Here is a 72,089-nt window from a genome sequence, read left to right as displayed (position 1 = left end):
CCAATCTTTTAAACATATTCTAAATTTATCTCTCCAACCCCCACCCAATAAATCCACAATTAAAAGGCATTCTCTTTTAGGACACAGGCTCCCTGGGATTTGACCCTCCTCTCTCCTTCCAGTAGTCCTTCCTTCCTCCTCCCCGCACCCCCCTTTCTTTCTTCTGATCATCCCCACAGTTCCTGGGACATTGCTTAGGACATTTTGTTTTGTTTTGTTCTCCTAGCAAATGTTGAATGAGTAGCTGAATAAAAGTTTACAAAAACTACAGTCACTTTTCATTTTATAAACATCCCCATGCTTGACACCAGTGTCATTGTCACAGACATGACCTGTCTAGCTGATCTAGCTGACCTAGGACCAAAGAGCAATTACAAGACAGGTTGAGGGACAGGCTAGGATGTTATCTTATGGGATTATTGGGACGTGAAGGAAACCTTCCTGAGAGTGATAGGTGGGGCAGCCCTGAACCAGGCAGGGGAAAAAGGTGACATTTTAGGAAATGAGATAGTGTGAGGTGGCATGGTTTGTGCAAGAACCTGACAGATCTGTGTTCCTGAGACCCAAGGGCAAGGTGGAGAGGCAGGAGTTAGACAGAGAAAGCTGGTAGGGGTCAGGCCACAGTCTCCTCAGACATACTGTGAGCGTGGACGTCATTGTGTGGAGGTGAGAGAGTAACAGGGAGGGATTTGGATCCTGCCTCACTTTCACCCTTAACTTCCTGGCCTTCCCAGTATGTGTTTACCTCCTGTTCTGTGCTAGGCACGGTCCCTTAGATCTGGCTGCAAGTGCCTATTCCTGGGAGGCTGGAGTCCACAGGGCACAGAGGAAGCTGCCCACATCCTCCTCGCCTCCTGGCTCCTGGTGTGTTTCCAGTGCAGACTGGACTGTCCTTGAGCAGGGGCTGGTTTATTCTGGGTTATCAGATCTTATTTTACTTTTTAAATGCTCTCTCTCTTTTTTTTTTTTTTGCCTCTACTCAAAGGTGAAGTTTTCAGATGCCATTGTCTTGTTTTGCTTCCCTTTTGGTTGTTTAAAAGTAAAATTTCTGAACTTTAGGTATGATGAGTCCATTAGTGAAGTGGTGAGAAGAATGAAGAAGAATCACCTGAAACACATTTATTTATTGTAATAATTATAATATTTATTATAAAATTGCAGTATTATGATATTTATCATTAAGGTGGCTTAATAGTCACTGTAAAAACAGTGATGACTTGGACTTTAGCTAAAGTTAGCCATACTCACTTAAGGAACTCATTGTTTCTTCTTGGAGATGGAATTCAAAACAAATTTAATCTTAGTTAATGCTTTTATTTATTTAGTTTTTTGTCATGGCAGTTGGCTTTCTTTCCTCTCAGAATTGTTTGTTCACCTATTTATATATTATAATATCTATAATTGCTCTTCACAGTGCCATTTATGTCTTAAAATAGAAGTTCTGGTTCCCTTGGGAGCATTTAATTAAACAAATGTGTTAGTATAGATCATTTAAAATTCAGTACCCTCTCCTCAACTCTCAATTTTATTAAAGTGAAATGAGAAAGAAAGAGCATCAGGTGTGATTTCTCTTTAATGTGTTTTCATGTTATATATCATGCACAGTTTTAGTTAGGAGAGTAAGCTCAGCTATATTTTCAGACTGTTAATATCAATTTTTTTAACCTAAGAAAGTCCTTCAGATGTTAATAAATTATTTTAAATAAAGGAATGTCGCTTCTTTATCTGCGCAAAGCCAATTGGCTTCAGTCTTTTGGTAGGAAGAGCAGAGGTTAGGGTTAGCCAAGGTCAGTGGCAAAGAAGGATGGTTTCCTGATGGTGCCCCCATTCTCAAAGTCTAGCTGACTGGGCTGGGCTTGACACCCTGACTTAGCAGGTAGGGCTAAAAAGACATTAAGTGTTTCCATTTGTTGTTCCCCCAGGACAATGATTACCAAACAAAGCTGTTCTCCACTTCATATACCAGCCTGCAAAAGTGGCAAACTGCCTTTTAACTTTTTGTGGTTTTTCTCTCTCTTCTTGACGTTCATCTTAACAGGATTTCGTCAGAATGAAGCGGCAGTAGGGTTGATCCAGGGCTGTACCTCCTGAGGGACACTTCCTTCTGGGTGTTTTGTATCTTCTGACCTGATTTGATTTCTTGACTGTTAAGGCCACACTTTGGTTTACACTGTAAAATAATCTGACAAGCAGGCTGGCAGCCCTCAGGGAGTCATGCTTCAACTGTTGGAGCCTTGCTTTTTCTTTCATTAGGTGTTATCACTCACTGTGGCAGATTTGTGGTTTGTCTCCACAAAGCTAAGTTGAAGCAGTGCCATGTGTAATGATATGAAAAACAAGTACTGCAAAGGATGATGCTTCAGATAGGCGGTGGATATATTTTCTGTGTCTTAAATAAGAATTTCTTGCTAGGTAGCTTTTTAAAATCACTCAGTTTCAGCTCTCATCCTTTTTGGGGGGTTATTTATTATATTTCTATTCCCCAAACTAGATTATCATTATTGAAAAGCAGAACATATTTCATTCATCTGTTCCCCATATCCATAAAATCTAATGCAAGCTGCAGAAAGCAGCTTAGCAAATATTTTTTTTGACCTGGAAGCAGAATCATGTTCTGAATTCACAACAATTTACTTTTTCTTTTCCTTTTTCCCCTCTTGAGAACCTAGGCCCTTTTAAAAAATGCTAATTTGCAGTTTGAAGCTATTTAGGTGAAAAATACAAGCAGCAGCAGCAAAAGAGACGAAGCAGGCACTTTTGGATATTGTAATTACATATAAGGTTTGTTTTTATTATAGTTCTTCAGGTTTAATCATGCTCTTGATTCCATGAAATGTCATAGAATCACAGGACTGAGAAGGTCTCCAAAGGTCTTTTAGTCTTTGTCTCTGAAGAGACATGAGTTTAAACTTTTGCAAACATTTACTTCCCCTGTAGTTTTCTTTTAAAATATCAAAGAAAGGAAGGATGCACAGAAGTCTAATCCTTTTTTAAATAAATGATATTTATTTTAGCCTTTTTTGGACTATGCTTTAGCCATCTAATAATCTATTCTCATCTTCTTGCTACTTTGGGGAGTTTTCTTTCTCTGATCTCTCTTCTCTTTCCAGAAGGAACTTCAAACTTCTTACCTTTCTATATACAGAGCATTTTAGCAACTCCTTCTTGTTCCTTGAACATGCATCTGCAGGATGTGGGTGAATCTCAACCTTGACCAGTAGTGGTTAATCATGACATTATTCCAGGACAAGTGCAAATGTTTTCCTGACAGATTTTGGTGAATGAGATTTCTCTTTGCCTCATTACATTTTCATGTAATGTAAATGACTCCAATCCTTCCTTCTTTCACCATAGTGCTTACTTCCCAAAAATATACTATAAACTTTGTTTTCTCTCTTTTTAGTCCTCTGGTCAGGTCAACACCTATCATCCAGGTTTAGAGCAGAGATGATTACAGGGTTCTAAAAAAGGTCAGACCGCTCCAGATTGTAGCATTCATGGTTGTTGGGAGCACAGGTGACTCAGTTCCTGGAGTTTGCCCAACACCACCATTTGCAATGCAAGCTATATTTTGTCATTGTTATTATAATTATCACTATTATTATTTTTAAATCTTCACTTTCCTTCAATCGGATTTCTAGGTTTTCAGTCTAACTTATTCTGTTCTGCTTGTAGCTATTTTCCCCCGCACCCCCCATAACAATAACAGATTCTACTGGTTAAAATAGTGTATATGGTGGTTGTATCACTGATTCTTTTTGGTTAATTCAAGGAAGAGCAATTTTGCAAGTCTGATCATTTAGTGTGGACTTCCTGGCCTGATGTTTTGAGTAAGATTTTTGATAACTGTGATGATAGACGAACCATGCACGATGCTGAGGTAACAACATGGGAGGAAAACTTTAGATGACAGAGACAAGGAAGCTTTCCCAGGGGAGGAGAATTATGGTGTCCTAAAGCCAGAGTAGGAGGCAGCCAGGTGAGAAGACCATAATGGTAGAAGAAGAAGGTTCCAGGAGGATAGAAGAGCATACGTAAAGACCTGAATGTAGAGAATACCATGGTCATGTTCAGGCAACCATGAAAGTTTGTCATGACGTAAGCATAGAAAGCTGGGTGAGCAAAAGAGAAAGAGGAAGCAGGTATTGATTTTCATCATGTTGAGCCTTGCAAGTCATATTAAGAAAGCTAATAATGATGGAGACCTACTCAAAGGTTTTATAAAAGGGAATTGCATTATTATTGATATTTTAGGAGACTTACTCTGTCTAGCTTGGTGTGAAAAACTAGCAGCAGTGGGACTCCAATAGCTGGATATAAAATAATCCAAGAGACATGATGGTGTCCTAAAGAAGAAGAAATGGGTGAATTTTAATATTATTAACAGGGCAAAATGGGCAAACAAGATGGAACACTCTGCTGCTCCCATCATATTTACAATTAAAAAATTATGCAACAAGACTTTATACCAACACTAGAACTGGGGTGGAGCAATCTCCCCCGGGAACACACCAAAGAGGGGGAGTTCCTTGTTTGTTTGTTTGTTTGTTTTTTTCCTGATTGACAGTTTTCTTGAATAAACACTGGTCAGAAGTGGAAAGACTGGACTTAGAGTCCTACTTTGTGTGTATTCTGGGATTGGAGAAACTTCCTGCAGATGATGAGATGCTGGTCCAAGTGGTTTCCCAATTACAGCACTGGCCAGTTTTTATTAGAAGTGCTTTCCTTTTCCAATCAGTGTATTCAAATCTCTTAATTACCCCTTGTCTTCTTTTCAAAGAAGGCTAAGAAATAAAGCAAGTAGGGTCAAAATATCTCCCTTGTTAAGTGGATATTGGGCTATCTGGCTTATATCTGCTAGCTTCCTTATACTCAACACAAGGATTTAGGCAGTTTGCCCAACCAACATGGCCTTCAGCAGAGGAAGAAGGGAAATATGTGTTTCCAGCAGGGAGATTGCTCCAAAGAGAAAAGGAGGAGCAGAGGGAACTGTTACTTTAGCTACTTCTCCTTCCAACTCCTGTGGGGGAAGTAGGTGAGCAGATAGCCACTGCATATGGCTGTGAATCTTTGTCCTATGAAAGAAGCATTCATTCGTTCCCCACTAACAGTCCTCGGCTTGGTGAGTCAACCTAAAACATCAAGCCCGGGATGAACCAATGCTGGGATCTCCCCAAATGGGGGAAACTCAGCACTCATTCACAAGTTTCTACCTCAGTAACCACCTCTAGTCTTCTGGTCTGATCCTGGGACTACTGAGAAGCATGTGGAATAATTTTGTCTCTAAAAGGTTCTGAAATAAACTAGAAATGTATAGTATTCAGTACCCTTTGCATCCAAAGCTTAAAAAAATCCATTTCTATTTTATTTCCCATCCCCAATTATCCAGCCATGTTCCAAACTGTGGCTTATCAGAAAAATGGTTTCCAAGAGGAAAAACCCTTCGGTAGATGGTCCATCCTTGGTTCAGGTAATGCCTGATTTCTTATCACCATGCACTGATATTTCTAAACAATGACAATAAGTTAAAACACTCTTCCCTATGGGGAGGTCAGCTCTTCTACTAATTAGTGACTGTTATTAGAAGTTCTACTCTGAGATCAACTAATATCATAAAATGCTCTAAAATGAAGGCATAAAGATCCTGCAATAATAAAATGCCTGTGACAAAGAGATGCCCCATATTTGAATAAACTTCCTCCTATCATCAAATGACCAGAGAGAAATTAAGGCCCAAAGATTTAATACTCTCACAATTAAAGCAAAAGACATTAAAATCCTTGGGAATTGATCCTCCCAGTAATTTAAATTTTCTATCTCTGTGAGTTAAAAGCTCAATTTCTTTTTCTGCTCAGTCTTAGCAAGAAGGTAGGGTTGGCTTCTTTAGCAGCTGCAGTCTGGGCTCCCTCTCACTGGTTAGAGTGTGGGTTCCCCAGGAATCAGCCGCTTTGGTGCTACATCTTAATATACTGCACACATTTATCAGAATGACCACAACCTCCAAATTAAAAAAAATTCATTTCCAAAGCCCTTGAGCAGCCATTAAAGGGACTGATATTTCCTTAAAACACCATATTTTATGTTGCCAAAGACTCCAAGGTTTCTGAATGGAAAGTAGGAAGAGAAATCCATCTTTGTTTTAGTTTCTCTAAGACACCAGAGGTCAATGTCCGAGCCTCCAGAATTCTCTTAACAAGGCATGCTGTGAGCCAAAGTGGGGCAGGGAGAGACTTTGTTGGTTAAAACAACTGCAGGTTTTTCTCTCCCAGTTTTGGAAGTCAGAAGTCTGCCATCAGCTTTACTGCATCAAAATTAAAGTGTCAGCAGGACTGCATGCCTCCGGAAGCTCTAGTGAGGAATCCACTCCTTGCCTCTTCCAACCACCTCTGGCTTGGTGTTTCTTGCCTTGTGGACACACCATCGTGATCTCTGCCTCTGTGGGCATATTTCTTTCCTTCTCATCTGTGTCAAATATTTCCCTACCTCTTTCCAATAGGGATGCTTAGAATTGGGTTTAGTGCTCACATGAACAATCCAGAAATATTTCTTCATCTCCAGATCCTTAATTTAATTGCATCTTCAAATACTCTTTTTTTTTTTTTTCAAATAAGATAACATAGCATAGGTTCCAGGGATTGGGATATAAATAGGTTTTTGAAGAGCCATTTTTCAATCCACCATAAGCTTTATGGCCATTTGAAGGTATAGAGACAGTAGCATCTACTAACTTTTTCTTGTGTTATATACCCTAGACAGTTGAACTAATTGTCTTCTTTTCTTTTCTTTCTTTCCCAAATCCTGCTACTTTATGCTTATTTATTGTGGCTAAATTTAACAAATTAATCCATAGATTACATGATATCGAATTAAACATGGATTCAGGACATAACCAGAGGAAAATGGACACCACTCAGAGATCTTGGTCTTGGAATGGAAACAGCAAATAAGAATGAGACTTTGTTTTTTTGTTTTTTTGTACTGGGGATTGAACTCAGGGGCACTTGACCACTGAACCACATCCCCAGCCCTAATTTGTAATTTTATTTAGAGACAGGGTCTCACTGAATTCCTTAGCACCCCACCATTGCTGAGGCTGTCTTTGACCTGCAATCCTCCTGTCTCAGCCTCCCGAGCCACTGGGATTACAGGTGTGCACCACCGTGCCCAGCAAGAATGAGACTATTTTTTAAAATATTAGGATAAAAGATAAACACATTTTCAGTTGTACAGGGGTTTTGCTTTGCCGGTTGCATTATGTTATGTGGGAACATTTTTTTTTTTTTAAAGAAGCATAAGTGTAGAAGAAAATTGGTGTAGGACACACCAAGAGATCAACTTCACTGAATGTTTTAATTCTTTATGATTGCCCCATTTCTGAACCCTTGTCATTAGTTTAGGGAATTCCAATCCATATAAGGCAGAGCCAGCCTCAATATTGAAACTGAAAATACCAAGCATTTGCTTGCTACTGAGGCATGGTCAACCTCGTCACACTTTGCAGTAGCGACAGCAAGACTGAGGTATCTCAGAGACCCGCTCCAGTGAGTCAGGAGGTGCAGTGTGGTTGCCTGCGGCCTACATTGGTAAATGGGTGGAAACTCTGATGACAGCATAGAATACCCAGTGTGTTGGTGGCACTGTCAGGAAAAGTTGTACAGACTGTGCTCGGTGATGATGACAGTAGTATTTTAAAATGAAGTTCTGTCAAGTATTTAGGGTATTTTAGTTTCTTAGCTATGATAGTCTCCAAGTATGTTCTCTTGTCTCATGAACATCCTATAAGCTACCCTAATTGTTTTATATATTCTTCTGCTTTTTTAGATGAAGCATCTCATATTGTAATTAAGTGTGCTAATGCAAATTGGCTAATTTTATTAAATATATAAATAATAAAGTGAAGAATATTGCCTAGAAAACAGAATTAAAAGATGAACATGTAACAAATTGGAGAAAAAGATAAGAAAATTGGAAACCAGACCTTCCAACCCAGGGTAGTTCCAGAAAGAAATAACCAAGAAAACAGGAAGAAATTACCAAAGAAGTAATGGAAAATGATTTCCCTCCTTTGAAGGCTGAGGTTTCCAGACTCAGGGTCTATTAATTTTCCAGATCAACATATGGGAAAAAAAAGGCCAACATCAAATAATATTTCTTTGAAATTTCAGAAAAGCAGAGATGAAGAGAAAAATACAGGTCATAAAGAATGGAAATTCAAATGGCTAGAATAAAGGATACTAGAGGACAGTAGAGAAATACCTTGAAAACTCTAAGGCAAATGACTTAACTTAGAAATGACTTTTAACTAGAAACTTTAACTTGGGTTTCGACTCTCAATCAATCTATCAATTAAGATTCATGAGAAGTCTATGTATTCATTCTCAGGAAGTTACTACAGAATATGATTCAGCAAATTGATCAGGCAAAACAAAAAAAAAAAAAAAGAGAGAGAGAGAGAGAGAAATACATGGTACCCAAGAATCTGGGGTTTCAGTACAAGAAAGAAGTGAAGTTTCAGAATTAACAGCTAAGCACCAGGGCTTACCAGTTGTTACAGCTGCATCCAGTTCTGATTAGATTAGAGCTGGATGTACAGCTTCATCCTCAAAGAGAAAAAAAAAAAAACAATTAAATGGCTCCCTAGCATTTGAATTGGATGATTATGGGCAGGCAAATCAGTTGAAGTGTTTGTAAAACCATAGAATGGGCACATAGAAATCTAAGCAATGATAAATAAAGCAATCATGACCTTTAAGGAAGACAACATTTTAGGAACCAGAAAGTCAGAAGTGGAAACTTAAGCAGAGTAAGCTATTTGACTTAAAAAAAAAACAACAATGTTTACATAATTTAAAAGGTAAACATTGATTTAGTAAAAGTAAAGTCATGATATAAAGGGAAGTGCAGGAAGGAAAAGTTGTAGAAGATTGGGGGTGTAAAAGATCTAAATCTTATTTTAAAGGAAGTTACTAGATAATGTATAAAATAGATAAGTCAAGAAATAAATGCGGGAGTAGGAGCAAAGCATAGCCGCCGCACGCACCCGCAATGTAGGCAGACCTGCGACTGACCGGCAGAACAGGCCCAGCGGCCCACTGGCATGGTAGACACACCACCCCAAATGGAGGAGGGGAAGAGCCGCCGCCGGCGCCTGCAAGGTAGGCAGACTTGCAACCGACAGGGAGAACAGACCCAGCGGCCCACCAGCGTGGTAGACACATCACCCCAATTGGAGGAACGGCCCAGCTGCCGCCAGCAAGGTAGGTAGACCGCGAGTCCCAGAGAAGGGGCCCAGCAGCCTTCCAGCCTAGTTGAAAGATCATCCCAATTGGAGGAGGGGCACAGCTGCCGCCTGCGCCTGCTAGGTAGGCAAAACTGCAACCTGGAGAACAGGCCCAGCGGCCCACCAGCGTGGTAGACAGATCACCCCTATTGGAGGAGGGGCCCAGCCGTTGCCCGCAAGGTAGGCAGATCGCACGACCTGGAGAAGGGACCCAGCGGCCCGCCGGCATGATAAACAGATCACCCCAATTGGAGGAGAAGCACAGCCGCCGCCCACCCCTGCAAGGGAGACTTTGCAACTATACAAGAGCAATATAAATATATAGGGGGAAAATTCAATAACACAACAGTTTCACCAAGCAGAAAGAAACGCGATCAGTATGAAAAGACAAGGAAAGAAAGGACCACAAGCAATGCAGGTCAACTCAACTTTAGAAGAGGTAATAGCTGCAGTAGATGGAATATCAGATAAAGAATTCAGGATTTACATGCTTCAGATGATCTGGAGTCTCAAGGAAGACATTAGAAAGCAAAATCAGACAATGAAAGATCACTTCGACAAGGAATTACATAAACAAATCCAAGAAGCAAAAGATCAACTATATAGGGAGATAGAGGTTATAAAAAACAAACAAACAGAAATCCTAGAAATGCAGGAAGCAATAAACCAACTTAAAAACTCAAATGAGAATACTACCAGCAGAGTAGAACACTTAGAAGATAGAACATCAGACAATGAAGACGAAGTATTTCAACTTGAAAAGAACATAGACATCTCAGCGAGACTCTTAAGAAACCATGAGCAGAACATCCAAGAAATATGGGATAACATAAAGAGACCAAACTTAAGAGTCATTGGGATACAGGAAGGTATAGCGGTCCAAACCAAAGGAATGAGCAATCTGTTCAATGAAATAATATGAGAAAACTTCCCAGACTTGAAGAATGAGACAGAATCCCAAATCCTAGAAGCCTACAGGATGCCGAATGTGCAAAATCATAAGAGACCCACACCTAGACACATTATAATGAAGATGCCCAACATACAGAATAAGGAGAGAATTTTAAAAGCTACAAGAGAAAGGAGGCAGATTACATTTAGGGGTAAACCAATCAGGATAACAGCTGATCTTTCAACACAGACTCTGAAAGCTAGAAGATCCTGGAACAACATATTTCAAACGCTGAAAGAAAATGGGTTCCAACCAAGAATTGTGTATCCAGTGAAATTAGGCTTCAGGATGGAAAATGAAATTAAAACCTTCCACGATAAACAAAAGCTAAAAGAATTTGCAGCTAGTAAACCATCTCTTCAAAACATCCTCGGGAAAACATTACAGGAAGAGGAAATGGAAAATAACAATGAAAACCAACAGTGGGAAGTAATACAGTAAAGGGGAAAAATAATCAAAGAGGAAAAACAAACCATGTTAAGTAACATAAATAAACAAATATGGCTGGAAGAACAATCCATATCTCAATAATAACCCTAAATGTTAATGGCTTAAACTCACCAATTAAGAGACACAGGCTAGTAGAATGGATCAAAAAAAAAAAAAAAACCAAAAAAGATCCAACAATATGCTGCCTACAGGAGATGCATTTGATAGGAAAAGACATACATAGACTGAAGGTGAAAGGTTAGGAAAAATGATATCACTCATATGGACTTTGGAAACAAGCAGGAGTGTCCATACTCATATCAAATAAAATAGATTTCAAGCCAAAGTTAATCAAAAGGGATAAAGAGGGACACTACATACTGCTCAAGGGAACCATACACCAACAAGACATAACAACCATAAATATATATGCTCCAAACAATGGTGCAGCTATGTTCATCAAACAAACTCTTCTCAAGTTCAAGAGTCTAATAGACCACCATACAATAATTATGGGAGACTTCAACACACCTCTCTCACCACTGGACAGATCTTCCAAACAAAAGTTGAATAAAGAAACTATAGAACTCAATAATACAATTAACAACCTAGACTTAATTGACATATATAGAATATACCACCCAACATCAAGTAGTTACACTTTTTTCTCAGCAGCACATGGATCCTTCTCAAAAATAGATCATATATTATGTCACAGGGCAACTCTTAGACATTATAAAGGAGTAGAGATAATACCATGCATCTTATCTGATCATAATGGAATGAAACTGGAAATCAACAATAAAAGAAGGAAGGAAAAATCATGCATCACTTGGAGAATGAGCAATAGGTTACTGAATGATCAATGGGTTATAGAAGACATCAAGGAGGAAATTAAAAAATTCTTAGAGATAAATGAAAACACAGACACAACATATCGGAATCTATGGGACACAATGAAAGCAGTGCTAAGAGGAAAATTCATTGCCTGGAGTTTATTCCTTAAAAAAAGGAAAAACCAACAAATAAATGACCTCACACTTCATCTCAAAATCCTAGAAAAATAAGAGCAAAACAACAGCAAAAGAAGTAGAAGGCAAGAAATAATTAAAATCAGAGCTGAAATTAATGAAATCGAAACAAAAGAAACAATTGAAAAAATTGACAAAACTAAAAGTTGGTTCTTTGAAAAAATAAATAAGATTGACAAACCCTTAGCCATGCTAACGAAGAGAAGAAGAGAGAGAATTCAAATTATTAGCATACAGGATGAAAAAGGCAATATCACAACAGACACTTCAGAAATACAGAAGATAATTAGAAATTATTTTGAATCCTTATACTCCAATAAAATAGAAGATAGTGAAGGCATCGATAAATTTATTAAGTCATATGATCTACCCAGATTGAATCAGAAGGATATAGACAACCTAAACAGACCAATATCAATTGAGGAAATAGAAGAAACCATCAAAAGACTACCAACTAAGAAAAGCCCAGGACCGGATAGGTATACAGCAGAGTTTCACAAAACCTTTAAAGAAGAACTAATACCAATACTTTTCAAGCTATTCCAGGAAATAGGAAAAGAGGGAGAACTTCCAAATTCATTCTACAAGGCCAAAATCACCCTGATTCCTAAACCAGACAAAGACAATTCAAAGAAAGAAAACTACAGACTAATATCTCTAATGAATCTAGATGCAAAAATCCTCAATAAAATTCTGGCAAATCAGATACAAAAACATATCAAAAAAGTTGTGCACCACGATCAAGCAGGATTCATCCCTGGGATGCAAGGCTGGTTCAATATACGGAAATCAATAAATGTTATTCACCACATCAATAGACTTAAAGATAAGAACCATATGATCATCTCCATAAATGCAGAAAAAGCATTCGACAAAGTACAGCATCCCTTTATGTTCAAAACTCTAGAAAAACTAGGGATAATAGGAACATACCTCAATAATGTAAAAGCTATCTATGCTAAGCCTCAGGCTAGCATCATTCTGAACAGAGAAAAATTGAAGGCATTCCTTCTAAAATCTGGAACAAGACAGGGATGCCCTCTCTCACCACTTCTGTTCAACATAGTTCTTGAAACAGTGGCCAGAGCAATTAGACAGACAAAAGAAATTAAAGGCATAAAAATAGGAAAAGAAAAACTTAAATTATCACTATTTGCAGATGACATGATTCTATACCTAGCAGACCCAAAAGGGTCTACAAAGAAACTATTAGAGCTAATAAACGAATTCAGCAAAGTGGCAGGATATAAAATCAACACGCATAAATCAAAGGCATTCCTGTATATCAGCAACAAATCCTCTGAAATGGAAATCAGGACAACCACTCCATTCACAATATCCCCCCCAAAAATAAAATACTTGGGAATCAACCTAACAAAAGAGGCGAAAGACTTATACATTGAAAACTACAGAACCCTAAAGAGAGAAATAGAAGAAGATCCTAGAAGATGGAAAAATATACCCTGTTCATGGATAGGCAGAACTAACATCATCAAAATGGCAATATTACCAAAAGTTCTCTATAGGTTTAATGCAATGCCAATCAAAATCCCAATGGCATTTCTTGTAGAAATAGATAAAGCAATCATGAAATTCATATGGAAAAATAAAAGACCCAGAATAGCAAAAACAATTCTAAGCAGGAAGTGTGAATCAGGCGGTATAGCGATACCAGACTTCAAACTATACTACAGAGCAATAGTAACAAAAACAGCATGGTACTGGTACCAAAACAGGCGGGTGGACCAATGGTACAGAATAGAGGACACAGAAACCAATCCACAATATTACAACTGTCTTATATTTGATAAAGGGGCTAAAAGCATGCAATGGAGGAAGGATAGCATCTTCAACAAATGGTGCTGGGAAAACTGGAAATCCATATGCAACAAAATGAAACTGAATCCCTTTCTCTCACCATGCACAAAAGTTAACTCAAAATGGATCAAGGAGCTTGATATCAAATCAGAGACACGGCATCTAATAGAAGAAAAATTTGGCTACGATCTACATACTGTGGGGTCGGGCTCCAAATTCCTCAATAGGACACCCATAACACAAGAGTTAATAACTAGAATCAACAAATGGGACTTACTCAAACTGAAAAGTTTTTTTCTCATCAAAAGAAACAATAAGAGAGGTAAATAGAGAGCCTACATCCTGGGAACAAATCTTTACTCCTCACACTTCAGACAGAGCCCTAATATCCAGAGTATACAAAGAACTCAAAAAATTAAACAATAAGAAAACAAATAACCCAATCAACAAATGGGCCAAGGACCTGAACAGACACTTCTCAGAGGAGGACATACAATCAATCAACAAGTACATGAAAAAATGCTCACCATCTCTAGAAGTCAGAGAAATGCAAATCAAAACCACCCTAAGATACCATCTCACTCCAGTAAGATTGGCAGCCATTAGGAAGTCAAACAACAACAAGTGCTGGCGAGGATGTGGGGGAAAGGGTTCACTTGTACATTGCTGGTGGGACTGCAAATTGGTGCGGCCAATTTGGAAAGCAGTATGGAGATTTCTTGGAAAGCTGGGAATGGAACCACCATTTGACCCAGCTATTCCCCTTCTCGGTCTATTCCCTAAAGACCTAAAAAGAGCACACTACAGGGACACTGCTACATCGATGTTCATAGCAGCACAATTCACAAAAGCAAGACTGTGGAACCAACCTAGATGCCCTTCAATAGACGAATGGATAAAAAAAAATGTGGCATTTATACACAATGGAGTATTACTCTGCATTAAAAAATGACAAAATCATAGAATTTGCAGGGAAATGGATGGCATTAGAGCAGATTATGCTAAGTGAAGCTAGCCAATCCCTAAAAAAACAAATGCCAAATGTCTTCTTTGATATAAGGAGAGTAACTAAGAACAGAGTAGGGACGAAGATCATGAGAAGAAGATTAACATTAAACAAGGATGAGAAGTGGGAGGGAAAGGGAGAGAGAAGGGAAATTGCATGGAAAGGGAAGGAGACCCTCAGGGTTTTGCAAAATTACATACAAGAGGAAGTGAGGGGAAAGGGAAAAACAAACAAAAAAAAAAAAAACAAGGGGGAGAAATGAATTACAGTAGATGGGGTAGAGAGAGAAGAGGGGAGGGGAGGGGAGGGGAGGGAAGGGGGATAGTAGAGGATAGGAAAGGCAGCAGAATACAACAGACACTAGTATGGCAATTGGTAAATCAATGGCTGTGTAACCGATGTGATTCTGCAATCTGTATACGGGGTAAAAATGGGAGTTCATAACCCACTTGAATCAAAGTGTGAAATATGATATATCAAGAACTATGTAATGTTTTGAACAACCAACAATAAAAATTTAAAAAAGAAATAAATGCATGGAAATAAATAAATTTATAAAAATGAAGTTGAATTTCAGAAGACATTAAATTAAACATGTTGCAATTATTGCCTCTGAGTTGTCAGAGTGGGCATAGCAGAAGACAGCTTTACGTCTTTTAATTTTATTTGATTTAGTGTCTATGGAAAATCATAAAACATCTTGCATCATATTCACTAACTGAAATGAAACAATTGTGTGTACTTGACCAGGGAAAGATAAAAAAACTGGTTTATCTGTCCCATTGTACAAGCCCACCCCAACTTTAGCTTCCTCCTTCCCCTCTTTCCCGTTCCCTCAATCAAACAGGATTTTCCCTCACCCTGGGTAAAGGGCGGTCTCAGCTGAAAGAGATAACAGTTACTTTTTCTTTGCTTTGGTGCTTCTCAGTCTTTAGGTCTTGACTAGTTAAGTATTATTAAAAAATAATTTCAATTTAACTTGAGTATTGCATTACTCATTAATTTTATAATCTAAACCCAAACCATAAATTGTTGAAATACAAGATAACAAATATTCATCTTTATAATAAGAGTAAATGTTATTGAACTCTTGCTATATGCTAGTTCTGCTCCAGGAGTTTTGTGTATTCCATCTCATTTATTCCTCATAAAAACCTTATGAAGTAGGATGATAATCACTCTTATGTTTAGTGGAAATGGATGCCTAATATTGTCCATGGATGGTGGGTGGCAAGATTCCATGTTCTTTTATTGTTCATATCCAGTAACTTGAGTGGGTAAGTTTTTGTGGGATTCCCAATCATCATATGTACCTTACAAATCTGATGTTCTTGGTCACTGTTTTCTGTTCTTGAGACATTATCTGCAACAGTAAGAGGAGAAATGGCAGATTTGCAAGCTAGGATGCCTTTCTAAAAAATGTGTGCTGGGCTCCAGCTTTAACATGGACTCATTTAGATTATGCTGCAGTCCCGGCATGAATGCTGCCATTCTTTCCCCTTTTGAAACCACGGAAGGCAGAACCGATTCTCACAATACTCAGTCTCTGAGTCTGGATGGAGCAACAGGCCTTATTTACAATGCAGCACTCTAAACAGCCATTCCTCACCAAACAAAGTTGGCTCTCCATGCGATCTCTGTCGTCTTCCTTAGTCTATGAGGTCCTTTATTAAAGGCAATCTTCAATTCTAAACATTAGCATTCCAGTGAGGTTTGGCTTCTTCCCGCTGTTAGAAAACAGTATAGTTACAAAGTGCTTTCACACATATTGTTTAATTAGCTATCGTTTATTAAATATTTATTACATAGGAGACACTCTATACAAACTTTAACTTTCAAGGTGAACATTGTTTTGCCCACTTTAGTGATAAGGAAATAAGCTCAGAGAAGTGAAATGACTTCCATGTGTCACTAGTTGGTAAATGGCAGAACTTGAACTAGAGTTTGGATTTCTTGCAGGTCAAGTTCTCAGTTTCTTTCAAACACTGTACCCCTGTTTTCAATCATTGGAGTAAATTTCAGTCCGTTAGCCGCGTGCCTGCTGGAATGTTGTTGCTCAGTAGGAATTTCACCTCTTTCCAAACTTGTAGCCCCCGCCCGTGTGTTTGTGTGTGTGTGTGTACACAATATCCACTTCTTTTAGGTTCTTGAAACCTGTCTATTTCTCCTTTTTGACCAACCATAGAGTTTAATAGTTGTGAAACCATAATAATTTTTCATGTGTAACCCAGTTCTTTACCTCTTGGAAAGACTTGCATACACCCCCCCCACACACATATATGGAAAAATAAATTCCCAGTAATGATTTTGCTGACAGCTGCTAAGTATAACTAAAGGGTATATAGATGCCTAACCTTATATTAACAAAGAATCAAGTAAATAAACATGCTGACTGTCTTTCTTTAATTTTCCGGGGTGCATCTTTGCCATATTATATCTGAAACATTTGAATCTTTACTTGAAAGGTATGTTTTAAAATGAAAACATGGTTATTACATCTAATTCTCTGTCTCTCTCACCTTTGGATCTTCTAGTCAAAGTTAGATTTTAGGCACTTACTCCTATTGAAATTGTAATTCTCATTTTCTTTCTTTCTTTACTAGTTTTTGCACTACATTTTAGTTGTTTTATTTTTCTTTAAAATAAAAATGTCTTTCTAATGCAGACACCTAAATATTAAAAGCGGTTATTGGAGGTGTGGGAATTAGGCATAACTATTATATTTTTCTTTGTGCTTTCCTTTATTTTATTATTAGGAAGACAGTTAAATAAAAATGTATTATTTCAGTGATCTCCTCAAGACCTTTTATAATGAAGATGGATATCTCCATGGAAATATTTATGTGCAGTTTATATGTGATTCCAGATTTTTATATTAAGCAAACAGACATACAATGAAATGAAGAGCAAAAAAATCAGATGAATTTTTAAGTTCAAGTAGGTATGTTTGGAGATTTGCAAATCTGATTTGAATTACAGCTGCAATTGTCAGTAAAAGTTATTTCCTTAGGGAAGTTTGGAAAATTTCAAGAAGCACGAGTGTAAGGGAAGTGCTCAAGTCATATCTTCTAGGAATGTTATAAAGAGCATCTCTGTACCAAGAGGACAGGGAATGCTGATCTTTGTAAGTTTTCTAAAGGCCTTATGGCAGGTAGAGACTTTAAGAAAAAGCAGCAAGGAAAATTAGATCTCTAGTCTTGGGTTGGTTGTACCTCAAGAAAGATCATTTATTTGTGTTCACTAGCATCTATTTATACAGCAACTTTCTTTTCTTCCATACGTGATGAGTTCATAAACAAAGTGACACTCTTCAAGGACAAAATACCCCTTTTCCAGTCACTGCAAGAAGTTCATCTCAGTTCCCCACGTGTCCAAGACATACATCAACTCTCCAGCTGATGACTATGGAGTTCATACTTTGTGTTTAAATTTATATTCTTATCCCAAAATGATTTTTGGTTTCCAGGCCATGCCCCTTTCTTTTGTATATCCCTAGAGCACAGAAAAGCATGAGTACTTGTGTTGATGGATTCCCTACATCCACCTGAGCTCTGCAACCCTGGGGAAGACTCAGAACTCAGCTTATGGTCACATCCGTAAGATGATTTATTGCAGTGAAAGAAAACAGAGAAAAATTAGCAAAGATGCCTGAACCAAGTCCAGGGAAAAGCAAGACACACATCTCCAGAAGTCCTTTTCTAGTGTAGTCACACAGAATGACTTTCAATCCTTAGTCCCATGTTGTGACAACACATGTAAACCATTGCCAGTCAGGGAGGCCCCTCAGAGACTCAGTGCACAGGTGTTTATTTTTTTATTTTTCATTTCATTTCATTTTATTTTATTTTACTGTAAGTGTAGGGTTATGCCCCCACCCCCTCTGCTTGCCTCTGCCTGGCATGTACCCAAATCCCAGGCTCCCAGAAGAAAAGCAAATGTTCAGTATAAACCCTGTTGTTTGCAGAAACTGTTTAGGCACAATGCGTCATTCTTATCGGTTGATGGTGGGAACCTTCCAAAGTCTGTTTCCAGATGTCAGTCCAAGGCCCGCATTGTAAGCAGGGCTTTTTTAGGACAGCAGTTCAGTCCTGCTGTGTTAACTCTCCTCTGCCTTTTCAGCACATGGTACTTCACACTTTTCCTTTTTATTTGAAAAAGGGATCTCAGGTTGCCAGCAGAGAAGGGGACTCCAATGTTTCTTTTATAGTTTTAGGGGAGATCCTCCCCATTGTACAAACTTCCCTTCCTTTCAACACCAGAAAAAAACAGGAAGAATTATAGGGGAAGAACCAGTAGGAGGATTTTTTTTTTTTTTTAATCCTTCAAATAGGGTCAAATAAGTAGAGGCTTGTCCACCTGGGCATTAAACTTGGCCCAAGTAAATAGGCATAAAAGAGATCCCTCACCACAGCCCAACATCTGCCTTAAGTATGTGTTGGAGCAGGAAAATATACACGTGCAAGAGCCCCAGTAAGCACTTAGAGACATCCTGCTGGCTAACCGACAGAAGCTAAATGCTGACTTCAGGTTTAATATACGGTCATCACATTAAACAGTGTTTACTTGCCAGCATCCTATTGTGTCTGACTGTTACAGCTCCCTGATGTTTTCCCCTCCTTACCTGAATGCCCTAACCCGCCATCATCTGTCAGCCCTTTCAGCTGCCTTCTAGATACTGAGGTTCCCTCTGTCTCTGAAGCTGCTATCATTCTGGCATCAAGAGTGGACACAGTTTTCTCCCTCTATTGCTTACTGGTGTTCCTTGGTAAATGATGGCGTTACTGGTAATGCAGTAAAGGGACTAGTGGTGAGAGGAAGAAAATCTGATGGGGTGACCCTTCTGATGAAAGAATGGCAAGTAGGTGGCCAGTCCCCTCAGCATCCTGAGAAGCCCATACAATTACTTAAAGTTGGTACATAAGGGAGGGTTTGAGGGTGTAGCTCTGTGGTAGAGCACTTGTCTAGCATGTGTGAGGTCTTGGGCTCAATTCCCAGAAACATCAGAGAAAACAAGCAAACAAACAAACATATAAATGGAAGCCTGCTTGTTCCTGGAATAAATCTCTTTTAATGTCATCTTTATTTATAAAATAAATTAAGTAATTGCTTTCTCATAAAATTTGTCAGTAAAAGTGGACTAAAGCAGGATGGCTTGTTACTGTGTTTACCAAGCAATGTTGTGAAAGAGATGATATTTCAGGTGAAATGTGGGTTCACAAATTATTTTAAGAGTTACAATTTGTTTTAATGTGAATTAGGATAATTAGCAAGCACATGAAATCCACTTGTGAAAGTAAAATTGAATTTATATTTGTGCTATATTTATTTAAAAAGAAAAGGAACAAAATTAAAGGGTATTTAGTAAACAATGGTTCACATATGCACAAGTCACCTGTGTGGTACACAGTTTGCTGAGTTGGAAATTGTTGGCACAGTGGAGTGAGTCAGGCAGTTCTGGTTCAAGACCTTGCTTGGGCACTTCCTGACCATGTGAATTTGGGAAAGACACTCTCTATGAGTTTTTGCCCTCTTAAAGGAGGACAAAAAATACCACCCACTTCCCATGTTGTTGTTGGGAGTAGAAGCAAAATATGTCAAGTTCCCAGCATTGTGGCTGACAGAGCAGACCCTTCGTAGTGAGAATCCGAGGGCTCCCTGTGTGTGAAGATTGTTCCAGGGCTTCACAGGTATCCACCCAGTCCTCCACACGGGCCTCCTGAGAGAGCTCCTGATAGCAGCTCCTTTCTGCCAGTGAAGAAAGTGAGACACTCAGAGGGTAAACCCCAGTCACACTGTCAGTACTGGCAGAATGGAGGTTTGAATCCGGGTGGTCTCACTCTGCAACTCTCAGCTAACTAATATTCTAACATTTTAGGTACAATCTGTCACCATGTATGTAACTTCCCTCCTCAGGGGCTCTCTCTAGGGGCACCAAGGCAGACACCTGCTAAAGAGGACCCAGCAGGACTCAGCCTGGCTGGGAGTGGATGGGACAGGTAGGGGAGGAAGGAGGGGCAGCCTAGTGACCGTTAATGATGTGGAAAGAGGCTTGGGTTTTATTTGATAGGCAATGGGGACCAATTATGCTCATCAATATGTTCAAATCTTTTTTTAGGTGATGGACATGGGAAAAAATGATGTGGCTCAATCCTCAGTGAGCTTCTAGACTAGTGGGGAAGCTGGTTAAGAATTCATTGAGGGCTGGGGATGTGGCTCAAGTGGTGGCGCGCTCGCCTGGCGTGCGTGCGGCCCGGGTTCGATTCTCAGCACCACGTACAAACAAAGATGTTGTGTCCGCCGATAACTTAAAAAATAAATATTAAAAAATTCTCTCTCTCTCTCTCCTCTCTCATTCTCTCTTTAAAAAAAAAAAAAAAAGAATTCATTGAAAAAGAGAAATAGCCGGTACGAGAGGAGTGCACATGAAGTGAAGTGGAGACAAGGGAGATGGGGTTGGTTCCACTCAGGGAGGCAAGGGCAGAGAGGCTTCATAAAGCCCAGCTTACTGGATGCACAGGAGGCTTTCTGCAGACTGTCATGCATGGCCAGAGCTGTGCATTTCATCTAATTGTCCATTGCAACAGCCCAAGAAAATAAGGGCCTGACCCTGAGTGGTGGCAGTGAAAATGGAACCCAGGCATGCAGGAGGAGAAAACATCAGGAGGTGATGAGTCCAGGTCAGGGCTAGGGAGAACAAGCACCTGAAGCTGCACACCTGGAGGCCACTGTCAGGGACAGTTCATGAAAGAAGAGAAGAAATTTTCTTGTTTGAAGTAACTCTGAGTCTTAGAGGTGCAGATAGGAGACTACAGGGAGGAGACATTAGATTTTAGGAGCAGATTTCTCTCTAGAAGGACTCTGTTAAAAGGTGTTTACTGAGAAGGAAAGAAAGGGGCCATTTCTGACTTTGCTCCATTACCTCAGGTTAGTTTATTAGCCTTACATTTGTCACTGGATGCTCAAGGGATATTGATGAAGTGTGTTTTTCAGAGTATCATTAAGCCCTGGGCCGGCAGGACGCAGTCTCTCTGGTTTGCTTGTCTCTTGATTTGCTTTCCTAAAAAGAAGAGAAAAGGTGTTGTTCCAGTTGTGAACAAGAAACTCAAGCTCAAATGTGCTGGGAGGCGACTGCCACCTAGTGGCAAGGTGAGAGAGTACATCCAGTAACTTGCAAAGGGAGACATTTCTTAAGGTAACTGAGCTCTCTGCTCCTTTCAATTCTTGCTATGAAATTACTTCTCTGAAAAATTCGCCAACTTCATACTCTTGAAGAAATCTAGAAAAGTTGGAAAATTAGATCAAAACAACTTCTGTTTCAGATTTTTTTTTTTTTCTGATAGAAGTCTCACATTTCCACATTTAATTTTCACAGAAACTGTGAGCTGGATATTTTTTAAAAATTATCTTTAAGTGACACATAAAACATAAAATTGTACATATTAGTGGGGTACCATGTGATGTTTTGGTACATGTATACATTGTACACTGTTGAAAGCAGGTACATATTTATCTCCTCAAATATGTTTTAATTTATTTATGGTAAAAAATTTCAAAATGCTTTCTCCTAGCTTTTTGAAATGTACAATACATATTGTCATCTGTAGTCACCCAATAGTGCAATAGCACACCAGAGCTTCTTGCCCCTATCTAACTGTAACCTAAAGCCCATTGGTCAGCCTCCCTCACCCCTCCTTGCCACCCAGTCTCCCCAGCCTCTGGTAACTACTATTGTACTCTCAACTTCTGTGAGATCAACTTTAAAAAGATGACCTAAAAAGATTCCACATATGAGAGAGATCATGTGGTACTCGTCTTTCTGCTCTTGGCTTAAATTTCCTGCTGCTGCAAATGACAGGATTTCATTCCTTTTAGGACTGAACAGTATTCCGTTGTGTATAGATGCCACGTTTTCTTCACACATTCATCCGTGGATGGGTACTGTTTTAGTAGCTTTTTGCTGCTGTGACTAAGATACATGACAAGAATAAGTAGAGGAGGATAAATTTATTCTGGGGCTCGTGGTTTCATAGGTCTCAGTCCACAGACGCCAACTCCATTATTTGGAATCTGAGGTGAGGCAGAACGTCATGGAGGAAGAGAGGGGTAGAGGAGAGCATTTCAAGACGTGGCTACCAGGAAGTAAAGAGACTTCTCCTCTCACCAGAGACCAAAAAAATACCCCAAAGGCACCCCCTCAAGGAACCCTCCTCCTCCAGCGTGAGGATGGCGTTAGGCCTGAGCCTAAGCAACTCCATTTTAAAAACTCCAGTTTGAAACATGCAGTCTCACCAGGCAGGCCTAATGGAGCCCTCCAGTGTGGCCCTCAGACACAAACAAGTCACTTCCCCCACCTGAGAACTCTGAGTGAAACCTCTGGCCGGCCGTCCTCGCCCCACAAGGGGGAAAGGCGAAAAGGTCAGGGTGGGGACCACCAGCCCAGATGTTTTAACTCCAGGGTCAATGATGCCACTGAGAGATCTGGTGGAAGCTCATAAGGATTGAAAGGGGGGGGGTCTAAGTCCCCAAAATTTGGCGTAAATAATAGAACAAATGGACAGACATTCAGCCAGCGGACACTGATGCCCTCATGCTGAGAGCCCGATGAGGACCTGGACTGACATCCCAACACTTCTCATCGTTTGCTGATCCTCTGCATCTTCCTCACGGCTCTCAAACTCTACAGCCACACCTTGACCCTGGTGAGAACCACAGCTTCTCCCCAGGACCACCTCCTCAGCCAGCCGTCGGCTCCACCCCAGGAGAAGCCCGCCTTGGCTCCTGAACTAATCACCGAGGTCTGAGTGAGTGTGCATCTGCTGGACTTAAAGCCTAAGGCTTGAGACTTTTGATCTGACTTGAACTTAGCATGCAGAGGGAACGTCTGTCATTAGCCTGTCATGATTAATTGTGTTTTCAATGCTTAGAATTAATTAATCTAGAATTGGTGGCTGTGAATTGATTATGTCTATTGCAGTGCCTAGCATTAAGGATTGTCATTTTCTTGATTAAGAACCTATAAAAAAAAAAAAAGAACCTATAGCCTGAAATGGTATTGAGTAATTTGAGTGAATAAAGCATTGAAAATGGAAGAAGCGCACATTCTTTATTTCTCTCCCTTGAGGCATAAGTTGCACCTTTTTCCGCATTGCCACAGCCAGCCACACCCTACCTGCCTACAGTTACCCCAGTTTATCCTTATCAGTGGATTAATGCACTGATTAGATTAAGGCTCTCTTAATCTAATCACTTCACGTCTACATTTTCTTGCATTGACTCACATATGAGTTTTGGAGGACACCTCGTATCCAAACAGGCACTTAGGCTATTTCCATTCCTTGGCTGTTGTAAACAGTGCTGCACTGAACACGGGAGTGCAGTTGTGTCTTTGACATACTTTGTTTCCTTAGGATACATACCTATAAGGGGGATTGCTGAATCATAAAGGTAGTTTTTAATTTTGTGAGTTACCTCCATACTGTTTTCCATAATGGTTGTACTAATTTACATTCCTACCAACAGGGTGCTGCTTGATGACTCCCCCACACCGTGGTCCTGTCCCCTCTCCCTCTCCCTCCTCCTCCCCCATTTGGATGTGCTTTGTTTCTTTCTCTTGCCCAATTACTCTGGTTAGGAATTCTGGAACTATGTTGAATAAAAGTAGTGAAAACTATGGGCATCCTTGTCTTGTTCCAGATCTTACAGAGAGAACTTTCAGTATTTTCCCATTCAGTTGTTGATTTATTATAAATGGCCTTTGTTATGTTGAGGTACATCCTTCTATGCCTAATTCATCCAGTGTTTCTATCACAAATGGACGTTGAATTTCACTGCATCTATTGACATGACCATATGGTTTTTCTTCTTCATTCTGATCTTGTGATGTGTCATGTTTATCAACTATATTTTGACTTATTCTTGCATCTCTGGGATGAATCCCACTTGATTCAATCTTTTTAGTGTGTCGTTGGATGTTGTTTGCTTATATTTTGTTAAGAATTTTTTGGGTCTGTGTTCATCAAGGATATTGGCCTGTTGTTTCCTTTTTGTTGTTGTTGTGTCCTTATCTAGCTCTACTGTCAGGGTAATGCTGGCTTCATAGAGTGTATTGGGAAGAATTTCTTTCTTGTTTATTTTTTGGCATAACTTAAGGAGAATTGGCATTAGTCTTTAAATATTTGACAAAATTCAGCAGTAAAACCATTTGGTCCTGGGCTTTCTGTGTTGGAAGGACTTTTATTACCGATTCAATCTCATTACCTGTGTGTTCAAGTTTTCTACTCCTGCAGGATTCTGGATAAAGCATATGTGCTTAGAAATTTGTCCATGTCCTCTAGTTTATCAAATTTGCTGGCATGTAATTGTTTATAACCTTAATGCTGTTTTCTATTTCCGTGGTGTCAGTAGTAATATCTCTTTTTTATCCCTGACTTTAAGTCTTCTTTCTCTTTTTCTTGCAAGTTTTATTCCATTTTATCCTTTTCTGCAGTGCTGGGGAGAGAACCCAGGGCCTTGTGCTTGCTAAGTGAGCCACTGTGCTACACTGATAGCCCTTCCCTCTCTTTTTCTTAATTAGTCTAGCTAAGGGTTTGTCTATTGTCTTGATCTTTTCAAATGACTAGCTCTTTATTTCATTGATCTTTTGTATCAGCTTTTTGGTCTCTGTTTCATTTATTTCTGCTCTGATCTTTATGATTTTTTTCCTGGTACTAATTTTGGGTCTAGTTTATTCTAATTTTCCTATTTCCTTGAGATGCAGTGCTAGGTTTTTAATTTGAGATCTTTTTTTTTTCCTTTTTCTTTGGGGTTGCTGTGACAGCTCCTCTGACCTTAAGGGTCCCCAGAGAGAGAGAGAGAGAGAGAGAGAGAGAGCACCGCTGACCCCTTTTATTGAGGAGAAGCTATTCAAATGAGGCAAGGGGTCAGGTTTCAGGGGGCTGAGTCTATCTTCATGATGTCCACTGTCAGCAGGTTGACTGACACCAGGGTAGGCCACACCCAAGGTCACAGTAAGAGGAGGGGACACCCACAAGGCACTTCCATGGAAGATTCTATCCTAAACAGGGCAAGGGGTTATATTACAAAGGAACAGGTGAGCATAGCTTCAGCAAGACACACCCATTTCTGTGACTGAGCGCCTCAGCACCCAGCTGGGGAGTGTAACTCAGTCACCTGTAAGGTTGACCTCCCACTTATTCCCCCTTTCTCAATATAAAAAAAAAAAGAATGTAACTGGGAAATTTTCTTTCAGTCACTTGACTCTTGGTCCAAGGTCATCAAAATCTGCTATTGAAACAAAAAGAATTAGTAGAAAACATTTTATCTTCATGACAGTCAACACAATAATCTGGATTATTATTACCTTGCCAAATACTCATCAGAAGATATTTAATCTTTTCCCAATTTTTTAATTTGAGATCTTTATACTCCTTTTATGTGGGCATTGATTACTCTAGACGTCCCTCTTAGCAATGAATTTGCTGTATCCCACAGGTTTGGGTATGTTGTGTCTCCATTTTCATTTGTTTCTAGAAACTTTAAAATTTACTCCTTGGTTTATTTCTCAATCCATTAATTGTTCAAAAGTAAGTTGTTTGGTATTGATTTTCTATTTTATCACATTGCAGTCAGAAAAGATACTCTATATGAACTAAGTTTTTAAAAATATATTTTTTAGTTGCAGAAATGACACAATACCTTTATTTACTTATCTTTATGTGGTGCTGAGGATGGAGTCCAGGGCCCCACACATGATGTAGGTGGGCATTCTACCACTGAGCCACAACTCCAGTCCCTGAATTAAGTTTTAAAAATTTTGTTGAAATGTGTTTTGTGAAATTAAACAATAAGCAAACAAATAACCCAATCAACAAATGGGCCAAGGACCTGAACAGACACTTCTCAGAGGAGGACATACAATCAATCAACAAGTACATGAAAAAGTGCTCACCATCTCTAGAAGTCAGAGAAATGCAAATCAAAACCACCCTAAGATACCATCTCACTCCAGTAAGATTGGCAGCCATTAGGAAGTCAAACAACAACAAGTGCTGGCGAGGATGTGGGGAAAAGGGTACACTTGTACATTGCTGGTGGGACTGCAAATTGGTGTGGCCAATTTGGAAAGCAGTATGGAGATTTCTTGGAAAGCTGGAATGGAACCACCATTTGACCCAGCTATTCCCCTTCTCGGTCTATTCCCTAAAGACCTAAAAAGAGCATACTATAGGGACACTGCTACATCGATGTTCATAGCAGCACAATTCACAAAAGCAAGACTGTGGAACCAACCTAGATGCCCTTCAATAGATGAATGGATAAAAAAAAAAATGTGGCATTTATACACAATGGAGTATTACTCTGCATTAAAAAATGACAAAATCATGGAATTTGCAGGGAAATGGATGGCATTAGAGCAGATTATGCTAAGTGAAGCTAGCCAATCCCTAAAAAACAAATGCCAAATGTCTTCTTTGATATAAGGAGAGTAACTAAGAAACAGAGTAGGGACGAAGAGCATAAGAAGATTAACATTAAACAGGGATGAGAGGTGGGAGGGAAAGGGAGGGAGAAGGGAAATTGCATGGAAAGGGAAGGAGACCCTCAGGGTTTTACAAAATTACATACAAGAGGAAGTGAGGGGAAAGGGAAAAAAAAACAAGGGGGAGAAATGAATTACAGTAGATGGGGTAGAGAGAGGGGAGGGGAGGGGAGGGGAAGGGGGATAGTAGAGGATAGGAAAGGCAGCAGAATACAACAGACACTACTATGGCAATTGGTAAATCAATGGCTGTGTAACCGATGTGATTCTACAATCTGTATACGGGGTAAAAATGGGAGTTCATAACCCACTTGAATCAAAGTGTGAAATATGATATATCAAGAACTATGTAATGTTTTGAACAACCAACAATAAAAATTAAAAAAAAAAAAGAAATGTGTTTTGTGGCCTATCATATGGTCCATCTTAGGGAATGTTTGCATGTTGATGATAAAATGTGTATTTGGCAGTTGTTGGGTGGAATGTTCTGTAGATGTTTTAGGTCCATTTGATCTAGTGTGCAATTTAACTCTGCTGTGTCTTTGTTGATTTTCCATCTTGACTATCTGCACCTCGCTGAAAGTGAGATATTATAGGTCCCTAAGTATCATTGTATTGGAATCTATCCCGTTAGATCTATTACTATTTGCTTTATATATTTGAGTGTTCCAATATTGGGGGGGGCATGGATATTTAGAATTGCTATCTTCTCTTGCTGAAATGGCCCTTTTATCATTATATAGTGAACTTCTTGTCTCTTTTTTCTACTTTTGACTTAAAGTCTATTTTATATGATATAAATATGGCTACCTCTTCTTTCTTTTGCACTCCATTTGCATGTAAATTTATTCCACCCCTTCGCTTTCAGTGTGTATGTGTCCTTAGAGGTGAAGAGTTTTTTGTAAGTAACATATGGCTAAGTACTTTTTTTTTCCAAACCATTTAGTTATTTTAAGTTTTTAAATTGGAAAACTTAATACATTTGCATGTAAGGTAATTATTATTAAGTATGGGCTTACTATAGTCATTATGTAACTTGTTTTCTAGTTTTGGGTATTTCCTTTCTTTTTTCATCCTACAATTTTCCTTTGAGGCTAAGGGATTTACTCTAGTAGTATATTTGGATTTCTTGCTTATTATTTTTGATTTGTCTATTACAGATTTTTCTTTGTTATTACCATTTGGCTTACAAAAACATCTTTGATTGTACCAAGCTATTTTGAGATGCTAGCAACTTAAGAGTCATAAAGATAAGGACAGAAGCAAAGAAAGTATACTAATATAAGTACTGACACTGCATTCTTTTTCCCACACTTTGAGTTTTTGATAGCCCATTTTACACCTTTCTATGTAGTCTATCTATACATTCTTCTGTTTATTTGATTCATCCTGGTATTGATGCTTTGTAATTGTCATGTTTTTAATTTTATAAGTGTATTTTTCAGCTCAAGATTTTGTTTAATTTTTAAAAATTGCTTCCATCTCTTTGTTAAATTTCTGTTAGAATATTGAAACACGTCTCTGTGTTTTCTTGAAGATTATTGAGTTTCCTTGAAGAGCTGTAGTGAATTTTCTGAGAGGTATCCAACACTGATGCTATTTTGATCAGTGTCTGGCACCTTACTAGGTGAGATTGTGGTTTTCTGGAAGTTCTTGATGCTTGTTGGTGTGTAATGTCATTTGGCATTGAGGGATTAGGTATTTATTTCAGTCTTCCTAATCTGATTTGGTTTGTGCCTATCTTTCCAGAAACTCTAAGTAGTATGCTTTTTTTCCTCTGAATCCATAGTCACTTTACTATATCAGCACTGTATGGCATCAAGGTCCAAATTTGCTGAGAGTCTGCTGTTTGGGTATTGTCAATGTTTCAGTAGTAGAGTGCAAACCAAGCCCAGGTTTGTCCCAAATACACTGTTGGTGTATTATTCCAAAAGAACCAGGAGGGTATCTAGAAAGAATAATCTGTCCCCACAAGCCCAGTTGCCTGATCTACAATTACTGGCCTGTGGTCAGGCACATTGGGATTCATCTGGTCTTGGGTAGAGTCAGTATGATGGACCAGCCCTGGGCTCCTATGTCACATCCGTGGCCATCAGTGCCACCAAGCTATGTCATATTCTGAGCCCAGAGTCTGCTAAAACCAGCTAAATACTGAGGTAGAACCAAGGCCTCTATGGCTATGGGCTGCCAATTCCTGAGGTGAACTCATGACCCAAGACTGTTGCAACCAGCCATTTGGTGATGCTAGCTGGACTAGAAGTCCAATAGACTGGGGTTGCACCTGGAGATATTCCAGAGGACCTTTCAGCAGGCCAGCCTGGGGATGGGAGCTCTTAGAGTTTTCCCAGTGATAAGTCTTATGCTTACTGCCTTGTCCTACCCACTGGAAATGGAGCCTATACCACATGACTCTGCCTGAGGTTGGTGTAGAGTTGGTGAAAGCAGTCACTTGGATAACTAGGCTGATGCTAAAAGCCAGATGGTGCCTGAATCTCACTAGGGGGACCTGCTCAGTCTCAGTGGTGCACTGAAGCCCATGCTGCAGCTGGCAGTGAGGAAGCTCACAATGCCTGTTCCATTGTGGTACAGTTTTCTGCCTGGTACAGGGGCAGTTCTTGGACCCTGTCTGTGAGCACTGACCTGGCAGTAGCTGTGCTTACCAAGGTTGGTGAACAGATGGTGGAGATAGTTCCTTGGCCACCAGGGGTGCTAATCTGGGTTGCACACAAGTCTCATAGCTGCAGGGGCTTCTCAGTCTCAGGAGGAGGGCTGGTGCGCCCTAGGCCCACTCCAAGGTTGAAGATAATCCAGGATGAAACTTGTTTCTGTCCCAGTGGTGCACAGATCTATCTGCCTGAGGCCAGAGCAAGTCTAGAGGCTCCATCTCTGAGCTCTGGCCTGCATATAGGGTCTTTGGTTTCTACCAGTTTCTTCCTGGCAGGCCTAGAACTGACTCTTAAAGCCCCATGTTAGTTTTTATGCCCTGCTCCCCAACAGGAGAGCCTAGCATTGGGGCTCACTATGGTGAACCTGGTACTGGGTTTCAGTTATTAGGACTAGATTTAAGTCTCTCTCCCTTCCCAAGCGGAAGTGTCTCTTCACACTTGCTGTTTGGAGTTGGGGCAGGGGTAATGTGGGCAACTCATTCCTTTCTGCTTTCTTCAGTGCATCTTTTCATTTTTCTATTCCAAAAGCTGGCACTGTGGAAATCACTCACCTGCTTTCCTTAGCTCACGCGAAGGCAGTTTGGGTGTGAACACCTGTTCAACTTGGTGTGTCTACTGGGAGGTGATCACTGAAGGACCTTATTCAGTTGCCTCTTGCTGGGTGAATCCTATGAAGATGTCTAAAGACTAATTTTTCCAGTGTCTTAGAGCTTTTAGATGATGAAGTTGTAATGTAACCTTGGCTTTTTTGAGGACAAACAAGTTACATTGCCTACCTGGAAGTAACCTTGAGCATTTGCCAAAGAAACTAGCTTTTGTTAGACACCAGTGAGTGTTCTCTGAAACCAGGTCAACTAAACCTTATTATGGAGGAAATGCTCAGATCCAGGATTTATGGGGGAGAAAGTACCAAAGGTAAATATCAGTTCAGCCAAAGAACTTCCTAGCAATTATGTCTGTCTGCAGTGGAACAGGATGCAATGAAAACAGACAGGCATTGGTCATCATGATGGTCGGACAAAGATGTGTTTGGTCGAGGCCATTTGTCATTTTAATGCTTTGTGTGGGTGGTTTTTTTTTTTTTTTTTTTTTCCAGTTTACTGGTGTTTTTCACCCTCCTAGTTCACCACCTTCCCCCTTTCCCCTGAATACTAAACCTGTCCCAATTCATACATTTATCTTGCCTGCCTGACTTGATAGGCATTTGGTTTGTTGATCCCCTCAGTAATTTGCAGGTGTTTTAATGTCCTGTCAAATTTGATGGGGTATTAACATTTTAAAACTATTGAATCAGTTTATTTTCAGTACAAAGGTTAATACAGATAATAGTCCATCATTACCATAAACTTTGTGGGTTTTGTTTTTTGCACAATTAGAATAAAAACCTAAGGAAGGAAAGGATAACAATAACTGGTATTTATTGAATAATAGAGATCTGTTTAATTTTTAGAAATGTCTTTTAGTCTAGGTTCACTCAGTCCATCCACCAGGGGCAGTCTTTGCTGCTCGTTTTCTGCTTATCACTTAAGAAACTTCTGTACATATGTAAGTACACATACTAGTAAAAATAGTCTTTCTAAAAAAAAAAAGAAAAATAAGAGCACATTATATACATATTTCTTGACTTTGCTTTTCTCATTTAATCTGTCTTACAATTTTTTTCAATACACAACCCAGTATTAAAAGTAATATGAATGCATGGCTGATTTAAAGAAAAAAAAATACTTTTATTTTAAAATGATTATAAATTCACATTTGCAAAAATAATGTAGAAAGGACCCAGTTTGCCACAATCACTCACCCTCCAATGGATACATTGTACATAATTACTATAAACATCAAAAGCAAGAAATTGTCATTAGTATGATGTATGTATTTCCCTCATTGTTTCAACGTGTGGATTCTCATGATCACCAGTGCAATCAGGATATGAACTATTCCATCACCACATAGAACTGCAACCCTTTTACAGTTACGTGTGCTCCCCTGTCTCTAAACCTTGGCAACCATTCTTCTGTCTTCCCTCCACAGTTTTGTCATTTTGAGATTATATAAATGAAACCATCTAACATGTGACATTTTTGAGTCTGGTGTTTTTTTCACCTAGCATAATATCCTTGAGGTCCGTCCAAGTTGTTGCATATATTGGGAAGTTCACATTTTCTCTCCAAAGACTTCATAGTAGAATCTGCTGAAACAATCTGGCAGCGGATAAGTGGGAGGAAAGTCATACGAAATTTATTTGATCATAGTTTTATAGGAAATGAGAGCCTTCAGATTGAAGACCCAAAGACCCAAGGTGAACTATCCATTTTTCTACTTAGGTTGGACAAAGCATAGACAGCAGTTTAGAAATATGACTGGGCTAAAGGTTGTGACCTACAGGTAACAGGCTGCAGGAGAAAACCCAGCAAAGCCAGCCTGTTCATATTCTTGGCCTCTGTGCAGCATTCCTTCTTCCTGGGAATCAGATCTTATGACCTACAACCAAACAAGGTGAGTCACAGAATTTCTTCATGATCAACTCTTAGAAAGGTGGCAGAAAGTTGTAGTAACTTTATTGGACTTTATAGCTGGCTTTGGTGAAAAGGAGTTCAGGTTTCTATGACCTGACTTGGGAAAGAGGAATTCTAAGTTCATGGTTTGCTTCAAGAGAGTGTGAGTGGCAAAAGACAGGAGGGCAAGAGAGGTCAGAAAGAAACTGCTACTGAGGACTTCACTTTGGGGTATGGTTTTCTGGGCTTCAAAACTTTTATCCAACTTGGTCTCTTTTAGTTTTTAAATAGTGTTCCTTAGGTGGGGTAGACCAGGTTTGTCTAACAATTTACCTATTAAGAAGCATTTTGGTTGTTTCCAGGTTTTGGCTAATATAAAAACAACTTCTATGAAAATTTACTATTTTTTTGGTGAATATACATTTTTAATATTTTAGTATAAATAGGCAATTACTGGTATGTATGTTTAGTTTTTTTTCCTCTTCAAAATTGCCAAATTTTTTTATCTAAGGGTACATTTCACATTCTCAAAGTGTATTATTTTACATTCTCACTGTCCATGTCTGAGACATTGGATTCTCCATATTCTCGCCAGCATCTGATATTGACATCATGTTTTGTTTTAGCTATCCTATTGGGTATTGTAGTGATGTCTCACTGTGGTGTTAACTTGCATTATCCTCTAGGCTATGTTGAATATCTTCTCCTGTGTTTATTTGCTATCCAGGTCCATTCCTCTGTGAAATGTCTCTTCATGTCATTTACTCATTTTCCAATTGGATTTCTAAAATTGAATTTTTGAGTGTTTCTTACATTTCTTAGGTATGAAATCTTAGCCAGCTGTGTGGTTTGGAATTATTTTCCCCCAATCTGTATATTCTCTTTTTATCCTCTTAACAAGCTCCTATCATTGTGCAAGTGTTTTAGTTTTGATGAAGTTCTTTGAGATCTTTTCATATAACAATTCAGAACTAGGTCACTCTTTTCAGTAGTTGCATTGTGTTCAGTTGTATGCATGTATAGTTAATCAATTCTCAAAAGACCTATTTAGAGTATAATTAATGATTTCCAATGAAAAACCATGCTGCAATATCTATGTTATTCATCTTGTATATGTGTGCGAATAAATGCTTAGGATAAATTCTTGGGAGAATTTAGAAGTTATATTGTAATTGCCCATCAACTACAATGTAACAGTTTACAAGTGCAAAACAGGATAGGAGAATTTCTATTATCTTGTATTCTCATTACCAATTTAAAAAAAATCATAAGGGGCTGGGGGTGTAACTCAGTGACAAAGTGTGTGCTTAGTATGCAAGAGGGCCTGGGTTTAATTCTCAGCACTACTAAAAACACAAAACTGACGATCTGAGTGGTTAAAAAAACCTCAATGCTTTTTATTGTGTTTCCTTAATTATGAGGTAAAGCATAGATTCCTATGTAAGCTCGCCTTACATTTGTCTTGGCGATCTAGGAACTGTTTGTTCCTATAATTGGGTCATTGATTTTTGTGACTTGGTGGTTATTTTCTTACTGATATTAAAAGAGCTTTTGACATTATAGAAGGAAATGACCATTTTTCATAAGAAAACTTTTTTCCTGTTTTGTCTCATGTGTGTGTGTGTGTGTGTATTTTTTTCTTTAATTTTTTTTTTTCCATGTAGAGGTTTAAGTTTTTATTTGGTCAAATTTTTCTGTTTTTCCACTGTGACTTTTGGGCTTATAACTTAGGTAAAAAGGAAAAATATATGTTAAAAATTTTCATTCCTAGGTTTTCTCTTGGCACTTTAACTAGTATAATCTATAACAACAGTTCAAATGGAATAGAGGTTTTTTATTTAAAAAAAAATGTTGTTTGGAGAATCTCAGCATGAGCAGCACCTGGGAGCTGGTCAGAAATGCAGAGTGTCAGACCCTACTCAAGGCCTTTTAGCAAAATACCCAATGCATAAAAAAATTACAGACACATAAAAATTATCCAGACACTGGAATAAACTGTTTTTCTGTTTTCCCATTAATGGAATGATGGGGGGATCCTGCAGGAGAGTCTCTTTTCAGTTCACCAAAGTTTCCACTAGGTGGCACAAGGAAAAGTTTAAATAACGCTTAAGATTTGAAGATTAGAGTTCAGAAAATTGTGAAAACAAGGCTTGACTTTCAGTTTCCACTGAGTCAAGGACCAATTTTATGAGAGGTTAATATAAAGCTACTCCAGGTCTGTGCTTAGGAGGAAGTGACCACAGATGTCCAGTTTGGTGACTTGTTTTTATTCCTTCTGGTCATAGGTTTGGATGCTCTATTACTGGCTAAGTCTAATAATTTATTCCTTCTGGTCATAGGTTTGGATGCTCTATTACTGGCTAAGTTTCAGGACATGGTGGGCTGACTCTGTTGCTGTTGGGCCTGTGGCCAGTCAATACAGCATGTCCGGAGCTAATGGCAGAAAAGCAAAGCTGCATGCCTCATGGCAACCAGGAAACAAACAGAGAAAGGAGGGTCTGGGGTCCCCTGCCCCTCCAAGGGCATGCCCTCAGTGGCAAACTTCCTTCTGCTAGACCCCACGTCTTAAAGGTTCGACTGCCTCCCAATAGCACCATCTGAGGATCAATCCTTTAACACATGGACCTTTGGGGGATCATTTAAGATCCAGACGATAGCACTTGGGAACTTGTTAGGAATTTCAGGCTCCACTCTCCTGATATTATGATTTAATTGGTCTAGAGTGGAGGAGCCTAATTATTGGTAATTTAAAAATCTTCCCATATTATTGTATATCCAGGCTTGAGAATTACTGCTGGAAGAAAAAAATAGTAAAATGCAGAGAGAAAACATGGCCCTTTCTTCACAGATATTCAAAGCATGAATGATTTTCTTTTGTAAAGGCACAGGAGCTCAGGTAGAACAGCTCAGCTCTTACACCTTTCTCCAAAGAGGGGAGAGTTCAGACATCTACAGGAGAAGATCCAAGGCATTATGCCAGGTGTTGGAAGTGCAGCAACATCAGTCAATCATTGTTTTCAGGTTCTCTCATTCAGGGCAATGAAGCAAAGAACTAAGATCAAGGTACTACCAGTATGAGGTGAAAGCCATGAGGAATTTAAACGTAGGATAAAAAAAGGAGGACCCAGCAATCCAAACCCAGGATCAACAGCCTGCAATCAAAGAGCAGGATAGCTCCCTCTCAGTAAGAGAGGAGAGCAGCAGAAAGGCCTCTTGGAGGTGGTGCCTACAGGAGAGGATCAGGGTTGGCCCAGCCCACTAGATGGCAGCATTGGGCTGCAGCCTCCACAGGAAATTGAACATTAGAGACTTGGGCACTATGACGTGAACTGCTAAGGAAGCTGCGGCTCTGTGTTTTGTGAACACCTGCTCCCAGTAGGACCTGCTTCCAGTGTCTTACAGCCCTTGGAGTGCCGTTGGCAGTTACGAGTTTGGGTATAAAGTTTTAAAATGACTGACTGTGTTGTTTTCCCTGCAGAGCCTAGAATTGAACCCAGGGCCTCGTGCATTTTAGGCAAGTGCTCATCTCTGAGCTTCACCTCCAGCCTGTGAATATTCTTTGGATTCCGTCATTCAGTGAGTTGTATCTTAATACTCCCCAAATCACCGATACCTTAGGTTTGTGTCTTATGGAATAAATTCAGGGAATTGCTGGGCATGGTGGCACGTGCCTGTAGTCCCAGCAGCTCCAGAGGCTGAGGCAGGAGAATTGTGAGTTCAAAGCCAGCCTCAGCAACTTAGTGAGGCCCTAAGCAACTCAGCGAGACCCTGTCTCTAATAAAATGCAAAAAAAGGGCTGGGGATGTGGCTCAGTAATTCAGTGCCCCTGAGTTCAATGCCTAGTACCTAAATAAATAAATCTGGGAACTGAAGGTCCAAACAAGACCCTGGAGGTTCACCACAAGACTCCTAATCTCAATCCAACATGCATTTCTGAGGTCCCCTTGGTATTAGACTCTACACTGAATAAAAGACTCTTAATTCATGGTCCCTACATTTAAAAAGAGGGTTGTGAAGGCTAAAACAAATAGTCCTCAACCACAAAAACACAGGATGGAAGACAAAGATTGTCACATATGAAAGAATTGTAGTAAAAAGAACACAGAAGCATTTGCCAAGTTATAAATTCCATCTTTGTTATCAACTAGTGTGTATCCTAGTTTTCTTCTCTGTCAGTAATAAAATGGATCTATTATCTACTGTGTTTCCTTCCATTGAAGGTTATCTTCAAAACAGATAAGGTCATGGACATGAAAACAGTGAAATAAAAATTTAGATTGTCACTAGACTATTTGCATAATCTCGCTCTATACAAACAACTTGCAAGTCAATTATTTTACTTATTCTTTTTATTGTGAATTAGGGATTCTCAGGCTGAGAGGGTTGGGAGTTGAGGCATAGCTGGGTTCCTCTGAGCCTTTTTGACAATTTCAGTTTGCAAAAATGCCTGCAGGACCTGATGCAGGTGCCACTAGATCAAGCATAACCTAGGTTACCATCAGTTGTCCCTTGCTGTGTTGTAGGATTGCTTAATGGGGAATGCATTGTGTTTCTTCTTTTTACTCTATACACATTGAGAAAATAAACCACAGTAATTGAGAAATCAGAACTTTGGTGAAATACATTGCAGCACAACCTGTAAGCACATTGTGATGGACCCTGCTGGGAATAGCTACAGGTTTGAGGGTGAACAGGAGAATCAGGTTGTCAGAAGTGAAAAGATAAATGTGTGGAAGGGGTCTTTGTTTGGTTCTGAGTGGTGGTGAGTACAGGGCAAGATAGAGTGCCTCTCCATTCCTCCTGCAGATTATGCCCATGTTCTGGGCTGGAGACTCCATGCCCCGGTAAGTTATGCAGGGTGAAGTAGCGAGCTCAGTGACACATGGCAGAGAATGAACACTCAATCAGAAGAATGTACCCACATGCATATAAGGTTTTGCTGTGGCGATTAAAAAAAAAGGTACAGTAAAGTTTAATCTGTTAATTAATGATGGGGAAATCAGTTCTCAATTTCTTCTTGTCTATCTGGGTCACCACCTAGGTAACCTATTCCAGTCCCACGTTCCGTGCTTCTACATAATGATAACTCTCAAATCTCTTCCTTCCTTTCTTTTCCTTTCATTTCCTTTCCTTTTTCTTTCATTTTCCTTCCATTCCCTGCCCCCCTTCCTTCATTTCTTTCCCAGGGGTTGAACTACTGAGCCACATCTCTAAACATTTTATATTTTATTTTGAGACAGGGTCTCACTAAGTTGCTCATGATCTCTCTAAGATGCTGAGGCTGGCTTTGAACTTGCGATCCTGCTGCCTCAGCCTCTGAAACAGCTGGGATTACAGTCATGCACCACTGCACCTGGCCCCCTCTCAAATTTCTTTCTCCATACCCAGGTTCTTCTCTGCTCGGAAGACAAAAACATCCAACTGCCTACTGGACATGTTGATTTTCTTGTCACAGTTATTCACCTCCCAGTGAATTCACCTCAGTGAATGCACACTTCTTTCTTCTATGTTTTCAGAACAGAAAGTTGGGTTACAGCTGACTCTCCCCTTTAGATCACAGCACACATACAATGCTTTAAGAAATCCATCAGCCCTCCCTTCAAAATATGCTCAAGACTATTTCTAACTACTTCACCATCTACTGCCTGGATTGTTGTGGTAGCCTCCTAATGGATCTCTCTTTTTTTATTTTATTACTCTGGTGTGTTGTTCTCAGAGCAGGCAGCCCTCTTACCCCAAAATACAAGTCAAATACTAACGTTTCAGATTAAATCTCTCTAGAATCCAAAGTCTGTAAAATGGCCTTAAGGCCTGACATGATCTGTCTGTCTGACACCTCTCCTACTTCACCGCCATCCTCCTTACTCTGTGCCTCCCTCAATTTCTCCCAGCCACAGGAGCTTCTTTACTGTTCTTCAGCTAAGTACAGCACATTCCCACCTCAGGACCTTTGCACTTACTGGCACCTCCCTGGAGCACTCTTGTCTTCAGATATGGTTTCCTTGCTCACTTCTTTCATATTTAGGTCTCAGGTCTTCACCATGTGTGTATCTAATTCATTCTAGGACACACAGTCTTTTACTCTCTCCTCTCTGTGTTCTTTTCTGTATCAGTCAAGTGTCAACCAGGAAAACAAAAATCACTGTTAGTATTTGGAGCAGGGGGAACCAGCAGGAATCCACAAGTCTCCTGCTCTCAGGGAGGAAGGATGGAGCCACCTGAATAATCTGGTGTGAGCAGAGACCACAGTAGTTGTGGCAGAAGCTACAGAACAGGAGACACAGGCCTAGTACAGATGCAGCCAAGGGAGGGAGAGGGAGACACCTGGCTGCTCCCTTCCTGCAGCCTTCCTGTCTCCCTCCACCCCTCTCCTTAGATGAACTCCTGGGAGGCCTGCGCTCAGCCTGCAGGGGGCAGTGCCCACCACCCAGCTCTCAGCAAAGGGCAGACAAGCTGGGCACTGGCACAGTCGGCTCTGGTTTTCCTCAGAGCAGGTCTCATCTTTGACATATTTGGAAATTTTTGTTTATTTGTGGTTTCTCTGCTTGAGTAGAATGTCATATCCACACAGGCAGGGCTTTGCTGTTTTGTTCACTGCTGCATCCATAGCCCCTGAAGCCCTGCCTGGCACTCAGGAAATGTATGTTGAATGAACAAATATGTCTCAACAGACAGTGCATCCCACTTCTAGTGGGAAATGAGTGAGTATCCGCTGAATGGGGGAGGCCGAGCCACAGTTTAATACCAAGTTAATTGTTACGTGAAAAAATAACAAGATGCCCTCTGGATTGAAGTCTGTCTCAGGTATTTATCATATCATGACTACTAAGACTACATTCATTTGGATAACTCTATAATTTATGATTTATTTTCAAATGTGATTCTTTTGAATCCATACGGTATTTCCTGAGTGATTTTAGACTCTGGCAATTTCCATTCATCTTTCTGAATTTGTCCAGTTGAAATGCCCCTACCTGATGCCTTTTTGCAACTAACTTTTAAAAATAACAGTTCAGAAAATTTGAAACTATGAACTGTCAGAAAAATAAAAATTAAAAAACTGGAAGAGTAAAGCAATTTTGACAATAAATGCTTGCATTATTTATTACTGATAGAATTGAACACTATAGTCTAAAAATGGGCAAAAATAAAGTATTAAATCTTAAGATTAAAATAAAATCTGGATTTATTACTAATTAAGCAAAAAAAACATTCTGACAAATGACACATATGGATCAGACAGAAACATTTCTTTGTTTTGGAAAATTTTCACTTTAAGAAGGTCTACATTCATTGTTAACTATTGTTTATATTTTCTTGATCTGTCCTAGAGACTGAATGCTAAGGGATTTCTCAAAGTAACAACTGGATTTTTATTTCCCTATGACTACAGATAGATTTCTGGATAATAAGTGAATATAGAATTAAAATTCAGGATATTGTGACCAATTTAAGTATGTGAAATATGTACCAGGAGATTTGTATATGCGAGATATATATATATATATATTGAACTTCCCCAGCCCCTTTTGTGTTTTATTTTGTGACATGGCCTTGCTAAGTTGCTGAGGCTGGCTTTGAACTGGTGATCCTCCTGCCTCCCAAGCTTCTGAGATTGTAGGTATGTGCCATTGCACCTGGCAAAAGTATTTTTTAATTACCATTCTTCCTGAACACAATCAAGGGACTGAATGTCTACCTGAAAATATGTTGTGTGTTTCAAATAACTTCAAGACCAAAGAAACTCACCTTAATCTTCTGTGAGACAAATAATTCATTCAGGTGAGGGTTTTGAGAGAGCTCACCCATAAAAAATAATAGAAAGATCATGATATATTTCTCTCTTTGTCCTCAGACAAGAAAAATTGAAATAGATCATTTCTGTGTGAATTGATTTCTGTTCCACCTCAACTGCTCAAATCTCCAAAGTGAATAACACTTGTTGGTGTAGTCTTATTCATGCTTGTTTTTAAAGCTGTTTCTTTTTCTTTTCTTTTTTTTTTAAGACCTGATTACATGCTCCTGAGAGAACCAGAAAGGATCAACAGGTGTCAGTTATGCTCATTGTTCATGAGATTTTTCCATACTTATTTTCTACCAGTTAACACACACTCAATGTGTCACCCTGTCAGAATTAAGTTCAATGGACAGTCTCCCATCTTCTGAGTGAAAAACTGTATGAAGAGTTTTGCTAACTGATTAGCATGGAGATTATAAATGTAAAACTTTATTACAAGAATTTAGAAACTCAATGAATACATGGTGGAAAAAGAGGACAGAAACTCTATCCACAGACTCAGGGGATACCCATAGATTTTAAACACATGGGAGAGATCCTTACATTTTTTTGTATATGAGATGAGTGTGTGCAAAACTTGATTTTATCCTATCTAAAGAATGAGTAATGGCCAATGTTTGTGAAACGAGGGGGAACATTTCTATCCTACTCTTCCTAGTTCCTTAATTTTTGAGGAATTGTCTCTACTGTAACACATCCTGTGTCTGTCCAATTTCTTATCCTTTTCTTTGGGAGGTGGAATAACTTATTTGATTGATGAATTCAGAACATGCATAGGGATGAGGGATGCAGTTATTGGGTCTCTCAAATACCAAAGGACTAGACAAAATAGAATGCTACAAAATGGTTTAATAAATGTCTTTAGTATTTAGTTATTAAAAAACATCTTACCTTTTCACATCCACAAAGCATAAAATACACTGAAGTACAGTCAGAAATTTTGTTTTACCTAATAATGTCCTCTTAAAAGAATCAGGTAGCTCAAGATGTTTGTTGGATATAAAACCAATAAGCATTTAGAACTGGGATTGGTAACTTGATGTTAAAGAATGATTCTATTCTCCATTTAGGCATGATTCTGATTAAGAGATTTCTTGAGGTTTATTTGAAGTATATGAATTTATCAATAATTATATATTTTTCTCAGCAGATGAAAAATAATGAAAATAAGCAAGCTTAATCTTTTATCATATGATATCTTTACTCCTCCTGAATGTGCTTGCTCCTTGATACTAATATCAAATGATGAGTCTAATGGTTCTTTGCACTTGAACCAAGTATTGGGTCTCATTATTCGGGTTATGTTCTTTGCTTTAATGTCATATTCAAATTGCTTTGATCCACGGAAGAAATAGAAGAACCCTAGAGAAAGAGAATTGTGATGAGTTATCTTGCATAACTGTGTAACGTTTCCATAGTTTTAATTCTTATGAATATAGAATTGAATAACATAAAGAACAAAGAAACTTGAGGAATTATATAGATACAATTTACTTTTCTTCTGTCATGTGAAAAATCCTATTATTTTTATTTTCCTGAGGGGGAAGCCAAGGTATAAAGCTTAAGTTTCAAGGGACTTATTACCTTTATGGCCAGACTGTGGTCTATGCCAGGATTTCTCAAACTAGGTTTCAATAAAATATCCCTGTGAGGAGGAGAAGACCCCTGTGTGTTTGGCTTTGGGCTTTACATTCCCATTTTATTAAAGCTATTACACTTTTATCTGTTTTAGGTTTTGAGGTTCTGTGCTAGATGCCATTGTAATAACAGATTGTGTCACTTGAAGACTTCTGATTTCTCCATGGTCTAGGCCATTGTCTTTGAAAATATAGTAGCTGGACTGTGCACACTAAATTGCCTGAATTTCTTTTAAAATTATAGATTCCCGAGTCTCACCTCAGTTCTACTAACAGATATGTGAAATTTGTATTTTCACCCATGAACTCCAAGTTTTGTACCTTAAACTACATACGTGAATCCAAGAATCATTGTTCAGCTTGTGTGCTTAGTTAGTTTTCATGCTTTTGGGAATATCTCTCCATGATGAGTAAAACTAATTTTGGTAATTTTTTTTACATGTATTTGAGAGAAGTTCAGCACTTACTGACTCTGTGATACAATGTCTATAGGGTTGATGTTTATTATCATGTATGTACTTAAAGAATAATAAAATTACACCAAAATCAAAATGTGTAAGATATTGTGCTGCCTTCTCTTATAGTCAATACAATCTCCCAAGTATGCTAATAGTTTAGGCGTCAATGTTTACCATTACGCTGGAAAGCAGCACCAATACGGAGACCAACTCCTGGAAAGTGTTTTACCACTCTCTGTGGGTACCCTCTGTCCATGGTTTGGGTCATCTCATCGTACCTGCATAAACGAATTTGAAAGTTTTCTACTGGATTTTTGGGGGAGCTTCATTCTCTTAATACCCAATTTAGAGTCAAGCCGAGATATGGGGGAACAGTAGGCCTGATAGAAGGAAACTAGTGGGATTAATAATAAAAATATGGCCAAGATTGTTTTTGGTTAATACTATGTTTATAGTATCTTGAAAACAAAAACTGATCAGAGAAAAAGACTACATCATTTGTCAGACTGGTGCTATTCTGAGAAATTGTTAAATTAAACTGGGGGCTCAGCTTGGAGCCATCCTAGATTTTGACTGGATACCTTTGTGTCATTGGCAATTTGGTTGACATCATCAGCTTTATCATTTTACCTTATGTTTATTTTTTAAGTTGGAGAGAGACTGTTGAACTCATTAAAACATCTTTTACTTTGGTAAATGTCATTGACCAGAGATTGCCTTCAACACAATTCACTTAAAAAAGACTAGATTCATTTTATTTTTGTCTGGGTCAAAGTGATGCTATTGTGGACATTGTTATCCATAATAAAAGGAAAGGGTCAATTGTCTGTAAACTTACCTCCAGCACCAAATGCCCACAAAGAAGTAGGTTTTTTTGGTGCTTTGGTCACAGACAGCTGCATCAATTTTCTTCACATGTCTTGGAAAGCCAAGTGTATGAATGGACTTGGGATAATCTGGCAAGACAGCATACCCTCTGATTGCCCAGAAGTTTTTATCTAGGAACAGAGAAAGTGATTATCTTCTGATCTCTTTCCTAAAAAGAGAAGTAAGTGTCACAAGAAGCTTGAAAATCACTAAATGCATAGTTCTTCTCAGCTTCAGTGCTTACAGACTAAGTAATCTCATTTCTATTTCTTCTTACCACTGGTTAGCTGCATATATTGTATTGTATATTTTTATCAACTGGCTTCACTGTATTGATTGCTTTTAATCAATTCTATCAAAACAATCAAGTGTGTTTGGACATGTTCTCCTAAATTTTAAACCCCACAAACTCTCAAAGGGTAATAATCTAATGAAGTCCAGGTTAAAACTAAGATTGATGGATTAAATAGAAGATGCCAGCTAAATTTGAATTTCAAATAAACAGTGGCTAATTTTTGGCATATCTAAAATATTGCAGGGGGTATACATATATTTGTTGTTTATTTGAATTTCATAGCATCCCAAATTTTAATTTGCCAAATCTGACAACCTTACAAGAAGGAAACATAAAAGAGAGATGGATTAATGGATAAACTTTTTTTTTTTAATCACACAGATTTCTTTTAATCCCTGTGAAATTGGGATGCACAGCTTCAGAGAATCCCTGGATGGTTGTCCCTTTTGGCAGGAACCTCATATTAGTACAGGAGCCCTGTCCATTTGGCTTATGCAGGAAGATTATATTTCTTACATCAAAATGCCCACTGTCTAGTTTAGGCATCCAGAGGGACAAGAGGAATCACAATGGACAAGTTTACCTTTAAAAACCAGAATCTTATCTTTGGGGTTCTCATATGCAGCTTGAAGATCAGCTGGTAGTGATGGCCAAAACGAAGCAATTAATTCAAACTCAACATTGTCGATATCATAATAGATCCTCCATAAGTGCCTGTGTTGAACAAGAAACACTTCACACATGTAAGCCTCTGAATCTGTGTTGATGGAAATGTTGCAATCTAGTCTTGTCTTTTATCAAATTGGTTGGTATTTAATACAAATAATTTAGGGAATTAGCACAATTTCCCCCAGAAAATTTAGGTGGTTGTGAGTTTAGTTCTACCCTTTGGACCACAAAAATCAGAATATACCTTTGCATCCACAGTCTTGGGTACTTAGAGAGGCAAACTACCCGTGGTAATCCTAGAAATAGTTGAATGCTCTTATTTTTGCAGCAGCACCCAGCATTCTAAGCCAACATCAAGCATCCTAGGAGGAACTTTTCTATGCTAGTGTTTTCTGGAATGAAGAGATGTTATCATTGGCATGCCAAAATATTTCCTCAGAGTTTCCCTGTGGCTGTAAGATTCTGAATCTATGAATGATACTCCCTTCCCCTCATAGCAATTCCTCTCCAATATCCATAACAGGTAGTCTCTCAGCCTCTGGTGGTCAGAGCATGGTAACGATGGCATGTAATAACAGTGCTGGAGTCCAATCTTAAAGAGTCTTTCCTTTTGCCTGCATATCCTTATCAAATGAAATATGTCCTGATACTTTTCTCTGAAAATGTGATCATGGAATATGTAATTGACACCCAATGCTACAATTAGGTCCAATAAATCACATATAGTTAGAGAAGAGATTTCCTACTATAGCTAACATTTTTTTTGATGCAACATTAAGAAATGGTCAGTGGTATGCAGACCCATGTCTAACAACTGGCTCTCCAGGTAAGAAAAGTCCTGAATTTTAACATTTGCTGCTTTCCAATGTGTGATCCCTCCAGCTAAAGCCATTTTAAGCTACCAATATGATGTGAATTGGTTTACAAAATTCTTGACAATTTAGCAATAGACTCCTAAAATCAGGTAAGAGTTGGTTCCCACATACCATTGTGATAAGTTTTTTTTTATTTTGGCCAAGAAGTCACTGAGACTAGACTGGACTTCATTTCCTTATATTATGGTAATTCAAAAATTTTAATTTAAATATTTAAAATTAATGTATCAAATATGTATATGATAAATGCACATGGTTAAACATTCCAACAGCATAGATGGTCATAAAATGTAAAGTATCTTCTCATCCCCATGACTCCCACTTTATCCCCAGATCCCTTGAAAAGAAATTTCTTCCTAAGAAGTTGAAGTGTTTAAGGGAATGGGTTTACCTGCCTTTAAAGAACATTACTTCTCTGCGGAAGGTGGTGATAGCATCAAAAGTCAAGCCAGGGTCACAGGCATGAGGTACCATGGGCCTCCGTGGTTTGGCAGGTGCCTTAGGTAGACCTCCTTTGAAAAGAAATACCACACTAAATTAAGAAGGCATGAGGAAATGGGCCTACACAAGGACCTTACCTAAGTGAATTTTGCTTCATAATATTTCAAGAAGCCTTTTTCTCAACTTCCTCTCTGGAGCTTCCTATTTAGTTCCCATACATTCAGATTTATAATTTTGCTCACCATAGATGGATTGAATTCCATTGATATCATCCTGAGACAGTGGGTATTTGCTGGGATCCATGGAGACGTAATTCGGGAACATCAAGGCTGTTTGATCATTGGAGTGAGAGAGCCCCAAGGAATGACCAAATTCATGAGCAGCCACGAGAAACAAGTTGAACCCTTAATAAAATAGAAAATGTGAATACATGAGTGGATCAAAAGGAGAATGGTTGCATCTGAGATTAGAGAAGAATGAAGAAAATTCTTACTGTAACAATAATTATTTTACCATATAGGTACCATATCTGGGAAGTATTTCAATACTAATAATTGGCACTCATAACATCACAGGGAAATTTGACTCAGAATAGGTAAAAGACTTAAACTGGAGACTGAGAAATGGATGGTATTATAAAAATAAATAAATAAAAGTGAAGTCAGCAGTTTTTGTTTGCTGCTCAGCTTTACTATACGTTGCTTCTACTTATATTCTTCAGAGGTTCTCCACTGGCTGTAGGTTAAGACCAAGTACCTTCACGTAGCCCTCCATGATCTACCTGTTTACATGAACATATTTCTCCTTTATTCCCTTCTTGTGATGCTAACTCCTGTGGCAATGGCAGCAACAGCCCCAGATTTACCCTGCTGCCTCAAGCTCAAGCCATAATAGACCTCATTACACTTCTAAATACAATTGTTTCACATGCTCCAACTCAGCAGTGTGTGGCCATGGATTGTTCTGTGTGGAGGCTTTCATTTTTGCAGAGTGTAGAACTGACTGTCCAGAGTCCCTTGGTCAGGAATGAACTGAAGACTTGCATGCTGCCTGACAGGAGAGCTACAACCTGTACTTCTCTGGGACCCTGAAGCCAGACACTGGGACAGAGATTGTTGGTTCAATGATAGGGAAAAAAGAATGGAGAGAACCAGAGAATCTACTGAGCCAGCTCCGTTTTAAAATGCACTCATTGTTATTGTAGTAAATGTCTGATTTTTGCTTGAAAAGTAATAAAACATCTCTAGGCCAGTGAAGCCCATGAAAAAAAAAATCAACTTACTTGGTATAAAAACCAGGGTCTAATTCCTTTGAATGATAACATGTTCATGCTTTTAAATAGATCCTCTATAGGCCATGAAACTACACATTATTCTTTAATCATAAGCTCAAAATTATCACTTCCCTAGAGTCTTCTTTCAGTCTTCAAGCAATAGATGACTTCTATGGTGTGCAAGTGGGTACAGACCTCACACATCATATAGGATCATGACCCTCTGAAGGGCTGGGCCCACACATCACTTGACATAGTTTTAGACATATGGTGGACCCTCAGGCATTGTGAGTGTATGAATGAGTGTGTGAATAGATGCAGAATGATCATGGCAGGACTAGCAAGTTTATGAGGGTGTTGTGTGGATAAGGCTTTGAGCTACACAAGCACCATCGTCTGAATAGATACTGAGCACTTTCATCAATGTCATCCTGGAAGGTGGAAAACTGTGGGGAAATGGGAAGTGTACAGGTAAAAGGAACTTGTTGCAATGTTCTTCTTTTGAGATATTCTTTAGAGTAATATGACTTTGTTCATAAAGAAAATTAGACTCACCTGATGTGTCCTTGGTTGTCCAGTTTTCATCCTCGTCAAAGTGAGTGTCGCCACCCAGACCCAGGCCAGGTGGAAAGGCATGGCCAAGAACTCCCAAGGGGCCATCAAAATAGCGAGGACACCGACCATGCACTGAGAGAGATACAATTCATGAGAGAAACAGGTCAGCCTGCTCACCTGAGATGAAAAGAGCCACACTGTTCTCTGTGGAAAGCCTTACCTCTTCTTCTAAAGGCGATCATGATGTCTGCAATCCCCTTGGATATCCTGGTGAATGTTAGCGGAGTAACCTTGCTCCACACCTCTAAAGCTTTTTGGATGGCCTCATCCACATCAACTTTTTCCATATCTGGAGTGTAGTTCATTATTCTTGAAAATTAACAAAAATTTAGGAATTGCTGGTTATACATTTCTGGTTTACCAATCTTTAGCTGCAGCTATTTTTGGTGTGGTGGTGGTGTCTTATACTTGTAAACCACTTTATTTAAACGAAATACTTTCCCTTATGCTATTTAAGTCAATTCTTTCTGCTTCCCTATGAATGATGTAGTATTATAATACTTTAACAAAGGGACCGCAAAGAGATTAAATGACTTCCCTAAGATCACCCCTCAGTGGGACAGCATTAATTTTATGCATGCATTTGCTTATCTATATACATTATTATAGATATGTTTTTAAAAGAATTGAGACTTATTTTCTTGAATGTATATGGAATTCAATTTTATTTTAAGATTCTTAGTGAAGAGCCACAATATTTTCAACTCTGGAAAATATTTTTCACTTGTTTATATTTCCTGTCTTGCTAAACCCACTTTTTATCTCAAGACCTAAGACTCAGTAAGATGAAGGAAGAACTATCAGAAAGGCTTCAGAGTGGTAGTCGAGGTCACCGCCTCTTTCTAAGGTTGGGGACACGCATCATCCTCTTTCTGGCAATGAGCTGGCCCCCTATTCTTTGAAGTCTCTGAGGGCAAACCACATGTTTACACTGGGAGCTATGAGAGATTTGTCAGCTCTAACACACACACACACACACACACACACACACATGCACACCTCTAACATGAGTGCTTTTGCTCTCTGCAGACACTCATCCATGCCCCAGGCATCTGCAGTCAGATGGCAGGGCTTCTGGTCCTGAGCTCCCAGGAGATGGAAGAGCCTAGAGGTTAGAATATATTTGCTGGAGCCCATCTCCTATGTAACCCTGGGTGTGGTCCATAACCTTTTGTTTTGGTTTCTCTCTGTGTAAGGTGGCAGTAACAGCAGTGCTTATATCAATAGTCTTGTCAGGAGGATGGAATACATGGCTCTAAATGTGGGGATGCTCAATAAAATAAAGGATTATTATCATTGTTTCTCGGAGGTTATATTCATATTCCTTTTGATCAGGTGGACTTAACGTTGGCAGAAGCATTACCTGTATGTGAGGTTGTGGTTTCTCCATCCCGGGAGAGTGTAGCCATACTGACCCACATCGGGCACCCCACACCTGGGTGTCTTCATGATCTCAAGAGTGCGTGAGTCCAGCTTTCCAGTCACCGTCAATCCAAAAAAAGCTTGCATTTCACGAATTTTGCCATCTAGGAGACTCCTGTTCTTGCTTTGAACAAGATGACTCCCTTCTATTTCAAGAGAGTAGAACTGGTTGAGATATGCCTGACCAAAAAGACAGAAAAAGGCACAGACTACCGGAGAGCAAATCTCCATCTCTGGATAAAACTAAGTGGCCTGAAATGCTTTCTGGCAGTAGAGAGGAAAATGAGAAAATAAATAATGAGGAAAAGATGAAAGAAAGGAAGCAAAGAGAAAATAAAGGAGTCACTCTGTTCTTTCAATGCCAAGAACAGGTTGATTTATGAATAATTAGAACCAGCCAAACCACACAGCCCATAAAAGACCAGACCTCCATAGAAGAGAATTAAACCTCTACCTGATAAAGAGTGACACAGCTTACATATTTTTGCTGTTACTTTCATTTTGGTATTTCTTTAAAACAAATTCTAGAAGAGATAGGTGATTATCCCTTTTTCTGATTTATTTGATGTAAGCAAATATAACCATTAACTGGACTGATTTTTAGGAGAAATCTCTAAAGCAATGTATTTTTCATGTATGTACAAATAGAGGCTCTGAGTTATAGATTTTGGGTCCTCCTGATTGTCTTGAAATTCATCTCTGGAGATCCCCACTCCTGGCAGGGCCACCTCTGCCCTCCTTTCACTAATCCTTCACTAACTTCAAAGTTGTAGCAAATTCTGCTCCCCCCACCCTGGCCCACCCTTCACCTCTCACCCAGTCCCTTGATGTCCTTATAGCTAGACCAGTGAAAAGTACCTCCTTCTTGCAAGAAGTTTCTGGAGCCTCGTAGGAATTTGCTCTTTTTAGGTCCTGAGAGAGCTATAAAAATGAAATTTTTACTGATAGCTGTTAGAAACAGTTATTGAGACAGTACCTGAGCCAGGTGCATGTTTTCCTCATTTTCAGCCTCTCGATCTGCAGGAAATGCAGAGGAAAATGTTATAAAAAGCAAACTCAGAGGCAGAAGGCTCTTCATTCCTCTTTCTCTTCAGTTAAATCCTGTTCCTATTTGTACAGAATTCAAAAAGCAATAGTGAGACGTGGCATGAATTGGCTTGTATCATCATTTAATTAATAACAGAAAAGAACACTTGCCATGAAGTGTGTCATGACTTGCTCCCCACCCCCCCCCACCATGAAATAGACTTGATTTCACAATCACAGTCTGTAATTATTTGGTAAACACATTGTTCACTATTGAACTGAATTCATGGTGCGGTGAACCTCCAAGTTACTTTTCTTCTTGCAAAGTTGGTAATTTTTCTATTCATAAATTCTCTAAGATTTTGCAAAATGATTCTCTTTTGAAGAAACCCAAAATATCTTAGTAGTGAGGTATTCTGTAAAAACAATTGAATCAGGAATCATATTGTGTAATTAACAAGGTAAACATCAAATATTTATCAAGCACCTGCTCCTGTGTTGCCTGCCTCTGTGACTATAGCCAGCCTGGAGAACCTGGACGTACACAGACACTGATGGCGGGTAAAACAGAGGCAAAAGAGGCCCAGCCAGTTCATGAGGACTGAGAGGGACCAAAATCAGGGGGATCACTGCTGGTGATGGCCCAGAGGCCTCATTTGGGTCAGACAACTGGCATTGGGGCTGGCCATGGATCTTGGAGAACATAGGAATCAATCCCATCACATGGGATTGGCATATGGGTGTGGGGAGGCCACAAAAAGCAAGTAACAGCAGGAACCAACCTTGGGAATTCTGGCCTGACCAGGGAATGTATAAGCAGTCATGGTCGACAGAATAAAGGGCTCGTCGGGGAGATGGCTAATGGGAACGATGAAGAATTTGTAGGGGACCCCGATTATGAAGGACATCAAAGGCCAAATTTAACATTAGAGGTGAAGGTATGGATAGTGTGAGTCCCTTGGATTAATTTCAACATGTTCTTTTCTTCTACACCACTAGTGATGACCGCGTCCTCTCACCTGTTCTTCTGTTTTTCTCTACTAATTGTTAAAATTTTCTTCCCTTTCTTCCCAAATTTTAACTCCTCAATGCATAGTCCTTTCCAAATTTTCCTTGTCTGTATCCTGAATAAAATTTCTGTGACATAGCTGAAGATCATACTACAAACCCTAAGTAGACATATAATTTTCTTGTTTTTGATGCTCATCCTGATTTTAAATCCTGTTACATAAGTAGTATTTACTCATTTAATATATACATGTATATAAGATAAATAGTTTAAAAAGTATATATTTAACTATATATAACTACATGTAACTACATATACAAACTACATATGGTTTTAGAGCTTATATATAAATACACATACTGTATATATGCAATTATATATAAATCAATATAGATGTAGATAGATTTAGTTTCAAATCATCTCATTGATCTTTGGTAGAACGAAGGATCCAGGGGAGTTGGTAGACGTGATCAAGATTTATGTTCTGATGATTTTGGAAGCTGGTGTATATGCATGTTTGTTGTTATTCTTTTGTGATTTCTAACTCTATAAATATTTCAGAACAAGATTTATAAGTTGAAGAGTTATCAAAACCAAGAAAATAGCCAAATGGCTATATATTGTTAACAGCTGTTCATTCTTTAAGTCACACAAACAGCACTAAATTGTTTCTATATAGCTTTTCTCCTCATATTTTATTCCATGTTTCTAAATAGCATGTTTATGCTACTAGTTCTTGAGTTTTCAGTGTGAAGTGCTATTAATATTTTTCTGTGGAAGAGGATGAGTCAACATTCACCTTACTTCCTCCTCCATTTTCCTAATTTGGTCACAGTGAAGTTTTTGTTGATCATTGATCAGTGTTTTTGCACTTTGCCAATGAAAATACTATTCATAAGACAGCGTGTAGTGTGTTATGATAATATCTCCTTTCCTGTAGAAATTTTTCCCCTTTAACTTTTTATTTGCACATTCTTTTACAAAATCTCCAATAGAACTATTTTTTATTGATTTTTTAATATATGACAGCAGAATGCATTACAATTCATATTACATGTATAGAGCACAAAATTTTCATATCTCTGGTTGTATATAAAGTATATTCACACCAAATTGTGTCTTTATTACATGTACATTGGATAATGATGTCCATCACATTTCACCATCATTTATTACCCCCTGTCCCCTCCTTCTCCCTCCCACCTCTCTGCCCTGTCTAAAGTTCGACTATTCCTTCCATGCTCTGCCTCCCTACCCCACTATGAATCCTTATATCAGAGAAAACATTCGGCATTTTGGTTTTTTGGGTTTTTGGGGATTGGCTAACTTCACTTAGCATTATCTTCTCCAACTCCATCCATTTACCTGCAAATGCCATGATTTTATTCTCTTTCACTGCTGAGTAATATTCCATTGTGTATATATGCCACATTTTTTTTTATTCATTCATCTACTGAAGGGCATCTAGGTTGGTTCCATAGTTTAGCTATTGTGAATTGTGCTGCTATAAACATTGATGTGGCTGTGTCCCTGTAGTATGCTGTTTTTAAGTCCTTTGGGTCTATACTGAGGAGAGGGATGCTGCGTCAAATGGTTGTTCCATTCCCAGTTTTCCAAGGAATCTCCATACTGCTTTCCATATTGGCTGCACCAATTTACAGTCCCACCAGCATTGTGTGAGTGTATCTTTTTCCCCACATCCTCGCCAACACTTATTGTTGTTTGTCTTCATAATAGCTGCCATTCTGACTGGAGTGAGATGAAATCTTAAGAGTGGTTTTGATTTTGATTTGCATTTCTCCAATTGCTAGCAATGGTGAACATTTTTTCATATATTTGTTGATTGTATATTCTCTTCTGAGAAGTGTCTGTTCAGGTCCTTGGTCCATTTATTGATTGGGTTATTTGTGGAGGTTTTTTTTTTTTTTTTTTTTTTTGGCATTTAGCTTTTTGAGTTCTTTATATACCCTAGAGATTAGTGCTCTAATCTGATGTGTGAGGGGTAAAAATTTGCACCCGAGATGTAGGCTCTCTATTCACCTCACAGATTGTTTCTTTTGCTGAGAAAAAGCTTTTTAGTTTGAATCCATCCCATCTATTAATTCTTGATTTTAATTCTTGCACTATAGGAGTTAAAGAAGTTGGGGCCTAATCTGACATAATGGAGATTTGGGCCTATCTTTTCTTCTGTTGGACACAGGGTCTCTGGGTGTATTCCTAGGTCCTTGATCCACTTTAAGTTGAGTTTTGTGCATGGTGAGAGATTGGGGTTTAATTTCATTTTGTTGCATATGGATTTCCAGTTTCCCCAGCACCGTTGGTTGAAGAGGCTATCTTTTCTCCAGTGCATGTTTTTGGCAACTTTGTCTAATATAAGATAATTGTAATTTTGTGGGCTAGTCTCTGTGTCCTCTATTCTGTTCCATTGGTCTACCAGTCTGTTTTGGTGCCAATACCATGCTGTTTTTCTTATTATTGATCTGTAGTATAGTTTAAGGTCTGGTATAGCAATGCTACCGGCTTCACTCTTCCTGCTAAGGATTGTTTTAGTTATTCTGGGTCTCTTATTTTTCCTGATGAATTTCATGATTGCTTTTTCTATTTCTATGAGGAATGCCATTGGGATTTTGATCAGAATTGCATTAAATCTGTATAGTGCTTTTGGAAGTATGGTCATTTTGATAATACTAATTCTGCCTGTCCAAGAACAAGGGAGATCTTTTCATCTTCTAAGGTCTTCTTTGATTTCTTTCTTTAGGGTTCTGTAGTTTTTCATCGTATAGATCTTTCACTTCTTTAGTTTATTCCCAAGTTGGTTTTTTTTTTTTTTAGGCCATTGTAAATGACTAGTTTTCCTCATTTCCCTTTCAGAGGATTTGTCACTGATACACAGAAATGCCTCTAATTTATGGGTGTTGATTTTATATCCTGCTACTTTGCTGAATTCATTTACTAGTTCTAGAAGTCTTCTGGTGGAACTTTTTGGGTCTTATAGGTACAGAATCATATCATCAGCAAATAATGCTAATTTAAGTTCTTCTTTTCCTATGTGTATCCCTTTAATTTTTTCCATTCGTCTAATTGCTCTGGCCAGTGTTTCAAGAGCTATGTTAAATAGAAGTGGTGAAAGAGGTCCCTGTCTTGTTCCAGTTTTTAGAGGAAATGCTTTCAATTTTTCTCCATTTAGAATGATGTTGTCCTGGGGCTTAGTGTAGATAGCCTTTATATTGTTGAGATATGTTCCTGTTATCCCTAATTTTTCTAGAATTTTGAAGATGAAGGGGTGCTGTATTTTGTCAAATGCTTTTTCTGTGTCTATTGAGATGATCATATGATTCTTATCTTTGAGTCTATTGATGTGATGAATTACATTTATTGATTTCTGTATGTTGAACCAATCTTGCATCCCTAGGATGAATCCTACTTGATCATGGTGCACTATCTTTTTGATGTGTTTTTAAATTTGATTTGCAAGATTTCATTGAGAATTTTTGCATCTATGTATATTAGAGATATTGGTCTGAAGTTTTCTTTCTTTGTTGTGTCTTTGCCTGGTTTGGAATCAGGGTGATACTGGCCTCATAGAATGAGTTTGGAAGTGCTGCCTCTTTTTCTATTTCCTGAAATAAATTGAAGAGTATTGGTATTAGTTCTTCTTTAAAGGTCTTGTAGAACTTGACTGTGTATCCATCTGGTCCTGGGCTTTTCTTGGTTGGTAGGCTTCTGATGGCATCTTCTATTTCATCACTTGATATTGGTCTGTTTAAATTGTGTATATCATCATGATTCAATTTGGGCAAATCATATGACTTAAGAAATTTGTTGATGCCTTCAATGTCTTCTATTTTATTGGAGTACAAGTTTTCAAAATAATTTCTAATTATCCTCTGTATTTCTGTAGTGTCTGTTGTGATGTTACCTTTTTCATCATGTTTGTTAGTAATTTAAGTTTTCTCTCTCCTTCTCTTCATTAGCATTGCTAAGGGTCTGTCAATTTTGTTTATTTTTTCAAAGAACCAGCTTTTTGTTTTGTCAATGTTTTCTTTTGTTTTGATTTCATTGATTTCAGCTCTAATTTTAATTATTTCCTGCCTTCTACTGCTTTTGGGGTTTATTTGTTCTTCTTTTTCTAGGGTTTTGAGATGTAATGTTAGGACACTTATTTGTGATTTTTTTCTTCTTTTAAGGAATGAACTCCAATCAATGAATTTTCCTCTTAGTACTGCTTTCATAGTGTCTCAGAGGTTTCGATATGTTGTGTATATGTTCTCATTTGTTGAGAGCCACAGCCGAAGAGGCCCCAGCAAACTTTCAGACTGCCAGCTGATGATTGGCTCACAGCGGCCCCAGCAACATCTAGCTGATTGGCTCCTCTGCGGTGATGCTCATTGGGCTGTTTCCCTGCCCTTTCAGGCCACGGAGCTGCTCATTGGGGGACTTTTTTGGCTCCGCCCACGTGACCCAGCCAATCGGCCTCAAGAGCAGGAGGATTGTGGGAGGTAGAGAGGCTGGTGGTTGGGAGAGTGGCTTGTGGGAAGCCGGTGGTGGCAGTTGGGCTCTGAGGGTTTTTCCTGAGGAGCTGTTTTGTTTGGCTTATGTGGTTCTAAAAATAAAGTTAGTTTCTTTTGACAAGTGGCTCCTGAATTGTGCCCAGCCACTCATTTACCTCTAAGAATTTTTTAATCTCTTCCTTGATGTCTATTGCAACCCATTGTTCATTCAGTAGCATATTGCTTAGTCTCCAGGTATTGGAGTAATTTATATTTTTTTATTTTGTCATTGATTTCTAATTTTATTCCATTATAAATGCAGGGTAAAATCTCTACTTTTTTGTATTGGCTAAGAGTTGCTTTGTGGCATAGTATATGGTTTATTTTAGAGAAGGATCCATGTGCTGCTGAGAAGAAAGTGTATTCACTTGATGAAGAATAAAATATTATATATATATATATATATATATATATATATATATATATCAGTTAAGTCAAAGTTATTGGTTGTATTATTGAGATCTATAGTTTCTTTTTCTTTTTTATATTTATTTTTTAGTTGTAAATTGAACACAATACCTTTATTTTATTTATATATGGTGCTGAGGATCAAACCCAGGGCCTCGCTCATGCTAGGTGAGCACATTACCGCTGAGCCACAACCCCAGCCCTATAGTTTCTTTATTCAACTTTAGTTTGGAAGATCTATACAATGTTGAGAAAGGTGTGTTAAAGTCACCCAGGGTTATTGTGTTGTTGTCTATTTGGCTCTTGAAATTAAAAAGAATTTGTCTGATGAACATAGCTTCTCCATTATTTGGGGCATATATATTTATGATTGTTATGTCTTGTTGGTGTATGGGTTCCCTTGAGCAATATGAAATGTCCTTCTTTATCCCTTTTGATTAACTTTGGCTTAAAGTCTTCTTTATTTGATATAAGGATGGAAACCCCTGCTTGCTTCCACAGTCCATGTGAGTGGTATGATTTTTCCCAACCTTTCACCTTCAGTCTGTGTATGTCTTTTCCTATCAGATGAGTCTCCTGGAGGCAGCATATTGCTGGATCTTTTTTTTTTTTTAAATCCAATCTGCTAGCTTATACTTTTTGATTGGTGAGTTTAGGCCATTAACATTCAGGGTTATTATTAAGGCATGGTTTGTATTCCCAGCCATATTTGTTTATTTTTGTTATTTAACTTGACTTGTTTTCTTCTTTGATTAGTTCTTCCTTTAGGGTACTACCTCCTTTCGCTGATTTTCATTATTGTTTTTTGTTTCCTCTTCATGGACTATTGTGCCAATGATGTTTTGTAGTGCCAGTTTTCTATCTGTAAATTCTTTTAACTTTTGTTTATCATGGAAGGTTTTTATATCATCATTAAATCTAAAGCTTAATTTTGCTGGATATAAGATACTTGGTTGGCATCCATTTTCTTTCTGAGCTTGATATCTGTTGTTCCAGGATCATCTAGCTTTCAGGGTCAGGGTTGAAAAATCTGCCATTATCCTAGTTGGTTTCCCCCTATATGTAATCTGATTCCTTTCTCTCATGGCTTTTAATATTCTCTCTTTATTCTGTATGTTGGGCATTTTCATTATAATGTGCCTTGGTGTGGATCTGTTGTGATTTTGTACATTTGTTGTCCTGTAGGCTTCTTGAATTTGGTTTTCCAATTCATTCTTCATGTTTGGAAAATTTTCTGATATTATTTCACTGAATATATTGTTTATCCCTTTGGTTTGGAACTCTATGCCTTCTTCTATCCCAATAACTCTTAAATTTGGCCTTTTTATGCTATTCCATATTTCTTGAATATTCTGCTCATTATTTCTTACAATTTTCACTGTGTGGTCTACATTCTTTTTAAGAGTACACATTTTATCTTTATTGTCTGATGTCTTATCTTCCAAGAGGTCTAGTCTGTTGGTGATGCTTTCAACTGAACTTTTAATTTAGTTTATTGTTTCTTTCATTTCAAGGATTTCTGTTTTTTTTTTTAATTTTAATTTTTATTTTTTAGAACCTCTATCTCCTTGTTGAGGTGATCTTTTGCTTCCTGTATTTGTTTATGTAGCTCCTCGTTGAAATGATCTTTTGCTGCCTGTATTTGCTCTCTTATACCTCCTGTCAGTTCACAGAACATTTTAATCATGTACATCCTGAACTCCTTCTTTGTAATTTCTTCTGCTGTGGTTGCCATGGATTCTATTAATGCGATATCTTGATTTGTCTGGGGCACTTTCTTCCCTGTCTTTTCATGTTACTCGGGTTTCTTCCCTTCTAGCTCTGTGGGTCCAGGGTGTTATTGTTTTTACCCTATAGTTTTGTAGTGCTCCTGTAGTGTTTCAAAACTTCTCCTTTGTGGGGAAAGACAATATTAACAGATCCCACTATCAACAATATACCACCTATGAACAATTTGTTGCTATTAAGACATTTACATTTTGGTCACAATGTACAGAAATGTTGAATCTGATTATTATCTATAATATAATTAGGTTTGTAAAGGGTTTACAGTTTTTGACGGTGGACAATGAACTGTGGATGGGGCATAGGATGATATGCTGAGGAGGTAGGATGTGAGGATATAGAGTTAATATATCTTAGGAAGTGTGAAAGAGAAATCTTATGAAGAGGGTTAGTAGCAAGAGAATGGACAGGAAGTAGTTTTTGGTAGACAAGTACATGGGAAGACAGTAGAGTACATAAAACAAACACATATGTATTTAGAAAAACAAAGGATGTTAAAATAGTAAAAATTGGAAAAGAAAAATAAAAGAAGGGGGAAGGGCATATACAACACTTCTATATTATATTTTTCAGATGTCTCAGTTCTCAAAATCCTAATTCATGCAAAGTTTTTGGTTTCACATATGTTGGGAATGTGTGGGTGGAAGGATAGAGGGGGAGAAGAAAGAAGACAAAAAAAAAAAAAGAAAAAAATATCGAAGGAAGAATTCAAGATTGTTACTAGTTTTAGAGATCTGTAACTCTCCTGCTTCCCAATAGGTGGGGTTGTCTGTTGCAAGATGGTGTCTCTGCCCTCTGGATGGTGAAGGTAACCAGGGTGGGAAGGCTGGTCCTGGTGCAGGGCACCTGAAAGTGAGGAGTGGCACCCATCAGTCCCTCCAGGGACACTGCACTTCAAGGGTTTGTTTTGGGGACCACTCGTATTCCTTGAGTGCCTGGCCCTAACTCTCTGTGGTTCAGTGGCAGAGCGCTTGCCTGGCATATGTGAGGTGCTGGGTTCGATCCTTGGCACCAAACAAAAGTAAACAAAATAAACATATTGTGTCCATCTATAACTAAATATATATATATATATATATAAGATTTCCCAGTTGCTGGTCTCTCTGTTAGTCTCCAAACTTTTGTCCTGTCTCTCCGTCCCTTAGCACTTCCCAATTGAGGGACCTTTCTCTCAGGGGCTCCTGTGGGTGGTGCCCTGGTCGCACTGCACCCTTGTCCCACTGAGAGCTGTTTTGTGTTGGGAAGGTACTGTGCTGGATTACCACCAATGGGGAGAGGGGGGTGTTGGAAACCAGGTACCTGGCCAGCTGGAGTTCCAATCTGGGAGCTGCCCCCACCAAACATGATGAGGAAGGTGAGCCAAGATGGTGTCAGGCTGCTTCCAGAGCCGGGCGATGGCGCTGTGCTGAGGGTATGTATCAGCTGAGTGACTTGCATGGGAGTGGAGTAGCATCTGGGAGTTCTGCAGCGGTGCTGATAGATGATCCTACCTAGAGATCGGGAGCCCTGTGTTGGCTAGATCTTTGGGAGTTGGGTGTCAGGAGTTCAGGAGTGCTGAAATGCTGAGGCAGGAGCCATGCATGGCGGGTACAGTGCTGGTGATTTCTGCACGAGAGCAGCTGTGTAGGGGTCCTCTGTCACTCTCAGAGATGCTGTATTCCCACTAGATGAGATCTGGGTCACAGAGCGACACAAAATGCTGTCTCCCTCTGCCCCCACCATCTTGGATTCCCTCCAATAGAACTCTTAAACCCTTCTGGGGCTGGGGTTGTGGCTCAGTTGTAGAGTGCTTGCCTAGCATGTGTGAGGCATTGGGTTCGATTCTCAGCAACACATATAAATAAATGAATAAAATACAGCTTCATCAATGTCTAAAAATTAAAAAAAAACCACCTCTTAAACCCTTCTCAAAATAATCAAACACTACAGAACATGTAGCAATACAATTTTTCCCCCTTGAAGACACTTTGTTGCCTTCAATTTGGGTTTGCTGCAAAGCTGTCATCCTGTCATGAGCCAGAAAATTTCTGTTGTGCTCTGTGTTAGATCCCTAGTTCCTGGATCTAATTTCTATCCAGTTTTGGACTTGCTTCCTTGTTTTGATGAAGTTTATCTCCAAGGAGTTTTCTAAGCAAGAATGCAAGGAAAATAAATATTTTGAATACTTTTTTACCTAAGAATTCCTTTTTTTCCATCCTCACACTTGGTTGAGAATGTGAGTGTACATAACTTTGTAGTTTTGAAGGTCCAGATCCACTGCTTTGTAGGATACAGTGTTGCAATTGAGAAATCTTCTATTATGACTCTTGATAATTTGAAAAATTTTCTCTTTACCTAGATATTCTTAAATTTTATAACCATCTCTTGATGTGGGTCTTCTATTAGTATTGGACAGTAAATGGGCCTTTTTATTATGGAAAGTTCTATTGGAAGTAGGTTTCCTGTAGTATTTCTTCTATAATCCATTCCTTTCATTTCTCTTTTTATTTTCATGGAATGTGCATTGATTGACCCTCCTGAACTGAGTTGTGGTATCCGATATGCCCTTTACTATTTGCCACCAACTTTACTATCCAGCTCACCTATTGAATATTTATTTCCACTATCGTATTTTGAAGAGTTCTTTTCAGTTCTTGGAGTAACTGTTTACATTTGTTTTTACTTTTTTGTATTTGAAGTGATTTTTTGGAAGTAAAATATTGTCTTTTATTCTTTTTATTTGTTTGTTTGTTGAGAATGTTCAAATTAAGTGTTCCTTAGTTTATTTTGACATTTATTTTTACTCCCAGAATTGTCTATATTTTCTCAAAATTTCTCTCTTGGCCTCTGTTTTTCACACTGGAGTCTTTTTTCAGATGCTTGGTGACTTGGTGTTGTACAGTCTGTTTTAGAATGTGAGATAAGAAAGCCGGCTGGGCTGGCAAATTGATGACCTTCCCAGCAGGGAGACAGAGCAGGTCCAAGACATTTCATGTGGTGTATTCGTCAGAGTGAGATTTAGTTGAACACAACAAAAATAAACAAATAGCAGAGACTTAATAAAATTAAAATTCATTTTTTTCCTCAAATAAAAGAAGCCCAGTTTCCATGGTCCAGGGCTTCTGCGGCAGCTCCTCATCAGGGATGTAGAGAACATCCACCCTGCTATTCCACTCTCTTAAATCAATGTCTTATGGTCCAGGTGTCTTCTCAAGCTCTAGCTCTAGCTTTATAAAGAATCTGCATTATAGACCGCAGGGAAAAAGAAAAGCAAACTCTCAGTCTCTTCTGAGAAGCTCCACACAACATTTAACTTATACATTTTGTGTAGAAATTAAATACATGGCCACGTCTAACTGTAAGCAAGACTATAAAATGTAGTCTTTTAGCTGGGTGTATTGTTATCTCTGATGAAATTGGGGACTCAAAGCAAAAGTGGAAGTTGAGAATGGATATTAGGGTTGGTAATTAGTGGCCTCTGCCATGTTGAGATTTCTCCAGTGTCAGTATCTATGAATCTTTTTCCTTGGGCTGGTAAGTTTCTTCAAAGAGGACTCTTCCAATTTCCATCATTTAAATCTCCCTGAAACAAAATGACAGGAGGTGCCTCTGGTGCCCACCGCACACCTCTGATTGAATTGTTGCAGGTGGGGAGGTTAGTGTAACTCACCTTGCTCTGACAAAGTCCAACCATAAGCACATGCTGTGGGTCTTTCTGCTTTCTGCCACAGAGATTCTGTGGAACTGAGAGTACAGCCCAGAAAGGTAATGAGGACTGGGAACTGAAGGGTGATTGTTCTAGGTCCGTGTCCATCTGAGTCGTGAACCTCTGAAGGGGTTCCGGTGACTTCTCTGGAGGCCTTGGTGGAATCACCAGTTGAGCATAGTAGAAACTGTTACAACCTACACTGTACTGTATTTGTATTGACTTTTCTGCCTTCCCTATTATCTCACTCTTGCTTGCTGGGACCATGCCTGTCCCTCCAAAATGATTGCACCAAGGTCTTGAATTAGGCTTTGCTTTTGAATAAACTCAACCTAACTAAAAAGGAATCTCATTACTTTAATTCTAAGCTTATATACTTATATATCTTATATACCTACATAAAACATCAATGAGGTAGCCAGGAGATACCACACATTGGCAAGAAAAGAATTAAAAGGGGGAAAAAGGAATACTTTTTGAATTCTTTATTACATTTCATATTGCTGTTCACTTCCTGTGAATCTGTGAAGTATGGTTAAAGAAATTATTAACTCAATTCTCATCTTCATGTATACATGAAGTTTGGGTCAAGAATCTGTCATGATTGGCTTACACAGTTAGGAGGTGTTCTGAGAAAATGAGCCTCATTTATATGCACATAAAAACATCGCAGGAAATTTTAGAAAGTATTGTAGTCTGAAATTGACTCTATAGCTAAAAATAGGGTGTGCGGCTCCTATAGGTCCTTTTGTACTTGTTCCATGGATGCAATGAATTAGTTATAGATCTCTCTTATTTTCCCCAGCACAGCACCAGGAACTTGTAGGTGATTCATTCCTGCTGAATAAATGAATGAATGAATAGAATGTTGGTGTATACTAGTCTCTGTTCTTTTACATCTTGTAAAATAAGTTGAAAATAATGTGCTGACATATTTGAGGAGGTTTTTTGAGGACATCACACACACACATAGAGTAATAATAAGCATATCTAAAATTTTCTATTCTTTTTTATGCTTCGCATCAACTCTGTGGTGGCATTTTAAGAAATTAAAGGTAGATCACCAGTCATTTAACATAAGAATCTTTATTTTGAATTGATTTCGTAGATATTTTGAATCGGAATAAGATGCCATGTTAATTTAAAAACTTCAAGAGAGAAGAAAAAGAGGATGTGCTAGTGAAAATATATTTTACAGTTCATGTATTTAGTATTTAAAAAGCCGCTTTGCATTCTAATATTTGCAAATTTGATATTATAATGATTTTGGTGTCTATGCTACACATTGAGGCCCCACAAGTCCTAAAGTTCTTAACAGAAAAAAATTCCTTCGCAAATTGATGTATTGATGTTCAGTTTAGTTCAATTTAATAAGATTTATTAAATGTTGCACCCAACACTGTTCTGTTGGTGCAGTCAGCTGTAGAGTGTGCCCTCCTGAGTATCCAGGAGTAAAGAATTAGGAAACAACAGACCCACTGGCCCCTCTGTTAGAACTCTAGAAGGAGAGTGCAGGAAGGAGGCAGCAGAGGGAGCGGAGCTCTCCTTTTGGTTGCCTTCCTGGGAAGATGCCTAGTAATCCTCAGTGGGGACTCCGCTTCCACATTCCTTATTGATTCCTTTTCTTAAGTTCAGAATAACTTCGTTAGCTTTCTTGGGCTGCTATAACAAAGTACAATGAACTTGTGGCTTGAAACAACAGAAATTTATTCTCTCACAATCTGAAGACTAGATGTCTCAAACCAGCAGGTATCTCCGGGCCAGAGTCCCCTTTCTGCAGCTTGTTGGGAGGCTCCTTCCTTGTCTCTTCCCAGCTGCTGGTAATCTTTGGCATACCTTGGCTTGTAGATGCATCCCTCCAATCTCTAGCTCTTTTATGGTATTGTCCCCTATGTGGTCATGTCTCTCCTCTCTCTCTCTCTCTCTCCTTTTCTTTTTAGCAGTGTTGGGGATTGAACCCAGGGCCTTAGTGCATGCTGGGCAAGTGCTCTACCACTGAACTATATCCCAAATCCTCTCTTCTTTTTATAAGGATAAAAGTAATATGATTTTAGGACTCACCCTAATCCAGTATGACATCATCTTTACTTAATAACATCTGCAAAGAGCCTAGTAAACTCATATTTATGTTAAGACTTCAACATATTTTCTTTTGAAAGAGACAATCAACCTATAATATATCATATCCTTATTTCATTCCAAGAGTGAAAAATAGCACCACATTTTTTGTAAAGATAAAAGTTATTATCTGTGTTGCTGATTATTGTTATTTCTAATCAAAATTGAGGGCTAAATTTCATGTAGTAGGTATATGTAAGATGTGTTTAAAGAAACGGGGATATTTGAAGTCAGATAAGCAAGTAATGAAACAGTGAATTTTAAAACTCAGATAATCAAGTAAACAAACAGCACATGAGGTGAACAGAATATTGAGGTGACAAAGGGCTACTTTCCTTCTCTTTGTGATAGATTCACTAGATGGAATGTGGATGACTGAATCAGGGTCTGCTGTGTAATATTCCAAACATATTTTCCCTGAGACTAGGACAAATGAAAACAGTCATGTGAAACACTACTTAGAATTGAGGAAAATATAAACAGGACACAATATGATGGATATGCAAGTCGGATTTCCTTTCATGTTGAAATTGGATGAGAATACATTTGATTTTGCTTCAACTGTATCTACAGTTAAGCCACAAATTGCTTCTTGCAACTCTAGTAACTCTGTGAGCAATAAGATCAAATGCATAATATCTTGGTCCGCTGAAGAAAAGGAAGAAGCCTACAAAAAAGAGATAATTTATTCAATTAGCTTGCAAAAGACATCAGATGTTTTCAGTTAAAGAAGACACCTGCCCCCTCTCATCCTAATGTAGTATCCAAATGCAAAAGTGTCATTTAAAAATTATAAATAAATTTATTAGTAGCTTTCTCTCCCCCCTTACTTACGATCCTGCTGGAAAACTGCATCAATTCTACTTTCTATTCCTGGAAAAGTACTTGATATGCTTTTGGGATAACCTGGTTCCATGGATTGTCTTTCATTATCATATCTGGTAAAAAAAAAAAAAGTCACATGTAGACTATAGGGATAACAGTTTTATTTTAATTATACAATTAAAACTTTACAAAGGACCTTCTCACATACTTTATCTTTCATATTTCACAGTGTTTTATTTATTGAAATTAGGAATGGTTAATTTCATCTAAGGGTACACACTTATTTATTAAACTTATGGGTATTGTTAATTCTAAAACAGGGTTCTTATTGTTGATACAAGTTCATTCCCCAAAACAAGAGTTCATATTTTCTAAGGATTTTTAATTAGTTGTTACATAGTATATGTGTGTATGTATGTGTATGTGTGTATACATAAATGAAAATTATATGTTCATCTTGGGCACCAAATTCTGCAGGCTATCAAGAGATTATTTGCTTGTTTGTGTCAGAATTTAACTATTAATAAGAATTAGCCTATGTCTTTCTTTGCATCTCAAAATAGTGTTTTATGAGAATGGATTCTGTTTCACAAAATTCTCAATACCTTTGTGCAGGCATTTTAATTTTATAAAAATAAAAACTTCAAAAGCCATGGTAACACCAGTCATCTTGTGAAAATGAATCTAGTCTCATGAAAACCTCTCAGATCTTACCTAGATATTTCAAACCTTCATATGTCTGATTCTTATTGGTTTGTAGTCAGGGTGGAGAAACAAGGATTTCTACTTACAATTGAAAAATGTTTATCCTACCTCCAGAATTGGTCATTTACAAAGAAGTATGTCTTCCTTCTGTAAGAAACCGCTGCGTCTATTGCTTGCACAGTGCTTGGGAAGCCGAAGCTGGTCATGCTCCTGGGATAACCTCGCAGAATGTCATAGCCACTCAGAGCCCAGTATTGGTTGCCTGTCATGATTCAGGTTACACATTAAATAAAGTTCTTCAGTTTCTCTGAGATAATTAATATATACTCCTTCCTGGTCTTTGAATAATTAGCCATAAAGAAATAAAAATGGGAAAAAAAACCCAGTCTTTGAAAGATGAGGGTAGAAAAGTTAATTTCATGGGGCTGTGAGAGCCCTGGTGGTTCCTCCCTGCACCCATAAAACATCCCGACTTCTTAGCCTGACATTCGGCGCCCCACAATTGAATGTTCTATCTCATGCCACTTCTATACAGTGTCTAAATCATAAACTTGAGAAATGTTAGAAGATTATATTTGGGATGAGGATGGAAAATACTAAACAGGGTCTACTGTGGTTTTCTCAGTTTGTTGATGACAGTACTGAAGCCTGAAGACAGCGTGACCTGCTCAGATTCACACAGTGGAGAGGGACCAAGATGGGGCCCACCCTGGTGTCCGGGCCAAGGCCTGGCACACAAGCTCTCTGTGGCTTACCCTTCAGAAGCTGACCCACAAAGGACCTTGCTCCTTCCTGTCAGGAAGAACTACAATAAGAAAACTTTCAGAAGTCACCTTTGAATAGGAAAACCAGGTCTCGATCAAAATCCTCATAAGCAGCCTGAATACCATTTGGCAGGGATGGCCAGAATAGAGAAATAAAATTGAGTTCAACGAGTCGGAGCTGAGGATGCCGTCTCCAGAAGTACCTAATAGGACACAAGGAAAAGTGTACTACACGCAAATATACACAGTAGTCCAGGTTGTCAGATTCTGTGATTCTCAGGCTAGTAATGGCCATTATGAGATTGCTGGGAGGATATGATTATATCATGTATGCAGTGTTTACTACAGTGACCAGCACATGGCTAGGCTCTGTGGTGATACTGCCTCTTCCTCAGGGAGATCAAGGGAGTGATATCATTTGATTGCATTTGGCATTGCCCCCAATGCAATTAAATGTCCTCCCACATTACCAGATCTTACTTCATTAATACTTTCATTACAATATTCATTAAATATAGGTAGTCATTGACAAAAGCAAAAACACCTTTGTGTAATTCCACTCACAAATATCAAAAAAGAAAAAAGAAAAAAAAAGAGAGAAGATTTTAATGTCAGATGATTTGCCTCACAGCTAAACTAAGTGATAGCTTCTATTTACTTGGCTGATTTTGAATGAATTCAATGATGTTTTGGTGTTGATTAAACACATTTATCAAGTTCCCAAGCAAATATAGCCCATGTCTACCTATACCACCAAATATCTGAATGCTTTAGTGTTGTTTTTTTTCCTTGTATGTTCTGAGTTACCCAGAAAACACTAAAACTTCCAATGAGGTGTGTATGTGTAGAATTCAAAAGAAAAACTGAATAATTAGATTTAGATAGAGTCCTGTTTTAAGATCTGGCAGTAAGAGAAGTCAAAGGAAGGAACAGTTCCCCTTTATACTTGTCTTTAAAGAAGAGTATTTCTCCACGGAGCGTGGTGGCAGCGTCAAAGGTCAATCGGGGATCACAGGCTGTGGGTGTGGTTTCCCCAGTAGGTTGGATAGGGTTATTTGAAGGCCCTGGGGGTAAAAGGGTTTTTTAAAGCATGAGTCCAGCGTCACTCTTAGCTTTTACTTGAGCTATTTCTCAGGAAGGTGAAGGGTCTTCGCAGAAGAGAAATGCTGCCAGCCTCTCCCACAAGGCTCTGAAGTTGCTGTACATTGGCCCTCCTGAAGTTTTTGTTTGCTTAACAAGAGTAATGGTGATTTTCAGGATTAGTTTCAGGTTAAGTTGGGAAGTAAAGAAATGTAAATCTCTGCCCTCCTCCCTTTAATTTCTAATATTCTCTCCCCCTTCTTGGTTACTCCTCCTGATACTTCTGGTCATTCAGTGTCAACTTCCTTCCCACCAAAATTCACCTCCAGGGAAATAGCTGATACTAGTCTTTTATCTTACATTGCAAATATAGATCAAATTTCATCTGTATCTTTTATATAAGAATTTACATTGTAATGTATTTTGTTATTGTAAGATGAAGGGCTAAACTGATAGTTAAGGGAATTTTAAACATCAATGAGCAAACAAAGGAGGTGTTTGGGGTGAAGGGGAGAGTTGGGGTACATAGGGAATTGGATTAGTGTTCAGCGATCCTGGAAATTCAACCATCACCAAAAAAAATCTCCTGATTGTCATTCTTAATTTTATGTTACTCTTCTGCCAGAGAGGGGAGTGCTTCACCTAATTCCCTTCCTCTCCTTTCAATTCCCTTCCATTTCACTCCATTCCATTGCACATTTTGAGGGATCAGGAGGGCAAGAGGAATGAGAGATACTGTGGTTTTACCCAGAGAGAACTTCTTAGGACCAGGCAAAAGTTCCCTGCTCTCCTCCCTGAAAAATAAGTACTTTTTTTAACCACACCCCACTTCTGTCCCCCCTTCTCCTTCAGACAACTATTCTAATATGTTCACTGTATACATTTTTGTTTGCATGTTCTTGAAAATGCCTTGCTTCATCTATTATACATTTTAGGTCTATGTAAAGTCATAGATTGTGTCATTTAATTAATACCTTATAGAGTAGTGTCATTCTGTTTCTTCTTCACAAAGCTCAAAGTTTTGAAGACCCTTTTACATTGTTGCCACATATACCTCTAATGCTTTTTCCACCTATGGCTCTAGGTGCCCTCCAACTCCCACCATCATAAATAAGACTTGAGTGAACATCTTCAGCATGCTCTATATCTGTCCCCTTAGGACCTATGTGAGGTTTTTTTTTTTTTTAAAGTATATCTAGGAGTAGGTTTGCAGTATTGAAAAGGTACAGTCCTGCTTTTTTAGACTACATAAATTGGGAAACATAAAAAATGAGGAGAAAAACTCCCCATCATCCAGAGACGATGACTGGGGATTGACGTGTACATTTCTTCCCCCAATTTTTTTTTTTAAAGCAGTGATAGAGGCTCCATCCCCAAGGCCTCCTTTGCTAGTATCACATTTATCGCCGGCAACTTTCAGAGTTCAGTTTGAGCTTGCCCTGAGAACAGAATGTGCTAGAAGTCCAAAGAGAGATGCTCATGGGGCCTGTTGAGGGCCTATTTCCAGGTGCCACCATGTGCTGCATGGTTCCTTATGGTGACCTCACCGTAGATGGCCTGAATGCCATTGATGTCATCTTGAGGGAGTGAGTAGGTGCTGGGCTCTCTGAAAGCGTAGTTGGGATACATCAAGGCACCAGGGTCAGAGGAATGGGAGAGTCCCAAGGAATGGCCAAACTCATGTGCAGCAACCAGAAACAAGTTGTAATCTGAAATACAAGCAGGCGTGGTGAACGACTTCAGGAGGACTCCACATGGAAGAAGCATGATCTCTAGAAATTCAGTTTCCAAGCCAAGCGACATTTCCCGTGATCACCTTTTACGTCTTCCCTCAGGTATCGGAAGAAATGGGGAGTGGGAGGAATCTAGGGAAGAGCCAAAGGTGTGGAGGAGGTGAATCTGAGCTTCTTATCAAGTCTTCGAACCAAGAAAAGCTGCTTTTATTCTAGTCCCCACACTTTGTGGACATGGGACTGAGGCTTGGAGAGGATTTATCCTCCTGTGCTCCCCCACACCGGCTATCTAGTGCCTAGACCCTCCGGCTCATTAGTAGGGTCTTAGTAAATGGGCAGTTAGGAAGGAAGCCTTCAGGCAGTAGGGTAGACTGAGATGCAGGGATGTCTCTCATTCACTCCCTGGTCATCCATAGCCTAGGATGGCTTCTCCCTATGTCCATGCTCTCCAAGCAGCTCTAGGAATTAATTTTCACCAGAGAGAGGCAAAGCCACCCTCTCTTGTTTCCTTTCCCCATCTTCTAACTTCCACGAACATGGTGCCTTTCATACCAAAGAACTTTAAAATTCCCCATCAAACAAAGCCCAAGCACCTTTCCCTGGCCTTCAAGACCTTTCAGAAAACATCTTTGAGTGCCTGGGTACCGAGTGAGGGGCTGTGTGAGATTTTCAGGGGTTCTTTGTTCTCCAGGAGTGCATCATCTAGAGGAGGAGATATGTGTGCAAACAACTTGAAGGCATAGAAAAATGAGTGAGAACAGATAGGAGAAACAAAGGCTCTCAGGAATCTCTGGGGGAAGGCCTCATCTCCCGCTGAAGACAAGCTAGACTGTGGCTTTTGTCACAGCATGGCTAGATGAGGGAGATTCTTAAAGATAGGGTTTGGGGCAAGAAAATGGACATTTCAAAGAGAGAAAACAATGTGAGCAAGTGTAGGAAGATGGGAAGCATGAAATGGGTTCTAGAAATGGTCCATGCACAGTGTCACTGGTGCGTTTGAAATGTGAAGACAAGTCACATGTGGACAATCATGAAAAGGCTTCCATGCCAAGTGAAGGTATTTAGACCCGATTTGTGCAGACTATCTCAACACTGAAACTTTTAAGCAGGAGAGTCATGTGATCTAAGATGGGCTTTCCAAAGACAGACCATGCTGCAGGGAAAAATTAGAGGGAGCAGAGACTGAAGGGGGCGAGTCCAGTTAGGAATCTGAATCATTAAGTGGAGGTAAGAAAGGATGATTGCCCGAACTAGTGGGGAAGACTACTAGTGGGGAGGAATAGTGTCATGGAGAGTTATTATTCATCTTCAGGTATACACATCTCCTAGCACAGGGACTGAGTAGACACTCACAACATATATGTGGAGAAAATGGAGGGAGGAACAAGTCCCAAATAGGGTAGAAGGAGCCTTTCCTGTCATTTTCTGAAATGGGCTCTCTGGCACATTGTGACCTGATGGCTTTGTTAAGTCCCACATTGTCTGCATACACCTGTCCTCAGCTCTTTTCTTCCCTTTAGGTGGCCTTGCTCTTCTAGTTATGAGGAGTCTCCTGGAAGGAGTGGTTTGCTGCATAGGAACATGCCATTGAAAAAGAGCTTCCTGGAAATGAAACTAAGTGAGAAAATGTGGCTACTTTTTTCTAAATAGGATAACTTCCCAAGGGAACCGAATTATTTCTGAATTTCCAAAAAATTGGACAATAGGTCTTCTCAAATACCATTATATTTCATAATATTAAAAAAGAATATGACCTAAAACATTGGTCAGTAAACTTTGAGGCTTCGTAAGCCATATAGTCTCTGTCACAGCTACTTAGCTCTGCTGTTACAGAATGAAAGCAGTCTTAGACAATACATAGCCAAATGAGCCTGTCCTGCCTCTAACACAACTTTATTTACACAAACAGGGGCCAGGCAGGATTTGGCCATGGTTTGTAGTTTTCTGATCCCTGCCTGCTATGGTTTGCATGTGTTACTCAGAAATTCATGTGATACAAACTTAACCCCCAATACAACAGTGTTGAGAGATGGGGCCTAATGGAAAGTTTAGATTAATACTCTTAGTAAGTCTGCAACTTCATTCTTTCCTCTCTTGCTCTTCTGCCTTCCACCATGTGAGGATGCAGCAAGAAAGACCTTAACAGATGCCAGCATCGTGATCTTGGATTTCCTACCCTTTAAAAATCATGAGGAAATAATTTTCTTCTTCATCAATTACCAAGTCTCAGGTATTCTGTTATAGTAGACCACACAGACTAAGATAGTACCCTAGGAAATAAGGTCAATACTTAGTTTTGGAATTTTTTTAAACTCGAATTGACTTAGTTTTTTAAGGTAGCAAAATTTTTAAATGATCATTTGCAAGAGTTTGAAATATTACTATAAGTTGGGAGTGTGTACACATATATGTATGTAGATTCTAATGTGCAAAGTTAATTCAGAAGCTGCAAGTAGACATAATCTTGGTTAACTTACTTCTAGAAGTTTGTGTCCATGTTTCTTCTGCATCAAAATGAGCATCTCCTCCAATACCTTGGCCAGGCTGAAAGGCATGAGCAAGGATTCCATTGGGTCCATCAAATGGAGAGTTGTCACCATGCTCTGAAATAAAACAATTAGTTAAGTCCTTTTCACATCTCAGGTTAGCCGGGGATGCAAAACTGAGCATGAGTTCTTTGAGCCTACCTCTCTGGGCAAAAGCAATATTGATGTCTGCTTCTCCCTGTGATACCCTGGTGAAGGTCAGAGGTGATGCAGCGCTCCAGACTTTAAAGGCTTTCTCAAATGCGGTTTCCACTTCAGCCTCTGACAACTGTGGGGTGTAGTTTATAATCCTTCAAAATGAGAAGGAGCAAAAAGGGTCGGTTACTGCTGGGAACAGCCTTCCATTGGCAGACAAGTCACTCTTTATGTGGGACTTGAATATGTAAGGTGCCACCACTGGAAAGGGGATGAGGAGGGAGTTCGAGCCTCTGGGTTAAAAGCAGACACAGGTGTGGGCAGAATATGCCATATCCTTACGTCTCAGTGTCCTCACCTGCAAAATGAGGATGATAACATCATCTTCCTCTCATAGGTTTGTTGCAGGGATTAAATACACATAAAGCATTAAATTTTCTACTTGGCCAATAGTGTTTCACAGATACTGAGTATTCTTGTTATTTCTACGGAGATGTATGAAAGATCAGGCCAGATTCTCTCCAGCAATGATTAAGACTTTATTTATTTATTTATTTTTTGGTCCTAAAGTCAGTACCTAGAGAGACAGCCTCCCATTACCATAGCCTTCTTTAGATTGGTGGAGAAGGAAGACAAAAATGGAAGGCTTTGGATTAAAACAAAAACAAAAACAAAAAAACAACCCATGGGATCACTACCCTTTCCTTCTCATACTTTTTCCCAGTTCGTGCTTGACTCATGCACAGTTCGTTCTCTGCAGAGGCAGGGCTATTTACCCATTTGTGCCTGGAATATCATAGGAGCTGGGTGAGTAAATTCTGCAGCTCTAGAAGTATCACCTGTAAGTCAGGTCAGTGTGTTTCCAGGGCCTTCCAGGGGTCAACATGTAGTCACCACTATCAGGCACTCCACAGCGAGGCTTTTCCATCATCTCCAGAGTTTCTGCATCTGGCTTCCCCGTCACATTCAACCCAAAAAATCGCTGCATTTCCTTGAGCTTTTCAACAATCATGCTAGGGCTGCTCTTCTTTATAGACCGATATTGGTTGCTTGGTAGCTGGTAGAACTTTTCTAGGTAATTCTGGACAAAGTAAGCATAAGGGTCTTTGCTGTGAAATTACCATCAGTTCTCTGGGCATTTTGCAACCCTTTCTA

The 72,089-nt window shown here is 39.0% G+C and overlaps 2 protein-coding genes across 2 annotated transcripts in view; both read right to left on the bottom strand.

Moving 5' to 3' along the window:
- Nucleotides 1-41,136: 41,136 nt before the first annotated feature.
- Nucleotides 41,137-49,643, bottom strand: Mmp27 (matrix metallopeptidase 27). The gene is made up of 10 exons (XM_076841921.2): nt 49,542-49,643; nt 48,507-48,745; nt 47,304-47,452; nt 47,084-47,215; nt 45,498-45,659; nt 45,206-45,326; nt 43,854-43,984; nt 42,947-43,106; nt 42,283-42,386; nt 41,137-41,375 (listed from the first exon to the last, which is right to left on the bottom strand). The coding sequence occupies exons 1-10, from the start codon at nt 49,641-49,643 to the stop codon at nt 41,137-41,139; spliced, it is 1,539 nt and encodes a 512-aa protein (XP_076698036.2).
- Nucleotides 49,644-63,703: 14,060 nt separating this feature from the next.
- Mmp8 (matrix metallopeptidase 8) overlaps nt 63,704-72,089 on the bottom strand; it is a 10,045-nt gene continuing 1,659 nt past the window's right edge. Inside the window, exons 2-10 of the mRNA XM_076841916.2 lie at nt 71,774-72,015; nt 70,941-71,089; nt 70,731-70,856; nt 68,068-68,229; nt 66,387-66,504; nt 65,510-65,643; nt 64,785-64,938; nt 63,981-64,084; nt 63,704-63,813 (exon numbers count right to left, since the gene is read on the bottom strand). Of these exons, the coding sequence (XP_076698031.2) occupies nt 63,704-63,813; nt 63,981-64,084; nt 64,785-64,938; nt 65,510-65,643; nt 66,387-66,504; nt 68,068-68,229; nt 70,731-70,856; nt 70,941-71,089; nt 71,774-72,015 (1,299 nt within the window). The remainder of the gene's footprint in view (nt 63,814-63,980; nt 64,085-64,784; nt 64,939-65,509; nt 65,644-66,386; nt 66,505-68,067; nt 68,230-70,730; nt 70,857-70,940; nt 71,090-71,773; nt 72,016-72,089) is intronic.

Source organism: Callospermophilus lateralis, chromosome 2, assembly GCF_048772815.1.
Source record: "Callospermophilus lateralis isolate mCalLat2 chromosome 2, mCalLat2.hap1, whole genome shotgun sequence".
NCBI lineage: Eukaryota > Metazoa > Chordata > Mammalia > Rodentia > Sciuridae > Callospermophilus > Callospermophilus lateralis.
The sequence above is the reverse complement of the archived record's forward strand: the minus strand, read 5'-3'. Positions and strand labels throughout refer to the sequence as shown.

Bases quoted from the DNA above. Each gene is read 5' to 3' on its own strand.
- Mmp27 (XM_076841921.2), bottom strand. From the start codon at position 49,643: ATGAAGAGCCTTCTGCCTCTGAGTTTGCTTTTTATAACATTTTCCTCT. The intron at 45,660-47,083 runs GTGAGTCTAATT...TATTTTATTAAG, and splicing joins GACAACCAAGGACACATCAG to GGTTCAACTTGTTTCTCGTG. The intron at 45,327-45,497 runs GTGAGCAAAATT...TTCTTTTCAAAG, and splicing joins TGGAATTCAATCCATCTATG to GAGGTCTACCTAAGGCACCT.